This window comes from Cherax quadricarinatus, chromosome 58 (assembly GCF_038502225.1).
Source record: "Cherax quadricarinatus isolate ZL_2023a chromosome 58, ASM3850222v1, whole genome shotgun sequence".
Lineage (NCBI taxonomy): Eukaryota > Metazoa > Arthropoda > Malacostraca > Decapoda > Parastacidae > Cherax > Cherax quadricarinatus.
This window is the reverse complement of record NC_091349.1, coordinates 12,702,440-12,774,528: the sequence shown is the minus strand read 5'-3', so window position 1 is coordinate 12,774,528 and position 72,089 is coordinate 12,702,440. Positions and strand designations below refer to the sequence as shown.

The 72,089-nt window shown below is 40.6% G+C and overlaps 1 protein-coding gene across 1 annotated transcript; it reads right to left on the bottom strand.

The window, feature by feature from the left end:
* Window positions 1–16,350: 16,350 nt before the first annotated feature.
* LOC128698090 (tubulin beta chain) lies at window positions 16,351–69,833 on the bottom strand. The gene is made up of 9 exons (XM_053790194.2): window positions 69,674–69,833; window positions 42,943–43,060; window positions 40,080–40,205; window positions 35,613–35,842; window positions 35,331–35,498; window positions 28,086–28,225; window positions 26,278–26,463; window positions 18,309–18,429; window positions 16,351–17,265 (listed from the first exon to the last, which is right to left on the bottom strand). The coding sequence occupies exons 1-9, from the start codon at window positions 69,728–69,730 to the stop codon at window positions 17,050–17,052; spliced, it is 1,362 nt and encodes a 453-aa protein (XP_053646169.1). The 5' UTR covers window positions 69,731–69,833; the 3' UTR covers window positions 16,351–17,049.
* Between the last annotated feature and the right edge of the window lie 2,256 nt (window positions 69,834–72,089).

The window sequence follows — 72,089 nt, the reverse complement described above, 5'->3', positions numbered from 1 at the left end:
TGGAGGTTAATGAGATAGGATTATATACACATATACGGATTACGGGGTTATTTTTCAAACTGTTCATACTGTGTACCTTGTGTGTGGTGAGAGGAGGCATGTATCAACTTATTGTTTAATGTCACTTTGTTTTATGTAAAAATTTATATATGTTTGGTTTTGCCACATTTAAAGTGTATATTAATTTAGGTCACAACCCTGGTACTGTTTTTGTTAAGTGCTATGTTCTTGATGCAAGTTTTTCATGTATAGTTTACAGTTACATATACAGAGCTTATACATGCAAGTTTTGTAGCATTTTTTGTTACGTATATTCAGGTGGAAAAAAAAATTCTTACGATGTTAAGTCATAGTAAAGAATATCTGGCTTTACTTTTGATGTAGTTTGTACGAAAGTATGTATCAATACTCTCCTTATTTTGGTTATTGTTAGTGTTTTCATTAGATACTTTTTGTTACATAATGTATAATTTTTATAGTTGTATGTGCTATTAAATGGCCATGGAAAGTTCATTACATCTGTTGACGGATACGGCCTGTTTGTTATTTATGTGCTGTGATGTACTTTTTAAATAAAATATAAAAAAAAATTCCTGGGATCAAGAGCCTCTCCTGCATCGAAGAGAATGAGTGCCCATGAGGGAACGCATTCTTAATGCTGTTTGGCTCCTGCCTCCACCACCTCTTCGTCCAGGTTATTCCACTTCCTCACAACATTTAGTCTAAATAAATTACTAACATTCCTGTGACTCGCTTATTTTAAACTTCCAACTTTGCCCCCTTGTATCTGTTACTCGTCTCTTGAACGGTTACTGTTCGTCCTATCAAGTCGTTTGGTATTTTGTATGTCATTATCATGTCTCCCCAGGTGTCATGGATGAACCTTAGATACCTAGGCAATAAGCATGACATATTTGAAGCCGGAAAATTTCAAGCAAAGGAATAAATATATATTAATCACGATGTAAGAATTGCTCTGAAAGTGTTTTGGGCTTTCAACCTGAGGCGATGACACCTGACACCTCTTAGACTTAGGAATCTGCTGACTCAAGAGGTCATATATATGGGAAGGTGGAGTAAGGAGTCGAGAGAAGTCAGTAAATAGAAGTCATGTAAATAGTTCATTACTACTGTAACCTGTTTTGCTATGAAAACTTTGGGACCCAGTCCCTGAGCCTATTATGTGCCTCTGTTATATTTTGACTACCCTCTGTCTGTGTAACAGATAGAGAGGAGAGAAAAGTACTTGTGAAAGACAAAAGTAGAAGTTTAGGTAACTGGCGCTGGAGTCCGCAGGAAGTACCTTAAAGAGACTGTGTACCACTTTAAACTGTAATTTGTACCATTCGGTCAGTATTTTAGTATTATTTCTATCTCGCTAAAAATTCATACCTATAATTTTTCCGTGACATTATATTGTTCTCTCAGTGATAAAATATTAATTGATCAAATAACTTTATTGTTGTTGTAATATTCGCCGTATTTAAAACGACGGCCCGTATAAAATAACGTTATGACCATCAATTATGGAGATAAATAAATAAATAAATATATATATATATATATATATATTATATATATATATATATATATATATATATATATATATATATATATATATATATATATGCCGAATATGTAAAACTGGTCAATTAGCAAGAACTCATTTAAAATTAAGTCCTTTCTGAAATTTTCTCTTATACGCTTAAAGATATTTTTTTCATTAATGTTAATGTAAAAAAATTAATTTTGCACCAAAAGAATCTTAGAAAACTTACCTAACCTTATTATAACAAGAGCAATTTATTTTAGCCTAACCCAACTAAATATATTTTAAATACGTTTACAGTAATTTAGTACTAAACAAACACAATCAAATATATTTTTTCCGTTAGGTTCAGAATGATTTTGGCGAAATTATTGCATACACAAATTTTCACTTGTCCTATATGGCAAGATGAGCGTTGCTATTTAAGCCAAGATCGCAAGTTCTGCCTATTCGGCACGACATATATATATATATATATATATATATATATATATATATATATATATATATATATATATATATATATATATATATATATATATATATATATATATATATGTGTGTGTGTGAGTGTGTGAATTTAGTGTCAGAGCTTACGGAACTGACCTATCAAAATACATGTATATGTAATGTATGTAAAGAGGTGTTACCTGTGTAGAACTCTGTACATGTTATGTGTAGTCTTATTGGCTAGGTGAAATGTAATGAAATTCTTGAACCATAGGCCTCATTTAGATTATGCTGCACAGTTTTGGTCACCGTATTACAGAATGGATATAAATTCTCTGGAAAATGTACAAAGGAGGATGACAAAGTTGATCCCATGTATCAGAAACCTTCCCTATGAGGATAGACTAAGGGCCCTGAAACTGCACTCTCTAGAAAGACGTAGAATTAGGGGGGATATGATTGAGGTGTATAAATGGAAGACAGGAATAAATAAAGGGGATGTAAATAGTGTGCTGAAAATATCTAGCCTAGACAGGACTCGCAGCAATGGTTTTAAGTTGGAAAAATTCAGATTCAGGAAGGATATAGGAAAGTACTGGTTTGGTAATAGAGTTGTGGATGAGTGGAACAAACTCCCAAGTACCGTTATAGAGGCCAGAACGTTGTGTAGCTTTAAAAATAGGTTGGATAAATACATGAGTAGATGTGGGTGGGTGTGAGTTAGACCTGATAGCTTGTGCTACCAGGTCGGTTGCCGTGTTCCTCCCTTAAGTCAATGTGACCTGACCTGACTAGGTTGGGTGCATTGGCTTAAGCCGGTAGGAGACTTGGACCTGCCTCGCATGGGCCAGTAGGCCTTCTGCAGTGTTCCTTCGTTCTTATGTTCTTAATTGGCTTCTGTCAGTAGAGACGTATGGAGAGTGAGGGATCCACGAGGGTGTGAAACAGTAGTTGACCTTTGTCCTGCAAGGTAGGTAATAGCTAGCCTCTCTCAGCTTGATAGGAACCTGTTGTGGCATATGTAACACAAAATTGACTCGGTGTGTCTCTCTGAGTCAGTAGAGGAAGTGTTCATAATGAATATTTAAGATTGATTTATAAAAAAAAAAAAAACTAGTTTGCTGAAGTGTAGCAGTAGTTAAAGTTCAATAGGAATTTATTAAAAATATATCTATTCAGAGATATGACTTGCATTACAATAAAAAATACTAAGAATATGATAAGGTCAGGTTAGGTAAGGTATAATAGGAAACAGAACAAGGGTTTCATGAGAATATAATGTATAATGTAAAGGACCCCAATGGAAATAAGTCACTCTGACTTTTTTTGGGTTATCCTAGGTTCTCTACACATATGCTGCTATGTATGATAATTCTATGTAACTGTATTTGTGTATACCTGAATAAATTTACTTACTTAGACAGGAAAGGTGTTTCGTGACGCGGATCTTAGCCATATGATGACCCACAGCTGGAGCTTTAGATCATCTGACCAAAAGTTGCAGCCTGGTCACAGACCGGGCCGCGGGGGCGTTGACCCCCGAAACCTCCAGGTATATTCCATTTAAAATGAGTTATTTCAAGTATACCTTGTTTAGTGTCTTAATTTCTTTTTTAATGTAAGTAATTGTGACAGTAATGCATGCTAATGAGTTTTAAATAACTAAATTAGTGTTAGTAGTGTCAGCTTTATGTTTTACGGGGTAAGTGTCAGTTGAAAATACGAGGTGGGAATTTTTGAGGGAAGAACGACCAACATGAGAGCTACCTCCTCAAGTTACTGTAGTGTTTAGCAGTGACAAGCTTAGCTTACCCGAGAAAATATCAGTTATTTGGTAGGTCAAGTTGTGGTCACCGAATGTCACTATGGGGGGAGCCTAGTACTGTATCAGAATTATTCTGTAACCCAAACAGTGGAATGACATGAAGCACAGGTCATTCCTTCGTAGTCTCATTATATAGTGGCCCTACCAAGTGAACGAACTCTGGAAGAAATATAAGCGCTAGTGGGATACCTGGGAAGTAGAAAGTTATCTTGTAAATACAAAATAGACATACGCTTTGAGGCTACATATCTTGGTTTTATTGTATACGCTTCTTCTCTGCCGTTTTGTGAAACTGTTTATCACACACACACACACCAGTGAAGAGGCGGGGCCAGGAGCTTGGACTCGACCCCTGAAACCTCAACTAGGTGAGTACATATTATATATACATATATATATATATATATATATATATATATATATATATATATATATATATATATATATATATGTATATGTATATATATATATATATATATATATATATATATATATATATATATATATATATATATATATATATATATATATATGTATATATATATATAATATATATATATATATATATATATATATATATATATATATATATATATATATATATATATATGCAAAACAACCACTGTGAAAGAATATAGAAATTCCAAGCGCTTTCGTGACTACTCACATTATCAAGGAACAATGATTGTTCCTTGATAATGTGAGTAGTCACGAAAGCGCTTGGAATTTCTGTATTCTTTCACAGTGGTTGTTTTCCATATTCTGAAATCACCTGTTTACTGTGATCTTATTGTATATATATATATATATATATATATATATATATATATATATATATATATATATATATATATATATATATATATATATATAATTCTTTGTGTTTATTTTTGCGTCTTGCAATAATGTCCCTGAGATCACATCTAAACTAGAATCGAGGATTTGTACCTCAGGGAATCATCTATTATATAATTCGTTCCATAATATAGCTCCCCATGATTATAATAATAATCCATAATATAGAGTAATAATAATGCAGGTGTTTGTTATGGTATCCTAGTATGGTGAAGTACTCTCTAAATTTCATATTCTTGGTGTATTACCGAAGTTCGATTCTTTACACATGTAACTTTTTTTACATTTTGTGTGCCACTTTTAAATCATGATTATTTTTATTCACCTTCGAGTCATGTCTGTGGAAGTGCCTTCATTATTGTGTACAATATTATGTTTTTCCTCCAACAGTCAAGAACCTGATAGGATGCTTACTGCTTTGTTGGTTAATAGGGTTTCAAGCTTATCGACTGCACGAGGGTCATTAAGACTGCACGTAATCTTTTCACCACAAGACAAGAATACTGCAAAAGATAGGGATTAAACTCTCAGCATGTACTTGGTGAGAGAAAAACACCTCTCAGGTTATATATATTATAATCATAACTAAGCTCTAAACCCACAACGATCATGAGGTTATATAAATCCTGAATACTGATCTGTCTAAGGCTTTGCACTTTCATGAGAATCAGTGCCTATCATAATTAGTATGCAATATAGCTATATAATAGTATTCCCTACTTATACCATATGACTCCTACTGGCTTTCCTGCTCAAGAACAAATCCTTCTCTTTCTTTCCTTCTTTCTGCTGGAACTTTACTTTCTTTTACATCTCCTAATGTTTCTAAGAGGAAGTGGTGGCAGCATTTATTAATGGTTAAGGTAATTACTCGTTTTCTCTCTTCTCCCGGTGCTGTTAAAAAGTCAATGAGAGAGTCTGGGTTAAAAGAGGCTCCATCAGCAAGAAGGGAAGGTAAAGTAAGGGCAGTAGAGCTGTGACGACGTTTACCTGGAGAGGGTTTCGGGGGTCAACCCCCCCGCGACCCGGTCTGAGACCAGGCCTCATGGTGGATCATTGTCTGATCAACCAGGCTGTTACTGCTGGCTGCACGCAAGCTGACGTACGAACCACAGCCCGGTTGGTCAGGTACTGACTTTAGGTGCCTGTCCAGTGCCTTCTTGAAGACAGCCAGGGGTCTATTGGTAATCCCCCTTATGTATGCTGGGAGGCAATTGAACAGTCTTGGGCCCTGGACACTTATTGTGTTGTCTCTCAGTGTACTCGTGGCGCCCCTGCTTTTCATCGGGGGAATGCTGCATCTCCTGCCGAGTCTTTTGCTTTCATATGGAGTGATTTTCGTGTGCAGGTTTGGTACCAATCCTCTCTCGCCTGCGTTCAAGGGAATACAGATCAAGGACTTTCAACTGTTCCAGTAGTTTAGGTGCCTTATCGCACTTATGTGTGCCGTGCATTGGAGGTATATTCTGCATGCTTGTTGACAGAGTGGCCAGTCCAACAGAATGTGGCTAACAGAAATTGGAACCTGACAATTCTCAGAGTAGAACAGGGCGCCTTTCGATGAGATACCCGTGAGTAAGACGAGTGTGGCCGATGCGAAGATGGGAGAGAGTAGTCTCTCAACCCCGACACTGATGATACGAAGATGGCCAGAAAACTATACCTGGAGGTTACCTGGAGGTTATTCCGGGGATCAACGCCCCCGCGGCCCGGTCCATGACCAGGCCTCCCGATGGATCAGGGCCTGATCAACTAGGCTGTTACTGCTGGCCGCACGCAGTCCAACGTACGAGCCACAGCCCGGCTGATCCAGCACTGACTTTAGGTATCTGTCCAGCTCTCTCTTGAAGGCAGCCAGGGGTTTATTGGCAATTCCCCTAATGCTTGATGGGAGGCTGTTGAACAGTTTTGGGCCCCGGACACTTATGGTGTTTTCTCTTAGTGTACTTTTTATTGGGGGCATTTTGCATCGCCTGCCCAGTCTTTTACTTTCGTAGGGAGTGATTTCTGTGTGCAGATTTGGGACCATTCCTTCCAAGATTTTCCAAGTGTAGATTATGATATATCTCTCCCTCCTGCATTCCAACGAGTACAAGTCAAGTGCTTCCAAGCATTCCCAGTAGTTAAGGTGCTTGACAGAACTTATACGTGCAGTAAAGGATCTCTGTACACTCTCTAGATCTGCGATTTCACCTGCTTTGAATGGAGATGTTAATGTACAGCAGTATTCCAGCCTAGAGAGAACAAGTGATTTGAAAAGGATCATCATGGGCTTGGCATCTCTCGTTTTGAAAGTTCTCATTATCCATCCTATCATTTTCTTTGCACGTGCGATCGTGGCACTGTTGTGATCCTTGAAAGTGAGATCCTCAGACATTACTACTCCCAGGTCCCTTACATTATTTTTCCGCTCTATTGTATGACCGGAGTCATAGTATACTCTGTTCTAGTTATTATCTCCTCCAGTTTTCCATAACGGAGTAGTTGGAATTTGTCCTCATTGAACATCATATTGTTTACCGTTGCCCACTGGAAAACTTTGTTTATATCTTCTTGGAGGTTAACCGCGTCCTCAGTATATTTACTGTTTTTGTGGTGGTTTGGGTAGTGTCCCTAGGAGAGTCTGGGCTGGCAGTAAGGCTGGGGGCTGGGTCTGGGTCAGCACTGGGGCTGGGGGGTGGGGCTGGGTCTGGGTCAGCACTGGGGCTGGGGGGTGGGGCTGGGCCTGGGCCAGCACCAGCACTGTGGGTATTAGTGCTATGACTGGGGGAGCCTGGGCCAGCCCCAGCACTGTGGGTATTGGTGCTATGCCTGGGGGAGCCTGGGCCAGCACCAGCACTGTGGGTATTAGTGCTATGACTGGGGGATGGGTCTGGCTTAGCACCATGTGGGTGACTAGATAGTTTCGAGTCATCTGTTGTGGTATGGACATTCTGCATTTTTTGATACACTATCTCTTGCTCCCATGTTTTATATATTTTTGGTAGACTATCCAAGAGGTCATCCTTGTTTTCTTGATTATTTTTATCATTTATTACTCTCCTTAGTACCTTTCTGATACCTGCCCAAAGTTCTACATCTTTATTGCACAACCAGAAGCACCTTGCTAGTTCGAGGTCATTTTTTGAGGCTGTATTTAGTCTAGTACAAGAGATATGGTGTTTGGAAGAGCATAGGTTGCATGTGATTCTGGATTTCCTTCCAAGGATTTTTTTACATGTCCCACAGATATGCTGTGCTGACATCCTGTCTGTATCCTACTACACTGTATGCCACGGAAGAAAACTGATTTCCACTTTACCTTTCTCTTGCTGGTGCCAGTAATATGCAAGATGTATTTATACGAACCAAGTTTGCAGTATGTGGGTGGTGGTGTAGGGTGGGTGGTGGGTGTAGGGTGGGTGGTGGTGCAGGGTGGGTGGTGGTGCAGGGTGGGTGTAGGGTGGGTGGTGGTGCAGGGTGGGTGGTGGTGTAGGGTGGGTGGTGGGTGCAGGGTGGGTGGTGGTGTAGGGTGGGTGGTGGTGTAGGGTGGGTGGTGGGTGCAGGGTGGGTGTAGGGTGGGTGGTGGTGCAGGGTGGGTGGTGGTGTAGGGTGGGTGGTGGGTGCAGGGTGGGTGGTGGTGTAGGGTGGGTGGTGGGTGCAGGGTGGGTGGTGGTGTAGGGTGGGTGGTGGGTGCAGGGTGGGTGTGAGCTGGCAGACTTGCCCACACTGCCACACTTCACACCCCTCAAGGAAGGTTCCTTGATGTTGGTGAGGGGCTCTTGATTTAGGGAATTGGATCTGTGCTCCAGTTCCCCGAATTAAGCCTGAATGCCTTCCACATCCCCCCCCCCAGGCGCTGTATAATCCTCCGGGTTTAGCGCTTCCCCCTTGATTATAATAATAATGCCACACTTCACTATTATTTTTTTTTTTTTTTAATACTATTATTATTATTATTACTATTTAAATTCCTTTTATGTAGTGCTGTACACTGTTTATCTCAAGGATATACACTGTATTCTTTCAAATTACACTTTTCACTGCGTTATACTGGGATCATTGTTTTATTGTTGTTTACACAGGCCTACGCTAACTTCCCCCTACACTTCTAAGGAAAAGATTATTTCCTGTTTAGTAGAGGTAACGGTTGTATGCTCAATTTATGTATGCTGTGATTCCCTGCACCTCAATGCTACCATCACTCGTTTCATATCTTATGACTATAGTAGTTACTTATCCGTTATTAACACTTCACTGGACCTCTGGCAATAGTTCGCTAGTGCCAGTCGCTTGTAAGATATTCCCCTATCTACACTATATATTGTACGCTATACTTGGGGATAATTTAGATTACTCTTATCTACAATTTAGTTCACTATGCCACTGCACATATATATCCTTGTCACTCACTATATTACTTATAGATAGATAGATCGATATTCGTTTATTTCCACTTGTGTCGACACCCGGCAATAATTCACTAGTGCTGGTCAGGTCTATTTCCCACGGTAACCGTTTCTCCACCGGCACTCTCTATGTGACACTATAATCCATAGTTTATTATAGAGCAAATCAGACCATTGTTGTTGCCAACAGGTGCCAAGGTGGGTAGCAGTTACAGCAAAATAGTCTGTAACTGGAACGCCTCTATATGAAACTGGGAGGTCATGTACTGCTGACCGCACATCAGTGTCTGCCTGTTCATTGCCCTGTACATCAACATGACCAGGAACCCAACAAAAAAACAATATCTTTGTGCTTGCTAGAGATACAGTGTAACCAAAGTTGGATACGAAGAACCAGGGGATGAGGTGTATCAAATTTTCGTATAGCCTGCAAAGCACTAAGGGAGCATGAAACTAGCACAAATGGTGACACAGGCATAGATGCAATACTGATAAGTGCTACGAGAATGACATACAATTCAGCTGCCGGGAATAATAAATGCCCTCGCTCAACGCTGTCGTCCGGAAACACTGCTATGAATCCTACACCGTCAGAAGAGTTGGAACCATCGGTGTACACTGCGATGGCATGAGAATGAGATCGGAAGTGGTTAAGAAGAAGAGAGCGAGAAACCACCGTAGACTGTTGGGCTTTCGCGCAAGGGGGTGAGAACAGACACGAACCATCGGAACTTCCCAAGGGGGTAGGGAAAAGTGAGATGCTACATGAACATAGAAAGGTGGTAACTGAAAAGAAGACAAGAGCAAATGTAGGCAAAGAGAAAAGGGACAGAGTAAACAAGGGCATCAGTGACCATCCTATATTTGAAAGGATTGCAGAGGACATGAGATCGAATACAGTAGCGAAGGTAATGAGCATCACGGCGATCGGACAAGGAAAAATGGTAGATTGCCTCGGAGGCCTAAGGAGTGGACCTGGGCCAAGATATTATACCTCCAAGTTGTGCCATATGCCTTCTCAAGGTCAAAAAAGATGGCGATAACTGAGAAGTTATTGGCAAAGGCATTACGAACATACATATCTAAGCATAGTAAGAAGTCAGTGGTAGAATGGCCCTTACGAAAGCCATATTGACTAGTGGAGAGACTGTTGCGTGTCTCTGAATACCACATCAAACATCTATTTACCAGACGTTCCATCACCTTGCAATCTGCACTGGTAAGAGCAATGGGACGATAGTGGGAGGCATTATGTCCCGTAGTACCCGGTTTGCAAAAAGGGAGAACAATGGCAGATTTCCATAGCTGGGGAAGAACCCCTTGTGACCAAATAAGATTGAAGAGTTGTAAGAGGACTGCAAGGGGTGACTGATGTAAATGCTGTAGCATACGAATATGAATGCCGTCAGGCCCAGCTGCCAATGATCGGCAACCTGAGTGTTGCCTCTAGTTCCAGAAGTGTAAAAAGCATATCATAAGATTCTTCTCTGATAGAAGAAAAATTTAAGGGCTCTAACTGTCTGGCAGACTCTGAGGAACGAAATGAGGGGCATAGATGAAGCCCCTGAGATATATGGACAAGATGATTACCAATTTCGGTGGCAACATTTGAGGGTTTGCGATATCAACACCGGCAATCCGAGGAGCAGGAGCCGGGTCAGGAGAGTATTTATCACTCGGTTTCTGTACTTTTTTCCAGACTGCACTCATAGAGGAAGCAGAAGTGATGGAAGAAACATAATCCTGCCAGTAAGTGCGTTTAGCGTCACGGATGACACGGCGAGCGACCGCTCTCCTCTGCTTAAAATCAAGGAATCTCTCTGTGGTTATTTTATATCGGTACCTGCCCCACGCAGCGCATTTCAAACTTACTGCCCGAGCACAAGCAGGAGATCGCCAAAATACGCACTTCAGAGAATGCTTGCCTGATGTTTGGGGTATAGAAAGTGAAGCTGTGGTTAAAACTGAGGTCGAAAAGAGGTGTAAAAACTCATCAATGGAGGATGAAGAAGGAACCTCACTAAAAGTAGTTAGATACGAGTGAAAGTCCCAATTTTTACGGTCAAATTGCCAGCATGGGCTACAAGGTGGTGAATATGAAGAAGGATGATTGGAAAATGATCGCTGTCGTGCAAGTCCGGGAGGGCAGACCAGGTGAAGTCTAGTACAGTTGAGGAAGAACAGACCGAGAGATCAGTGCAAGAGAGAGAATGAGTACGAGGATCAAAATGGGTGGGAGTACCTGTATTTATAACATGGAGGGGGAGGGAAGCGAGAAACGCCTCCAACTGAATGCCATGGGAGTCACAGTGAGACCCTTCCCATAGGAAATAGTGGACATTAAAACCACAAAGTAACAGAAACCAGAAATACAACATCTAGGATAGATAATGCCTGAGGAGAGAGATTCAAACAACAGATTGTATACCACTTATTCAAGTGGATACAGGCTGCAGTGTAATGCAGCGAAGTATGAACAAAGAGCTGACGGTATGGAATACTGGTGCGTATAAGAAGTGCACTTTCATTAAAGGTTCCATTGGGAAATGGATCCGATGAATACAAATCATAGCCCGAGATGAGATGGACAACAGCAGAGCATAATTTGGGTTCTTGTAAACAAACACAAACAGGGGAAAACTGGGAAATATTCCACTGTAAATAAGCCATGATTTGTGAAGAGAAAGATACAAGAAATCTGAAGGTTGAGGTATCTACGGACTAGTAGGGTTAGAAAAGTCCACATGGGGAGGTAGCGGAAAACTTTTAAGCAGGGAAGGATTGGGACGCTGCAAAGAAAGGAGTTGTGCAGACGGAGAAGAGTGAAGAGGAGGAACAGGAGGTGGATCAGTGTCCATCAATGGTCTAGTCTCCTCGATATATTCTGAGATAGCTTCAAGGGTTTCAGAGGACAAGGACGTTGTATGTGGTACAATATTGGAGATGGAAGGAGGAGGGTGAGTAAAGATCGGAGTGACAATGGACTATACTAAAGTAGGGAAGGATGAAAGGGTAGAGGGAACTAGAGAAGCTTGGGAGGGAACAGGAGAGGAAGCAAACCAGGAGGAGGCAGAAGAGGAAGAAACTTGGGAGGGGACAGGGAAAGAAGGTACAGTACGAGGAGAAGGATGAATCCCCACACTCATAACAGAGCCAGTTAGAGGTGAAGAACCGGGGACAAAGACTGGGAAAGAAAAATGCGCAGGTTGCAGAAGGGAAGGTGTTAAAGATTTTAACAATGGGGATGTTGTGAACTTTGGAGGAGAGGGGTGATGGGGAGTAGGTGTTATACAAGGTCTTGTAGATACAGAAACTCATGAGTAAGAGGAAGAAGAGGTGAGACCAAAATGAGGTGCTGAGGTTGGGACCGCTGAGTCCAGGACAGCAAAATAATTAGAGACAGGGGTGACTGTGGAAGGGGTGACTGCAGAGGAGGCTGCAGGAGTTGGGACCCCAAAGGAGGGGGGAACATTAATAACTCAAGAATAAGAAATACGGGGAAGTCTCCCTTGGAGGCATAGGTGAGAGACTACCATAGCATATGGGAGGCCTTCTGCCTCTTTGAGACAACAGATTTCATGCTCATTTAAGTAAACTTGGCAACGGCGAGAGTAAGATGGATGAGCCTCATGATAATTATGCCAAGAGGGAGGTAGATGACAAGCTGTATTGGTATGGTTGTCAGCACCACAGACTGGGCATTCAGCGATGGACCTGCAATATTTTGCTGGATGACCAAAATGCCAGCAATTTCTACACTGTTGTGGTGTAGGGATCACTATTCAAACTTGTAAATGGTGTCCCGCAATATATAGAGGATGGAAGCTCACAGCAGTCAAAAGTCAAACGAGCTACATTGCAAGGGTATTGTCTCTGCCTGTGGGCAGGGAGGACATAAGTGTCTACTTTGAGGATTGGGAGGTCTTGAGTTCAAACTGTTCCAGAATGTCATTGCCACATATCTGAAAATCCTGTTGACAATGGTATGGGGCAGAATGACAGTACCACTACAAGAATTGAGGGAATGTTTTTCAATAGTTACAGGAATAGTATCGATAGTTGTACGGAGAGAAAGATCGTGAGCTTGGTTAGCATTCTGAACAGTGATAATGCATGTACCGCTCTCGAGAACATGAAAGGATACATCTCTACCAACATGGCATAGGAGCGCTTTGCCAAAGTACTATGGTCGGAAAGACAGGCAGTAGAGGAAGTCGGTCATAGAGTAAAAAACTAAAGTCCATTGTGTATTTTGAAATATAGCATGTAAAGGAAGTGCGTGACATGCTGGTCTTTTCTGAGTAGAAGGAGAAGGAAGTGAAGAAGTATCATCATTTATCAGGGTGTTTAGGTGCGGGACCAGAGTTAGACCTACATGGGACGGGCAGGAGATTCAAAAATTGCCGCACCGTAGAGGGAGAAGCAGGAAGCATAGTCAAAGGTCAACACATCAAAGGAGTCGGTCGGAACCCCAGTACCTGAAGGGGGTGACGAAACGGCACTAGCAAGAGGTACAGGGTTGGAACAGGGTGCGGTATTAGTAAGGGGCCCAGGGGGGAGCAGGTTCATGGATTTGGGACTCCGTGGTTATGTCACTTCTTTCTATTTTGCAGAAAAAAAGGGGGGGGCAGGGAATGAGGAGGAATAGCTCCTAGGAGGCAAAAAAGGGTGTAAATCCCCCTCCATCCTCAAGAAGATCCTAGCACTGCAAGTGGTGCAGGTGCAGCATGGAACCCAAGCCATACCTTACCCTTCATGCCACTAACCCAGCAATCTGGGATAGCAACCTCACATCCACTGAGTCACCTCAGCGGACAAAAGAGAGGGTGGCCGGACACCCACTACAACGCATACCTCCTTTGCCCACCACCCCCCAGAATCCGACAGACAGACTCCAGAGATACACTAGTCACCCGAAAAACACCCAAAATCACCCCCGGGAGACCGGAGAGGGATCGGGACACCTCTACGTGATCTAGATTCCACGGCAAGCTACAGCACCGCCAAGGACCTTAATGCAATGGGATGGACCTTGGTACCCTTCCCCCTACCTAGGAACTAGAGTGCCTGTGGGAAGAATTCCAAAGGCTGAAAATAGGAAGGGAATTGGGGAGGGATGGGGAGGAGGAAAGGGAAAAGGGGGGGATGGGGAGGATGGGATAGGGAAGGGGGGATTGGGGGGTAATTAGGTTTGGTCTAAGGGAGAGCAAAAGATCTAATTCCTCAGACCAAGAGCCTCTTCATCGCACCAAGGAGCCCCCCCCCCCTTGAAGAGGAAAACATTCCAAACTTCCACGTAGCGTAAGCTTTCCCATGGAGTCGGTTGTCAACAGGAACCAGAGTTAGTCAAATTGCATCAGAGATGCTGCCTTTAACCTCTAGGAACCAGACGAGATGAGCATTCAGTATCCTCAACCAGCAGATGTAGCCTCCATGGTCCTTGCATGGCTTGGGAATAGCCAGACCACTATCGTCTGTAAGAAGCACCCCACTTATCCAAATAAAATTAAATGTATCCAAGAATAATGTCAGGAAGGTGGGTAGGTTTTGGTACTGTCATAATGGATCATAGTTCCCATCCTTCCCAAGAGCCATGCAAAGTGATGCCAATTATCAGTTTCCACACAACAGTGCCCTCCACTACTAGCAGAGCATCTCCAGAAACTTCCAGGCCTGGTGCTTAGGACTAGTTCCCAACACTAGACAGAAGCCCTCTGCAAAAATGTTTGATTGGGGACAACTGCCTAGACATCTTTCTGATCATGTTACATCTGTCCATCAGGGGATTATTATAATCAAGGGGAAGTGTTTAACCAGGAGGATTATACAGTGCCTGGGGGGAATGTGGAAGGCATTCAGGCTTAATTTGGGGAACTGGAGCACAGATCCAATTACCTAAATCAAGAGCCCCTCACCAACATCAAGGAACCTTCCCCGAGGGGAGTTTACCTTTTAACAGGCCCAAGACATGCTGAGGTCTTCAGAATACACTACTATCAGTTTATCAAAAAAAGAATGGTTTTTTTTTTTTTAGCACTTCAACCCCTCAAGGTAGGTTCCTTGATGCTGGTGATTATTATTATAATCAAGGGGGAAGCGCTAAACCCGGAGGATTATACAGCGCCTGGGGGGGGGGATGTGGAAGGCATTCAGGCTTAATTCGGGGAACTGGAGCACAGATCCAATTCTCTAAATCAAGAGCCCCTCACCAACATCAAGGAACCTTCCTTGAGGGGTGATGCTGGTGAGAGGCTCTTGATCTAGGGAATTGGATCTGTTCTCCAGTTCCCTGAATTAAACTTACCTTCCTCATCCCCCTCAGGCACTGTATAATCCTATGGGTTTAGCACTTGCCCCTAGATTATAAGAATAATGAGCACTTCAAGATGTTCACACAAGCCATAAATGCAACATTGAAGAGGCAGTATGATTAGGTTCAAACTTGATAGCCAGACACTTCTCTGAGCAAGCATCTGACTTTCCTTTACAAGGTAGAGTATGCAGGGTGCTTTCCTGGCTACAAACCAGCACTCCCGATTTCTGTGGACATTTTAATTCCAATACTTGGAGCTCGGAGGATGATCCAGACCCCTTGGAGCATTTAACATACTGTCACAGCTAGACTGGCACTCAAGTGTTTGAATCCTTTGAATTCCACTTCTGGTTCTTTAGATTGGCACAGGAGCCTGATGGGGGTAGACACCAGCTATGACATGAACCATTATTGGGGGCAACTGATGTCTCCTGGCTGTGTCCAATAACCAAGTCTCAGTAGGTGGCAGTAGAAGCCCCCCTTCCAAAGGGTAGGGGTGGTTAACCCTTGAAAGTAGGATGCTCCTTCCTTTATTCCATGCTCCCACCAGTTTATGTTCACATTTAGGGAAAAGAACTTAACCCATAGGATTATACATCCATGGGAGAGCACTGAACCCATGGGGATGGGGGGGGGGGGGGGTCATAGTACCTGGGTAATTTAGGGAAGCACAAGTCATTTCTTAAACTGAGCCCTCACTCACTGGCATAAAGGAACCTCCCTAGAGTAGGGCCATACACCTGGAGAATGGGAGGCACTCTGGTTTGATTCAAGGAAAGTTGTGGTAAGTTAATTCCCTGGATCATTATTTTTTACCCTTTGATCAAGAGCCTCACCAAGGAATCCGAGCAATTACTCAATGCACCCCCAACCGCTCTTAAATCTTTCCGCACCAAATTGTTCAGGGTACTTTCAAATTAGAGTTAAAGCAGTGGGAATTTTTCGGGTAGGAGAGAGAAAAAAAAAAACATCTGGTAATAAGTTTTTATTCCAAATTTAACAAAATAATTCTGGCATAAAAATTCAGACAAAGAAGCACAGACATCCAACAGTATTCTGTTAGGCCACTCGTGTCACTGCTGGCCATTTACACTTAACAAAATTTACCTAAAACCTCAAAATACTATCCTTTGCAATGTCTAAAATAAAAACTTGTGGCTTTTGGACTGGATAAAGCACTTATTTCCAATGAAGTTTCAAGCATTTTGCTACTAAAATTTCTGATCATTTAACACGAGACATCCAATTGTTGGAAGTCTTGGTGCTTTGTTGGAACAAATCGAAGTCTGTAAATACACAAGTTGAAAAAAGTAATGAATTTAACTTGCAGAATTTAGCTAGAGGCATATTAGTGACTAGAGTATTTTCAATGCTAGCTAACAGCAAATTAATACTTTTATAAATAAAAGCAACACTGTAGCTGCAGTTCTGTACGATACTTCTGCAATAAAACATTTTAGCACATTTTTCTATTACCAAGTACTTGCCACCAAAAGAAAAAAAATCTGACAGTTTAAAAGAATTGCTTGAAGACTTGTTCACTTTAACAGCAAATTAAATTCCATTATGTACTTGGAGATTCTCTTAGTAAGATTTTAGTGATAACCTATTTTCAGTATTGCTTTGAAGTATTTTCTGGCCACTTTACAATGTTCTCTTCATACGTAAACTATTGGTCCTCTGGTACCTCCTCATCTATTGGTTCTTCTTCATCAACATACTCCTCATCATCAGCTGTAGCCTCCTGATACTGCTGATACTCTGACACTAGATCATTCATGTTTGACTCAGCCTCTGTGAACTCCATCTCATCCATACCTTCCCCAGTATACCAGTGGAGGAAAGCCTTTCGCCGGAACATAGCAGTGAATTGCTCTGAAATACGCTGGAGAAAAATACCATTATAAAACCTACGAAATGCTCTGGCAAATTAGCATCTTAGAACAAACCCCAAAACAGTAAATGTTACATCAACACCTGAATTCTACAAGTTAAAAAATAATAAAACTACTTTAACAATATTAATGAGTTGCATCTATTTCAAACATCACTAACAAAAGAAAAGTTATGAAAAATTAATTCAACTATGCATTAAGGTGTGTATTGTTAGTCTGGGGTTATAAAATTTGCTATCAAAGTTAACTTGACACTAGGCAGATTAAACAAAGATAAGCTGTGTAGTATCAGATATATCTGACCAGTCCTGGGTAGCACCAACCCAGCAGTCAGGTAGACTGGACCTAAACTGACAATTACAATACTAAAAACTACAGGAAACCGTTTCACCAGTACTTAACGTATAAAGCAGCACTAAAGATTTACTTGTCCTCTTACAGGAATCCTGTATGGAAAACAAACTTTTCTGTTTTGCTCTTTACAGTAGCTAAATTTAGTTACCAAGTAGAAAAACTGGAAAATGTGCAACATTGTTGCTTAAATTAAAGTAAAATCTTTACTACATGAAATCAGTAACAGTGGAACCTTGAAAAATACAGGCTTCCCATATCCACAGTGTACTGTGGCCCAAAAATAACTCTTAATTTTGCTTAATAATGGCCTCAAAGCACAAAAGTAGTGATGCTGGCAGTTCTTTAAAAGCCTAAGAGAAGTCATGAAATGCTTCCCATCATTGAAAAAGTGCTAATTCTAGAATTACTTTGCTACTATCCATGGTTAGGTCTATGAACACATCCCCAGTGGATATGGGAGACTACTGTATTAAATAGCTATGTGCCTTTTTTTTTTTTTTTTTTTTTTTTTTTTTACACAAACTTAGAACTGAACATTTATGTTAGCTATAGCTGTGAAAGTCATTTTATTAGTACAGTCATGTACAAGGCTAACATTCTATATGCTCTGATTTTTTATTTATTCAAAATTTTCAAAAAAGGGTTTACACAACACCCTACACACTAAAATATAAGTTACCTTGAAAATTTCTTGTATTGCTGTAGAATTGCCTATGAAGGTTGATGACATTTTAAGGCCCTTTGGTGGAATATCACACACAGCAACCTTCACATTGTTTGGAATCCATTCCACAAAGTAGCTGAAAAACAATGCACATTTTCAATCACAAGCATGTAGAGAAGTAGGGGTTGGAAGGGACTATCCCTGAACAGCACAGATTAAGACAATTTACTCTAATAATTTTTTAAAGTTGCTTATACTAGAAATAGAAAAATAAGTGATATCAAAGCTAGAACATTTCAGAATGCATACTTGCAAGTGTTTTTCCTCTAGGTATGGGTTATCTGTGAAAACTAGTGAAACATTTAATCCCTTTAATCTTCATGGGAATGCAACTAGAAGCCTGAGTAGATTATAACCCATTATTATAACAAACGTAGACAGGTACGTTTATGTAGCAACTTGCAATGAAGTGACCAGGCTTAGGCTTGGTTGGTTACAAGTACTTCTGGCAGTTTGGCAGATAGATAAATCAAATGCAAAATACATGAACAGTCCTATAGTCATTATCTTTAAACACACTGCTTAATTGTCTACTTATTGAGGAATAAACAGACAGTATAATAACCTATGTGATATGTCAATTAAACTTTCTAATGAAAATAAGATACCAGATATATTAAAATTCCTAAATTTGATTTTAATGCAAGTGAAATGTAGATAAATCCAGTGTACTCTGTAAATCCTCTGGAGGCCTAGTTCTAGGCCTTCTGTGTAGCCATATGCTCTTGCATTACCATTCACAGGATGGATAGAGGGTGTACAAACTAGTCACCGGTGGCAAAAATCTAAATCTCTTAGTTTAACCTTTCAGCTGTCCAAACGTAGATCTATGTTGACGTGCCTAGCGCTCCAGATGTAAATCTGTCTGATTTTACACGCTTTATGTAAAAAATGTAGATCTGCGATCGGAGTGCTACGCACGTCAACGTAGATCTACATTTGGACAGTTTAAGGGTTAAACTGAAACTTCACTGCAACACTGTCCTTAGATGCCTTGCTCTCAACTTGAGCCAGTCTGTAAAGTTAAACCTAAACTTATTCCACAACCCATTATTTATTTTTATTTATTATTTTTATTATCACACCGGCCGATTCCCACCAAGGCAGGGTGGCCCGAAAAAGAAAAACTTTCACCATCATTCACTCCATCACTGTCTTGCCAGAAGGGTGCTTTACACTACAGTTTTTAAACTGCAACATTAACACCCCTCCTTCAGAGTGCAGGCACTGTACTTCCCATCTCCAGGACTCAAGTCCGGCTTGCCGGTTTCCCTGAATCCCTTCATAAATGTTACTTTGCTCACACTCCAACAGCACGTCAAGTATTAAAAACCATTTGTCTCCATTCACTCCTATCAAACACGCTCACGCATGCCTGCTGGAAGTCCAAGCCCCTCGCACACAAAACCTCCTTTACCCCCTCCCTCCAACCCTTCCTAGGCCGACCCCTACCCCGCCTTCCTTCCACTACAGACTGATACACTCTTGAAGTCATTCTGTTTCGCTCCATTCTCTCTACATGTCCGAACCACCTCAACAACCCTTCCTCAGCCCTCTGGACAACAGTTTTGGTAATCCCGCACCTCCTCCTAACTTCCAAACTACGAATTCTCTGCATTATATTCACACCACACATTGCCCTCAGACATGACATCTCCACTGCCTCCAGCCTTCTCCTCGCTGCAACATTCATCACCCACGCTTCACACCCATATAAGAGCGTTGGTAAAACTATACTCTCATACATTCCCCTCTTTGCCTCCAAGGACAAAGTTCTTTGTCTCCACAGACTCCTAAGTGCACCACTCACTCTTTTTCCCTCATCAATTCTATGATTCACCTCATCTTTCATAGACCCATCCGCTGACACGTCCACTCCCAAATATCTGAATACGTTCACCTCCTCCATACTCTCTCCCTCCAATCTGATATTCAATCTTTCATCACCTAATCTTTTTGTTATCCTCATAACCTTACTCTTTCCTGTATTCACCTTTAATTTTCTTCTTTTGCACACCCTACCAAATTCATCCACCAATCTCTGCAACTTCTCTTCAGAATCTCCCAAGAGCACAGTGTCATCAGCAAAGAGCAGCTGTGACAACTCCCACTTTGTGTGTGATTCTTTATCTTTTAACTCCACACCTCTTGCCAAGACCCTCGCATTTACTTCTCTTACAACCCCATCTATAAATATATTAAACCCATTATTATTATTATTATAATCGAAAAGAAGCGCTAAGCCACAAGGACTATACAGCGCTGCAGGGCAGGAAGGAAGCGAGGGCATCAGGTGGCAAAAGGGAGATGGATGAGTAATAGGTTACGGATAACAGCAGGGCAGTGGATGGTGAAAGGGTAAAGGGCAGCAAGAGACTTAACTAGAAAGGGCTGAGGGGAGTGCAAAAAGTATCATCAGAGTTTGTGGAGTAAATCAGTCATTGTCAAGAAGTCAATGAGCTCAGGGTCTGTGCCATAGAACTATGATGAGCTTTGCCCACTCTGATGAGCTGCAAAGTGGTAAATTTTGGCTAGATACAAGAGAATGGGTCTATGCAGTGCATGCCACAAAGTATTCTGCCCCACCCAATGCATGATGGGAAAATCAACGTGACCTAGTGTATGGTTTAAAATAGCGACTGCGGTGCATTTTCGAGTTTTTTTTTTTTCAGTATCTTGGTATCATTTGACAAAATGGAAGCTATATAAAGAGAATTCTGATTGCTTTCAAGACTGAAAATAGCATTAAATTGAACTCTAAGAAGATGAAATTAATTTTTTTTTTTTTTTTTTTTTTTTGCCAACATTCCAGGACAAAAATCATGTTACTCATTCAATACTTGTCCAACTGATCTGTAATACATGTTCACAAGTGTGCCGACATTTATGCAATTACAATATCTACATTGTTTATTCTGGACCCAATTTTTAAATTTACAATTTCTGAATTTTGTAAAATTGTGCAAATTTCAAATCACTACTGGGTAGCTGAAATAGTTAAACAGCCATTTTTTGTGCTCAATTGCTAGAAGGCATATTAGCGAAACTGACGAGAGTTTGGTGAACTGGAACGAAGGAATTTGCCTAAAATAAGACAATGTGGGCAAAAGTCATAATTTTTTATTTTTATTAACACATCAGCCAATTCCCACCAAGGCAGGGTGGCCCGAAAAAGATAAACTTTCATCATTCAATCCATCATTGTCTTGCCAGAGGGGTGCTTTACACTACAGTTTATAAAACTGCAACATTAACACCCCTCCTTCAGAGTGCAGACACTGTACTTCCTATCTCCAGGACTCAAGTCCGGCTTGCAGTTTCCCTGAAATCCTTCATAAATATTACTTTGCTTACACTCCAACAGCACATCAAGTATTAAAAACTCCATTCACTCGTATCAAATATGCTCACGCATGCTTCCTGGAAGTCCAAGCCCCTCACACACAAAACCTCCTTTACCCTCTCCCTCCAACCTTTCCTAGGCAAACCCCTACCCCGCCTTCCCTCCACAACAGATTTACACACTCGAAGCCATTCTGTTTCGTTCCATTCTCTCTACGTGTCCGAACCACCTCAACCCTTCCTCAGGACAACAGTTCAGGCAATCCTGCCAGAGGTGTCGCTAGAGTTGGCGTCACCCAGGGCGGAATCTTTGGTGTCACCCCCATGAAATTCAAGGGCGGGGGGGATGGGGGGTAAACTCCAGTTATGTCACTACTGCATGACCAGCGACAAATGTTGAGCAATGAGAATGTTTAAGGGCCATAAACTGAACAGGAGAATACTTCTCAACTTTATTAATGATAAAATAAATAATCGTAGTAATATTGAGGAAAAACTCCAATACCACTGAGTACAGGCAATAGATCCTACATTTATCAATTCCAAAACTAAAAAAAAATAAAAAACTTGAAAAATAAAGAAAAACATTGCAATATCAGAGAAACTAGTTCCAATATGACCTTGAGTACAGGTAACATCACAGTAAATCTGATATTACATTTCCTTGCCTTCAATTATGCAAAATCTCACATCAATATCAAATCAAAATCAACGAAGGATTTTTCTCTTATGTTGGCGAGGCACTTTTGTGCATTAGTGTCACCTTTAGAGGCTCTATGGTGTCGCCCCCCTAAATGGCGTCACCCGGGGTGCCCCCCCCCCTACGACACCTCTGAATCCCGCACCACCTCCTAACTTCCAAACTACAAATTCTCTGCATTATATTCACACTACACAATGCCCTCAGACATGACATCTCCACTGCCTCCAGCCTTCTCCTCGCTGCAACAATCATCACCCACGCTTCACACCTATATAGGAGCGTTGGTAAACCTATACGCTCATACATTCCCCTCTGTTTCCAAGGAGGAACTTTTGTCTCCACCGACTCCTAAGTGCACCACTCACCCCTTTTTCCCTTATCAATTCTACGATTCACCTCATCTTTCATAGACCCATCTGCTGACATGTCCACTCCCAAATATGTGTGCGAGGGAAAAGTTCAACAGATAGGAGTAGCGAGCGAGTATATGGTAATGATAGTTTGATTCCCGGCTGCTTGTTAAGGTAGGGTCAGTCTAGCTCCCGCTATCCCCCCCCCCTTTTCCCCCCACCCCGAAAGGTGACGTGTGGGGCTCCGGCCAAACAGTAATCACTCGACTCACAGCTCCCAGCACAACTATAAGTAAAGCCTCTGCTCCTATTCTAGTGGATATTGGTTGAGAGCTTCACTTTTGACCAATAATAAACTTAGTCCTTTCAGTTTTAATCTCCACATGAGACTTAGATAATCACCACCTTTAAGTATCTTGCACTTATCATGGAGTTATTTCTTAAGCAGTGGGTAACCTGTCTCTTTCCAGCTTGGAATGACAGCTCGGGTCACCTGCCAACCAACGAAAAGTGTTGAAGGAGTGACTGAAAAGGTCCTGAGACATCACTTTTTGATCTGCCTACCTGATTAATTGTACAGGACACTACCCCTCATCTTTGTAGTGGTAAAGAACCTGCATCCCTGTCATCTGGACTGACTATTCAAGGCTATAAACTCTTGAGAACTAGTCGTTGGGTTGTCACTACACCTGTGGACCCCCCCCCCCCATCATTAATGGCTACAATTTCAAGAAGACTGTCAACATCAACTAGACACCCCAGTTTACTTGTACACATTAGCGTTTAATTCAAATGGCAATTTTTCATATCATTTTTCATTTTTCTTTCAAGTAGGAAACTCCTTCATGTTTCAATGTTTTATCTTTATTATTTAGTAATGCAAAGTGTTTATCTTTCTGAATTATTTCTTTTTCTATTCATTAATTTTTCTGAGGAGCCAGCCTTGGTAATACTGTCTGAAGTTGTTACAGGACTGAGTAAGCCTTCACAATCTGAATACATTCACCACCTCCATACTCCCTCCCTCCAATCTTTCATCTAATCTTTGTTATCCTCAACCTTACTCTTTCCTATATTCACTTTTAATTTTCTATTTACTTTTTATTTTTTTTTTAACAAGTCGGCCGTCTCCCACCGAGGCAGGCTGACCCAAAAAGAAAAAATCCCAAAAAGAAAATACATACTTTCATCATTCAACGCTTTCACCTCACTCACACAATCACTTTTTGCAGAGGTGCCCAGAATACAACAGTTTAGAAGTATATATGTATAAAGATACACAACAAATCCCTCCAATATCCCAAACCCCTCCTTTAAAGTGCAGGCATTGTACTACTTCCCATTTCCAGGACTCAAGTCCGGCTATATAAAATAACCGGTTTCCCTGAATCCCTTCACTAAATATTACCCTGCTCGCACTCCAACAGCTCATCAGGTCCCAAATACCATTCGTCTCCATTCACTCCTACCCAACATGCTCAGGCATGCTTGCTGGAAGACCAAGCCCCTCGCCCACAAAACCTTTACCCCCCTCCCTCCAACCCTTTCGAGGACAACTCCTACCCCGCCTTCCTTCCCCTACAGATTTACACGTTCTCCATGTCATTCTACTTTGATCCATTCTCTCTAAATGGCCAAACCACCTCAACCCCTCTTCTGCCCTCTGACTAATACTTTTATTAGCCACACCTTCTCCTAATTTCCACACTCCGAATTTTCTGCATAATATTTACACCACGCATTGCCCTACCAAATTCATCCACCAACCTCTGCAACTTCTCTTCAGACTCTCCCAAAAGCACAGTGTCATCAGCAAAAAGCATTTGTGACAACTCCCACTGTGTTTGATCTTTTAACTCCACACCTCTTGCCAAGACCCTCGCATTCACTTCTCTTACAACCCCATCTATAAATATTGTATATTGAACAACCACGGTGACATCACACATCCTTGTCCAAGGCCTGCTTTCACTGAGAAATAATCTCCCTCTCCTACATACTCAGTCACTGGAGTGTGAATATAGAGACCATTAACTTTGTGAAAGAATTTCATCAAATTTGGTACTTTTGGCGTTATTACCTTCGGAAAAACTCATGGACCCAGTGGATAAGTTAGAGATTGGAGGTCTGGACCTGTCCAATGGTTAATATATTCAGTGATGACCCCTTTTTTATTTGTTTTTAATTTAATTTAACCATACATATACTCATCTTTTTGCCACTTACACTTGACCCTTTTCATGAAATCAATAACTAGTCACTAGGAAAAAAAAACTTCAATCTGCCACCCTTTAAAATCAAACCAAGATTTACAGACCACTGATAAACATTACTGTACTTTGATATAAAAAAAATACAAACATTCAGAAACCTCTGGTAAAAGTATCCTATAAAAGCAATATAGCAATTAGAGCTTTAAAAAATTTCCTTTATCATACCTAGTTCAAATAACCCACATCTGTAAATAAGAAATTGCCACACTTGTGCAGACCAAGACCCATAAAAGCATCTGGAATCTGAACACCCATTGAATTGCAGCATCTGCAGAAATAAGCCAAGGACCCATATGGAAACAAGTCACTGACTTTTCTGGATTATCCTAGGTAATCTACACATGCTGCTATGCATGATAATCTATAACTATGTGCACCTGTGACTCAAACTTACCATTTACTACAAATTTTTTAAAAAATCAATATATAGAACAAAAACAAATTTTCAAGAACTAACTGCTGAACATTTTCAAAATTCATGGCTACATCACCTTTCTGCACAATAGCACTCTTTCACAGTACCAAAAAATGGCCAGGAAGTCCAGATCTCTATCCTATTTAGAATGCCTGGAATTTAACGTAAAAGAAGGAACCCTGCCACATTTCATCCAGGTTGTGCCTGCAGCAGATCAGGTACATTTAGGGTCAACCAGTTATCCATTGATTACTTCAGGAATCCCAGTGAAAGAAAGTACAAATAACTTCAAAAGGTAAAGGCCAAGGGGAGAACAATATTAAAGGAAAGTACCAAGATTACAGTTTTAGATTTATATTTTTGCTTCTTAATGATTTTCACAAAGGTGAGGTCTTTGATTATTTTTGTGGACAATGGATAACCAGTGAAATTCTTATTCCAATCTTTAGACTGACTACCCTGATGAAAAACCATAATGGCACAATTACATGCCACACAATCATGAGGATATATACAGTACTGTTGAATGTTAAACCCCTCTACTCAGGAACAAAATTAATTATGAATTTAAGATGGCCATTACTCGCCCTTTGAAATACTAAAAATGCAATATTTATTATTCCCTCGGTAAAAAACACCAGTACTTTACTTAAATTCACCTGTCATTTACCCCTCTCGTTTACTAACTAGCACTGTACAAATATTCAACCACAATGTACATGTACCTTCATTATTAAAATGGATCTTATTAGCAATGCCATCTAAAATTATATTACCTAAAGCAGTTAATGTTTGAACATCTCATACCTTAAGAATTGCCATGCTAAAATCTGACATTTACCTGGAATTTTTATTCTGAACTGATAACATCTGTTCATCTACTTCCTTCATGGACATCTTTCCCCTGAAGATTGCAGCAACAGTGAGGTAGCGACCATGCCTGGGGTCACACGCTGTCATCATGTTCTTGCTGTCAAACATCTGCTGGGTCAACTCAGGAACAGTCAGAGCCCTGTAGCTCTGAGACCTGTTTACAAAAAAAAAAAAAAAAAACCATGTCGGCCGTCTCCCACCGAGGCAGGGTGACCCAAAATATAAAGAAAATCCCCAAAAAGAAAATACTTTCATCATCATTCAACACTTTCACCACACTCACACATTATCACTTTTTGCAGAGGTGCTCAGAATACAACAGTTTAGAAGGATACACACAAAGATACACAACATATCCCTCCAAACTGCCAATATCCCCAAACTCCTCCTTTAAAGTGCAGGCATTGTACTTCCCATTTCCAGGACTCAAGTCTGACTATATGAAAATAACTGGTTTCCCTGAATCCCTTCACTAAATATTACCCTGCTCACACTCCAACAGATCGTCAGGTCCCAAGTACCATTCGTCTCCATTCACTCCTATCTAACACGCTCACGCACGCTTGCTGGAAGTCCAAGCCCCTCTCCCACAAAACCTCCTTTACCCCCTTTCGAGGACAACCCCTACCCCGCCTTCCTTTCCCTATAGATTTATATGCTTTCCATGTCATTCTACTTTGATCCATTCTCTCTAAATGACCAAACCACCTTAACAACCCCTCTTCTGCCCTCTTGACTAATACTTTTATTAACTACACCTTTTCCTAATTTCCACACTCCGAATTTTCTGCATAATATTTACACCACACATTGCCCTTAAACAGGACATCTCCACTGCCTCCAACCGTCTCCTCGCTGCTGCATTTACCACCCAAGCTTCACTTGCATTATTTCAGTTTTTAATTACATATATTAAAATACTAAATCAAGAGGGTTAGCAATTAATCAAAAGATTACTATCAGTCTAATGTGTATGACTAATCACTTTAAAGAAGCCTAAAACTCCCCCTCCCCTCAAAAAAAATTCAGGCCCACCCCACCTACACAACATGTTATGTTCCAGGCTACTGCTGAAAGGTGAAAAATTGCTGTGAAGTGAAATGTTGCTTCCCCCCCCCCCCCTTTCAAATGCATATAAAGCCTGATATGATAATGTAAACATGTTCAGTAAGAACATAAAGCAGGAACACTGCAGCAGGCCTGTTGGAGAGTTAGGCCTAAACAAGAATGCATATAGAGTATATACATTACTTAAAATATTTTCATCCTTAACTTATAGCGAGTCGTGAATATATTTAGGAAGTCTGAATAAATGAAGAATGGGTATATTTGAAAACTGCTCCATAGTGGGACCCTCCTGTATAGTATTCAAAGTGCCCTAAACCTGTACTACTGTTATTAAAGGCCTTTCAATCCTTTTCCATATTATAAACATTTTAACAATAACCAAAGAAATTTTAATAGAAGTACCTGTTGAACAGAACTTGGTTAATAAAAACAAGGGTACAGTTCACAATGCAATATTTAAAATATTGCATCAGTTCCTTTAGAACTTTTCTTCAAAATTTTAATATTTAAACTTCAATTGAACAGACCATATTGTACTTTTCCATTTATTGATGGATTGCAACAGACCAAAGATTAAAATTAATTTAGGGCTTGATGTTTAATGATGCCAATGAGCACCAAAATTCCTGCATTACCTAGGAACTAACATTGCATTAAAACTTGCAGCAGTATCTAAGCCATTACATGCTAAAAGCTAAAGAACTCTACCCTCTGGATGTAAGAGGAGCAAATCCTGGCATGAAGAAATGAAGGCGGGGAAAAGGCACCATGTTGACTGCTAGCTTCCTGAGATCAGCATTCAGTTGGCCAGGAAATCTCAGACACGTGGTCACACCAGACATTGTAACCTATGCCAGATGGGAAATTTTAGAACAATGAAAGCAAAGTTAATATTCAACATACGAATTATAGTACTTTCAGCAGCTTGGTCATGTCACTAGCAAGCAAAGTCTAGTAACAAATAGGTTATGCTGAACAGTTGTTACCAATAGTATTGTATACCATTCCATAATGTAATTTTTTGACACCATGGTATCCTAGCACAGGGAATATCTTCAACTAGTGCTAATACCTGTATCATGACCTGCTTCCTGTGTTCCTGAAACTTTCAAGCAACCATTAGTGAAGGAGAAAATGTTTAAAGGAATCTGATAACCAACTGCCTATGTTGACTGGCAGGGTGACAGTGCACCTGTTAATATTGTTTAGTCTAAAATAAAAATACTGATGAAACTAGTAAACATTGGCATAATTTAAAATAAAAGTAAAACTGTAGTAAAGAATGAATTCCCCCCCCCCCCCCCCAACAAGTCGGCCGTGGGGGAAAGGGGGAGGATGTGGAAGGTATTCATGCTTAATTCAGGGAACTGGAGCACAGATCCAATTCCCTAGATCAAGAGCCCCTCACCAGCATCAAGGAGCTGCCCCATGCAGATACTGTTACATGAAATTTAGGCATAAAATTGCTCAAGAAAGTTTAGTAAGCAACATTCAGCTCATCTAACTATAGATTCACTACAAATCTTATGATTACAAGCATTGATCCTGATACCAACCTCTTATTTAATGACTTAAATGATTCAAACAGTTACTGTAATTACTACACTGCAGAACAATCAAAGGCACTTCTCAGTGCCAACAACAACATAACTATCTTTAACTACAATATCAGATCTTTAAGCAAGCATTACGATGACCTCATAGCATTACTAAATTCCTTACATGCCAATATGTCCATCATTACACTAACTGAAACCTGGCTAAAGCCTGATAGTACAGATGTCTATGCCATTCCTGGTTACACAGCCATACACAACTGTAGGCCAGACCAACAAGGGGGTGGCACAGCCATATACTACTCAGACCAACTAGAATGTATCACTAATACTTGCACAAGGGATGAACATGGGGAATATATAATAGCCAAATTCAAATCCAAATACCTACAAAAACCTCTCACATTGATAAACATTTACAGAGTTCCACAGTCAAACATTAGCCAATTTAGTCAAAACCTAGGAAGTATGATAACTGATGCACGCATGAACAAAGATCACTTACTACTCTCAGGTGACTTCAATATAAATCTCCTGCAAGACCAGGACCCACACGTTACTGAATTCACAAACACAATGAGTAACTGTATGTTGCTACCAACAGTAACAAAACCTACAAGAGTTACAGAGACTAGTGTTTCCCTACTTGACCACATCTGGACCAACACCATATCCCCTTTAAAATCAGGCATAATTACAGATAATACCACAGACCACTACCCTACTTTTCTCATAACTCTTGGTAAATTACCCCAAGACACTACTAAAGTCACCTTCAGACTTCACAATGAGGCAGCCATTAATAACTTCACAACAGCATTAGCAAACATTGACTGGCACACTGAGCTAGAAATCTATACAGATATTGACGAATGTATTAATAATTTTCTAAAAAAGACCCAATACCTCTATAACAAGCACTGCCCTAAAAAAACTAAACAGATGACAGCTAAGAGACTGAACAGTCCCTGGTTAACACCCAGCATTCTCAAATCCATAAATACAAAACACCAATATGAAAAACAGTACAGAATGGGTCACATAACCAGAGACCAAACAAAACGTTACTCGTCAATCCTAACCAGCCTGATAAGAAGGGCAAAAAAATTGTATTATGAGAACAGATTATCCAACTTACGAGGTGATATAAAAAAGACCTGGAAAACCCTATCAGAAATTCTAGGAACAAAAAAGATATCACGAAATAGCGAAATAAAATTAGCAAAATCAGATGAACCCCAACTCCCACCAACAGAAACAGCAAACAGACTCAATGACTTCTTCTCCACTATAGGACAAAACCTTGCCAATAAAATCCCAAGCTCAGATACCCCACCAAATGACTACCTCACTGGCAACTACCCGAACACACTGTTCCTAGCTCCGACTAACCCATACGAAGTCTCCCTTATTATCAACACGCTAAAAAACAAGGCAGGAGATTTAAATACCTTACCACCCTTTATATACAAAAAAGTGTCAAGTGCTATCACCAATCATTGCAACACTCTTTAACAAATCCATTGAATCCTCCACCTTCCCCACAGTACTCAAAATAGCAAGGGTCACCCCGATCCACAAAGGAGGAGACCAAACAGAGTTGAATAACTATAGGCCAATATCCAACTTACACCCTCTCTCAAAAATCTTCGAAAAATTAATTCATAAACGAATCTACTCCTACCTTATCTCCCAAAACATACTCAACCCCTGCCAATTTGGATTCAGGCCAAATAAAAATACTAATGATGCTATTATACACATGCTAGAACATATATACACTGCAATAGAGAAAAAAGAAGTCCCACTGGGGATCTTCATTGACTTACGTAAAGCTTTTGATACAGTTAACCATGACTTGCTCCACGTAAAATTGTCACACTATGGTATAAGAGGGCACTCCCTCAACTACCTCAAGTCATACCTCAGCAACAGAAGCCAATATGTGTATGCAAATGGGGCAAACTCTTCTGCACAACCAATTACAGTTGGTGTCCCACAGGGAAGTGTCCTTGGCCCTCTTCTCTTTCTCCTATACATAAATGACCTACCAAATGCTTCGCAATTACTCAAACCCACACTATTTGCAGATGACACTACATACGTCTTCTCCCACCCGAGCCCAGTCACGCTAGCCAATACTGTAAATACAGAATTACAGAAAATATCTACCTGGATGAGGACTAACAAACTTACACTAAACATTGACAAAACCTACTTCATTCAGTTTGGTAACAGAGCTACAGATGTCCCTCTTAACATAATGATAAACGGATCACCTATCACAAAGCTAACAGAGGGAAAATTCTTAGGAATCCACCTTGATAATAGACTCAAATTTCATACACATACAACAAATTTCTAAGAAAATTTCCAAGACTGTAGGCATACTATCGAAGATACGGTACTATGCTCCACAGTCAGCCCTCCTGGCCCTATATCTCACTCTTATTTACCCCTATCTCACCTATGGAATTTGTGCATGGGGCTCAACAACAAGTAACCATCTCAGACCACTAATTACCCAACAAAAGGCTGCAGTTAGAATGATAACAAATTCTCACTATAGGCAGCACACTCCACCAATATTCAATACACTAAACCTATTCACCATACAAAACATTCATACTTATTACTGCACCTATTACATACATAGAACACTTAACTCTGATATTAACCCTCCCCTCAAACATCTCCTTGCCAACCTCAACAGAACACATGACCATAACACAAGGCACAGATCACTCTTTGATGTTCCTCGTGTCCATCTCACACTATGCAAAAACTCAATGCACATAAAAGGCCCTAAAATCTGGAACTCATTACCTGTAAATATAAAAGAAACACTACCTGTTTATAAATTCAAGTCTCTTCTCAAAGATCACTTACTCACCCAAAACCAAATAAATACTGAATAACTGAACCTTATAAATTGTATATCTTAAATGTTTCTCACAATTATATCACATAAATGTTAAACCTAAAACCCAATCTAACTTTATTATTTTTTAAATACACTACCTAACAGAATACTCCATTCTACTGAATGTACAACAATGCATACAACCATATGACCTGTCTTTGTAATACTCACTTGTGCTTTATAGTAATCTGTTTACATTAAAGTTTTATCACCGATGTCATCATTGCTTAGTTCATCTTAAGTTAATTTTAAGCCAGCCCGTAATGCTATGCATAGTATAAGTGGCTTTGGCATACTGCTCTTTTCTGTATTTTTTGTACCTCTGTATGTGTGCACAAATTTTTAAATAAATAAATAAATAAATAAATCATTGCTATGCTTCATTAAAGTGACTGAGCATCTCAAAGTTCCTAATTCTGTACCAAGAACATTTTGCCACTTTCCATCCAAAGTGTTAGTCTCAGAAATTAAGCCATTTCATACCTAGTCATGCATTTCTATGTACACAAATAATGTAAAATAATTTAATAAATTTATAACAGTTTTCTGTACAATTCAATATGCGAACATGAACCTCTTCTAGCCTCTAAATATCAGTGGCACCATCAAAGATTACATCTGCAAACTTCCTTTTCTGGCACAATGCTACTAGTCAACAAAGTGAACTTCAATTGCAACAGCTAATATCCTGATGTAAATGCTTTAGGATGTTAGCTGTGTGGAGTTACAATGGGCATCACCCATGGCTCTGCTAGCCTGTCATTTACAGAACGTCAACATTTTAGTTCTGCTGTCAATCTACCAGTCAAGAGACACCAATATAACATTCACATTACATGCAATTTACAGTCATAATTTGTCAGTATTATCCATAAGGGTTTGCAAATTAATAAAAAAGGGGAATATCCCACCACTTCAATAGTGCCACCATACTAAGAACAAAGTGATTTTATTAATTTAGCATTTTCTAAATTTTAACCCCTTGACTGTCGCAACCCCAAATCCTGAGGCATCTCCTGGTGTCACAAAATTTCTGGGGGGTGGGGGGATTTTCTCATGAAACGACAAGAGAATCTTTTCTAGATTGTAACGGCACCAAAAGAATGAAATTTGATGGAAAACTGACGGAATTACGCTCTCGCGAAGTTAGCGACCTCGGCGATATTTACGAATTGTGATTTCGCCCACTTTGAGCCCTATTTTCGGCTAATTTCATTGTTCCCGTTGACCAAACTCTTTGCTATTTCTTTAGAACTCCATTTGTTCTATCGATCGAGTACAGGAAACTGCCCATTTACCGGTTTCAACTACCCAATAACGTGGTCAGAAATTTGCAATCTGGCCAATTTCACAAAAATTAAAACATATGAATTTCAAAATAGGGTCCAGAATGAACAATGCAGACATTCCTGGCTCTAAAACATTTTCTTTGTTCATCAGTCATGTCTCCAGGCCCCTCTGATATTACTGTTTCTTTCCATTTTGAATTTTTATTCAAACAAAAAATAGAAGATTTACTGTTATGCAGTCTACTGTAATATTGTAATAATTGTATAAATAATGTCAACCCATTCATGACTGCATATTAGAATGGCTACTTGGACATTTATTGGAAAATGACATCATTTGATTACTTTTGAACACCGGCAAAAATCAAACATTTCCCCTACTTTGAGCTCCATTTCAAGATTCTTTTCATAGTAAAACCAATCAAAATCACCTCTATTTCAAAAATATGTTTTCCATTCTATCAAATGAGACCAAGAAAATGAGAATACAACCATAAAAACTATACGAAAATATACCACGAAGTCGGCAATTAAAAAAAAACAAAAAATTTTTTTCTCATTATGCACTGCATGCTGCAGGATTTTGTTATACGTGGTGCACACTGACCAAACAGACCCATTCTCTCACATGTGGGCCTACCAGCTTTCTCCTGCTTGATTTGAAGCCGCTAGAATTATAGAGTATATATACGTCTGAAACACTGGCTCGTAAGACGTATATATACGGCCGAAACAAAGGGTTAATGCACGTACTAATCTGGAGGGGGGGGGGCATAGCTTGTAGGAAGTGGCTCCCACCTCAGAGCCCCCCCCCCTTCCCAACTGCTAGGCATAAACCAATCAAACTCCAGTACTGGATTAACCCTTAAACTGTCCATGTGTAGATCTACGTTTGCGTGCGTAGCACTCCGACCTTGATTTTCCCCATTTGAAAGCATGTAGAGAAATAAAAATGCACGTGGACGTAGATCTACGTTTGGACAGTTTAAGGGTTAAGGTAACTCATTTGTGTGGGAGAAAGGGGTTGAAGGTAATGGAGATTTAATACTTAAAAATGTGGGGTGTGATTATGCAAAGAATTAGGAGCATAGTCACTGGAGGATTGTAGTTACAAAATGTAAAATTTGAAGGGTGGTGAGGATGGGCTATTACTAAGGTCCTGTTACAGTAGATTAAACTGAATAAAATGGCTGAGGGATGGTTGGGGAATGGGGGGGAAAGGGGGTCCATCCCAGTCAGAGGGAGGCGAGAGGTTGCAAGTGAAGAGGTTTTAGCATCCGGTAGGCTTTGAGAATATACTCGCCAGAGTAGAAGAGTTAAATATTTAGGGTTGTGTGTGCTGGTGAATGTGAGCAAGATAAAATTTATGAAGGAGTCAAAGAAAAAAAAAAACTAGTTATGAATGGAATATTTTTCCACTTGGGGTCACCCTACCCTAGTGGAATACGGCCAATGTAGATAAACTGAATAAATGTAGGCACCAAGTAAATCTGCACAAACTGACCAAAATCTAAATTAGTAAAAGTGATAGGGTAATAAAGGCCTTCAGGCTTTGAGCAAGACTATGGACACCAATGGCCAACAGCAGCCACGTTCATTCTTGTTTCGTATATTTCAGGATTGCCAAATTCTAAAGGCTTATACAAATACAGACTTTTGCTCAAGGGATTTAAAGAGGCTTATGGCAAATGTTATAAATTATGTAATTTCTATTTTTTTCATATAAATCTCAAACTAGTAATTTACATAGAAATGACACCTTCAGAGATAAAAGGGCACGACTTACCATCCCCTTAACTTGACTGCCACAGTTCAGTAAACTAACCTACAGCAAGTCCTCACTTAACATTGTTGATAGGTTCTCTGAAACTGCAACCAAGTGAAAAGACTTACAATGAAACCAATTTACCATAGGTTAATTGATATAAACATCAGGGGGTGCAGAGCACCTTCAACACCCTTTCCAATAGGGTTAAATCAAGGAATAAATGTTTGCAAAGGGAAAACTAAGGAGCACCTCCTACCACTATACAGTTCAAAAATGAAAATGCAAACTCCACAGACAGTGGCCCTGGCCAGGAATAAATTTTTCCCACAATTATAATGAAACTTCATTAAGCAAGAACTTTCTGAACTTACAATATATCAAAGGTTTTGTTACAACTAGGAGTTTTAGATTACTTACAGAGACAAGGTGGTTGAGGTCGCCGTAGGAGGGAGAAGTGAGCTTGAGCGTTCTAAAGCAGATTTCATAAAGAGCTTCATTATCTATGCAGAAAGTTTCATCAGTGTTCTCTACCAACTGGTGCACCGAGAGGGTTGCATTGTAGGGTTCCACAACTGTATCTGACACCTTGTCAAAAATGAAATACACTAATTAACCAGGAAAAACCAGTATGCAGGATACATTTCTAATTTCTAATACATCATTTTACAAGCCATTGAATGACCACATAGTAACACTTACTTTTGGACTAGGAATAACAGAAAACGTGTTCATAATCCTGTCGGGAAATTCTTCACGTATTTTTGAGATTAGAAGTGTGCCCATCCCTGAACCTGTACCACCACCCAAGGAGTGTGTTAACTGGAAGCCCTGGAGACAGTCGCAATTTTCTGCCTCCTTTCGCATAACATCCATAACAGAATCCACCAATTCAGCTCCTTCCGTGTAGTGACCTTTAGCCCAATTGTTCCCTAAAATAAGAATAAAAAGCTATAATATACCGTTACTATTGTCATACCTACAGCACTAAATTTACAAACCTTTACTATCAGTTTAAGGCTTTAAATTTAGTAATTTCATTAAACATTGTACAGTACAGAGTAGAGTATTTTTCAGACTTCACCATACAAACATACAAGAAAAAACTTTTATTAAAACACTGAAAATAATTACCAGTAGCAGTAGTGTTGGAAGTTGACCCTTAACCCTTTGACTGTTGCAACCCCAAATCCTGAAGTGTGTGCATGTCGCAAAATATTTGAGAAAAAAAAAATATATTTTTTCTTGCCAAAATGTAAAGATTAATTTGCTGATTGCTTTAAGCTCCCAAAATAAATTTTTACATTCAGTACTTACCAAGATATAGAGGTATAAAGTTGGCTGAAAACGAGCCGTGTATGGCAACAGCAGCAAATGCCAGTCACCCTGTATTTTTATAATTACTCCAATTCAAAGGTCTATTGTCTTTCAATATTTTTTTTTTTTTTTTTTCCAAGTATCTTATGTGGCATGCAAGACCAATGTAAGGTGCAATGTACATATATACACTTTGTATAAACAATAACTGTACAAACATTTTTATCATTGTTTACAAAACTTGTTTACACAAAGCAATAAAAATTTTTTTTTATTACGATTATACAAATGTACAGTCACTGGACACTTGACTAAAACTGTTGCAGCTTGTGGAATTTTGAAACATGGTATATGCACAGTGGTATTTTACACAAAATGAGTGTTTTTGCGAGTGTTTTGTGGTATGTGCATGGAGATAAAACCTGAGCAATTTTCTGGAAAGTAGTAGGAGGCAGTTGTATGGGGTAGTGATCACCTGGCCTCAGACAAGAGGGATGTGCTGATAATTTTGTGGGCACTGGTCTATTGCAGGTGTTGTTGCTTGGTACTTTAATATTATTTGTCTGACAAACAAAATTCACCATATTTTGGTTTGTTGTTGGTCTTCAACTTATACATGTATATATTATAAGCATTCAGCATGGAAATGTCAAGATGGAAAAAAGAGTTATGTACCACTTATATCTCTTGCAAACAATCAGCAAACCCAATCTGCAGGTCACATTTGTCCAATAAGTGCATATTGAGGTTGTAGTCCATCACAGCTGCAGGTTTTAGAATGGGTTCATTGGTCTATCCTGCCTGCCACTGCCATTTCATTTCGGCGAACTGATGTCAACAATGTGACATCACATTTGTCATGCCACCGAAATGTTATGATGTCATTGGCAGCTGACTCCTGCACCTCACTTCGATAACAAGCATTCTGCAGGGATAAAAATGCATACAGCACTTTTGTTTCAGGTACATAAACACATTCCTGATCTTGTATAACCTGTCGTTTCTGTCAGGCCTCATTTTGCCCGAGAAGTGTAGCATACATAACAGCAGAAATAGATTCACTGGTATTATATCACAAACCTGGGGTTGAAATCAGGCAGCCCGTTGACCAGTATGTGGCGACTGCTTATACACATGTGGCATAAGCATTATTGTGGCAAAGAACAGGTACATCTCTGCCATAGTTGTGTTCTTCCACTGGTGTAGCCGTAATCTTGGTGAAAGAATCGAGTTTGCCATGGTGTACTCATAGTATGTGTTGCTTTACCTGACAATTTCCATCAGGGGTTCATCAAAGAATAAAGCATTCCAGTTCAGTGGCATTGTTCAAGTGTACACGATGGCCGTATTCCACTGTTTCATCAAAGTGATGGGGATTGGGAACAAAATTGGCACCTTGATGCCACTCCCAGATATGGTCTGCTAGTGGGTACTGGATGTTGATAGGGGATTGTGGAGGTTGAGAGTGGGCTTTGTTGTGGCTGGGGCAAGTTAGCAGTGTGGGTACCAGCGTTGCCCACTCCTAATGCCACACGAGGCATGCCACTGCCAACACCACTACTAACACCACCACCATCTGCTGCCCCATGCACAAAAGTCATCCCCACTGTCACTATCTTCACTATCAGTTCCTGTTGTAGGGCCACGGGATACACTGATATTCACTTTTTTCCCTTGAAATGCCTGTGGCACACTACCAGAGCACATGCTGTGTCGCACATGCTGCGTCACACATACTGCCGCTTCACTGGAGAATATTTCCCGTCACTGTTGCAACTCGAAGTGCTTTCAATAGCTAGGAAATCGCCATCACTATCATTTTCACTGCTCACACCAAAGTCCTGTACATGGGAAAATATTTTCCTCTTTCGCCTAGGTACAGAGGAACATGACAGACAGCACAGCACTAGACATGGAAAGTTGTGGGTCCTCTGGGTTTTCACCACTAATTACGTTATCTTAGGCAATGCTTAGTCACACCCTCCTGAAAACCACGTAATTCACTTTCACTGGCACTTCCATCGGTGTTAGAACTATCACTTGGGAACAATACATGGCATTTCCAAAATGCAGATTTTTTTTTTTCATACTGTGCACACCTATCACAGACCCATTTTCTCACATGTAGGCCTACCAGCTTTCTCCCGCTTTATTTGAAGCCGCTAGAATTTATGCGCTTTAATACGTCAAAAACACTGGCTCATAAGATGTACATATACAACCAAAACAGTCAAAGGGTTCAACTGTCCAAATGTAGATAAACGTTCACTTGCGTACCGCTCTGAATATTTTTTTTTTTTTTTTTTTTATTTTTTTTTTTGTTTAAAATGAAGAGGGCATTTTCCCGGCATCCCAGACTTGTCATACTGTGCTCGCTGAGTGCAGTATGACTCATTTTCTCATGTCAAGGCAACTCTGGCTTATGACAAGGTTGAAACCATGTAAAAAAAAAAAAAAATTAAATCTACGATTGGAGCATTACGCACATGAACGTAGCTCTACATTTGGACTGTTTAAGGGTTAATGTTTTACCCCAGACACACCCAGATTTTTATACAATTCACTCCTGAACAATAACCCATATCAAATTAAAGAGTTGCAAGACCTCTTACTTGAAACTAGCAAGCTGCTTTAATTTGCAAAGTACTACGTATACTAATACATGTATTTGCTGTTTGGAGACATCTGAACTATCATATCTGCATGCCTCTGCAAAGACAGTGGTGTGTGAATGATGGTGAATGTTTCTTTTTATGGGTCACCCTGCCTCAGTGGGAGATTGCCAGCATGTTGGAAAAAAAAAAAAATACTAAATCTATGTGCTTATTCAGCACTACACAATAAGGAGGGCTAACATGACAGAGGTAAAAAAATTAGGAACAATACACAACCTCATATCTAAACAATTGTATACACATCTCCAAAGTTGGAAAAGAATGTGGTAATGGCCAAGAAAGCAAAATTTGAATTGCAGCACATTGAGTAAAATGCTGAATCCATGTGAATGAAGTGATGTGTAAGCAAACAATGCTGGTTTGAGCACCTTTCGTCTCTAAGTCTCGTTTGTTCACTACTCATGCTGTGTGCACCTTTTGTGGGGGGAAGGGGGTAAGGCTCCTAGAAAATTAAGTTGTCAGAGCAATCCCTCAAAGGCTAAGAGGGAGCATAAAGTGCTATCTAGACAAGAAAAAAAATCTTTGGATCTTTCGAATAGGGGCATGTTGCTTGCAGTAATGGGCCATAAGGTTGGCAAGAAATCAAGCATTTGCACAAAGCAAAAAGACGAAATTCACGAAAGTGCTAGTGCTGCCCCTACAACAGCAAAAATTATCTAACTAGTGTGTGATAAAGTGCTGGCAAATACTAAGAAAGCATTAAGTGTGGCGCTTGAGGACACATTGCAGAAGCACATCCATGCTGATGGCAAAATCTTATGGAAAAAGCATAGCTTCTATGAGTACTACTGGCTAGCTACACAAAATGCTACAGCCTCAAAAGTTAGATTATGGGAGAATCTGCATCGGCTGATAAAGAGGCAGCACCAGCATTTCCAGAAGAGCTCATCATATGACGGTTATAAAGAGAAGATCCAGGGTTTTGCCAAGTCTTCATTATTCCCTGAACAATATAGTATAACTATTTACATAGCATTTACATTGCACTGGGTATTAAAAGTAATTTTAGAGAGGCTTTGAAGTATACCAGAGCATGTGCATAAATTATATGAAAATACACCATTTTATACAAGGGACCTGACCATCCATGGATTTTGATCTCAGTGAGGCAACTGTATACAATTAATACAAGTTGAAGGTCCTGACAGTTTTTATCACAAACTAAATTAACACCTACCAGCTCCACTCTGGCCAAATACAAAATTATCAGGCCTGAAGATTCTACCTATAGGCCCAGACCTCACTGCCTCCATTGTTCCAGGTTCAAGGTCCACAAGCACTGCTCGAGGAACATAGCGGCCACCTGTATAAATCAACATTTCTAATTAATCTGAAATGATGAAAAAGAACCCAAGATAACTACACAAATAAGAGTAACGGGTAAACAAAATCAGAGGCAGTTTCAAGGGAAATTTTATTGCATATTCTAAGAAAAGCCTATTGTTGTGCAAAACATTTCAGGTAAACTCTGAATCTTAGAATTTCTTAATTACTAGTTCTAGCATGTATAATCAGGTTATGTGCACATTTTAAAAGATATGGAATTATTGAGCAAGTATCAGTAGTAAGGTTAGTCTGAGGAAGGATTATCAAGTGATCAAAACTAAGAGTAACTTTTTATGACTTCTAGGGGTATGGTAGAATTATCAAGAGTAATGGGGGGCATAAGAAAAGAGGACTGCAGAAGATAAAGAATTTACAAAGGGTAGGGCATATGTAGACCAAGTGTTTATATTAAGTATAAAAACAACAAATACCAAGCAAACTGCTGCATTCATTTATAAAAAACTATGCTAACGTGGATAGAAAGGTCATATCACATTGTAAATTCATGCACGTGGTAGGTTATTAAAAGTTTTTAGAGGGGAGGCTTAGGTTACATTATGTAGGAGATGGAGACACTGTCCAATAAAATTATGCCTGAGAAAAGAAATTTTGACCCATGTTTAATTATAGATGGGGCTGCAAAAGTGAATGCAAAAGTGTTAGGAAGATGCCTGGGTTGACAGATGGAATAATATGAAGCAAGACTGTCACAGGTAGTCTTTGCTGATTAGAATGCTTTTGGGGGGTTGAAAGTTCCAAAGGCTGGTGGAGAAGTTTGGGTGGGTGTGTAGAAGGAAATCTGAGGTGATCATAAAGCAAAATAATAGGGTAACTGTGGCATGCAAAGAGTACATAACCTTTATTCGGTGCATGTACACACCCTCATTGAAAGGCTGTCTCCCCCAACAAGCGAACCAGGTGCTAAGGGTTAATGGAGCCCCGTCGTTCAATCAGTACCCAGGTTCCAGCCAATGAGAAGATGGTTTTGGCAATCGCAGAGGTGATGTGGGTACCACTCACCTGTCTGCCCTCGTCATTCCCATTCTAGAGCTGGTTGAAGCACGGTCTGCTCTCTAGTGGCTTCTATTCTGCCTTGCTTACCATGGAGTGCACTAATATCTACTGTTGTACATAGTGTACATACTTCTGTTCTAAACTGGTGAAGGATAAGACAAGTCAAGTTTTTCTGCTGTGTTTATTTTGCTCCCTTTACACTCAGGATAACAGGCCTTTGGGACTCCTGGGTTGTAATACGTAGTAACAAAAACTACTAAAGTGTCATCAGATAATGGAGAGCATAGATGAAGTAAGATTCATACAAGGAAAGTTGTGTATAAGGGATGCTTGAACAAGACAGCAATTGTGAAGGTTAGACAGTTTAATCAGAAGACCAGTCAATAGGATGACTGATCTCTAACATTACAGACAAGAGCATTATCAGTGTCTGATGGCAACACCAGTAATGCTCTTTTGTCATATTAGAGATCGCAATCATCCTATGAACTGGTCCTCTGCTTAAACTGTCTACCCTACTCCTAGCCTTCACAGTTCCGATCTTGTTGAAGTATCCCTTATACATAATTTTCCTTGTAAAGATCTTAGTCCTGGCTTTGTCACTGTACATGCCTTCCTTTCTTACTGGGGCTATGAGAGGACTGCAAAAAGGGCCAGGGAAAAATAATAGTGTTAAGGAATCTGTGGGGAGAGCAGTAATCAATGGAAGCAAAATGGGGGGAACAGTACCAATCTAGCTGTGCCAACACTTGAACAAATGCAAGTAATAACTTAACCCTTAAACGGTCCAAACAGATCGACGTTCAAATTCGTAGTGCTACAAAAGTAATTACTTTTTTTACATATTTTCAAACAAAAATGTAGACAAGTTTTCTTTACACGTTTTCACATGTAAAACAAAAAAAAAAGATCTACATTTTTTACATACTTTCAGATGTTGAAAAAATGTATATATACGTTTGGACCATTTAAGGGTTAAACATTGCAGTAGTGAAGGGAAAGCAGAGGTCATGTGCAGTGTGATTCAACAGAATTAATGTAGAAGTTAGACAACAGGATTGCAAGACTTCAAATTCAGAGGGCAAAAGTGTAGACTGAACACTACAATGGAAGTGACATAGTTGGCACTTAACCACCACCTAGTATTTTTGCCCTAAAAGTACCTTTCAAGTAACTACCCATTAGTCAGTACTTACATACTGTGTATTTCTGAAACTATTGACTAATAAATATTTATTATATTGTTAAATCATTTAGAAAGTATAGAGGAGAATGAGGTTACCAAGTAGATGGATGAACGAAGTAGGGATTGTTACAAAGAGTTTAGGAAGGGTTAAAGTGGTGGGGCTTGAGCATCCAGTAGGCATACAGGAGCATGTTATATCAAGTAGACAGATAAGTTTTTTTTTTTTTTTTTTTTGGATTTTTTTTTAGGAAAACCACTAACCACTAATCCCACAAAAATCACTAATCCAGCACCCTACACATCCCGATGCAGGATTAATTATGGTCAACATGTACTAAAGAAAAAAAACAACCATGATTAAATCGACTGCAAATTTTCTGGAGAACATAAGCACATGACAGTACTAGCTAAAATGGTAAATGTCTGTGCAGAAATTATTTGTAGAAAAAAAATCTACCAGACTTCAACTTACCTTAAAACATACTTATAGAAACATTCAAACACAGCAGCATACCTGATGCTTCATTGTAGTAGACATCAATTCTCTCTAACTGCATAGTCTTCATATCACCCTCACCGATGAACTGGCCTACTGGGTCTATGCCATGTTCGTCACTTATCACCTCCCAGAACTAGAAAAGAAATATTTAAATGCTATAATTTGTTATACACTACACCAGTTAAATTTACATTCCTCTAAGAGCACCTCTTCCATTATTATTAGTCTATGTAATTTTTCTTGAAGTTTCCAGGCAAGTAAACTCAAATTTAAATAATTCAACAATTTTCAAAAGCTACAAAAATCTAAAGCCTATTCTGGATCCCTCCCAGGGTTTATGTTGCCAGTGAAGGAACTTTGTAAACTCGCCAATTTAACTGCAGCAACTATGATTGCTAGAAACCTTATGAACTGTTTGTAGATTCGCACTGGAAAGGTATTAACTTTTAATAATAATGTCAGAATTAAATTACTCGTGCTTTACCTGCAGGGGAAATGAAAAAATCAGAAGGGCATAACAAGAATTAAAATTTAGAGGAAGAGACTGCTGTACCAACACTAGGTCACTGTCACCAGACTGGAGTAATGCTCTTTCGTCTGTGGCCCTAACAGGGCCAGCCAGTGTTACCTACTGAACCCTCCCACCCAATTACCAAAACTCCAGTGTTCATTCCCCTTCAATACCCAACATATAATATACATCCCTTCCTCCCCACCCCAAATAAAAAGGTTTTTACTTCCAATACTCAAATGCACCCCCCACCCTCTACCACACCTGTCCATTCACACATTTCCCCCCAAAATGTACCCCCACACCACTTCTTTCACCACATACTCCCCCCCCCAAATACCCCAACCCCCCATATGCACATACCTCTTCCCCAGTACACAATACACACATTACAAACACTCAGTATATACTTTTCCTTATTTCTCCTGTCTATGGTATAGGCTACCCTGAGATATCAATTACCAAGCGACAGTAATTTAGTTATGCCGAAGGAAACTTCTGAAGCTTCCCCTGATGAACCCTTGCTAGAATGTTTTATAATATCCCCGTTGCTCAACTGAAGTCTCCCAGCTTCTGACGGATTTTCACACCTACGAGCCCGATCCTGTGTTATGGAATGACGGGGGGGAACTTTTGAAAGTCTTTGTTCCCACTGTGTAATTATCATTCAGAATAGTAGCAACACAATGACTTGTTGAAAAAAAAAAAGCAACCTCAGTACCAATAAGAGTACATGTACACACGCCAACAAAGTACGTAAGTGTGGGGGCAATTGGGCAAGCAGGGCACACTAACTTTACCAATACCCAAACACCCCCGGTTTTCCCAGTATCCCTCCCCCATGGATTTTTTTTTTTTTTTTTTTTTTTTTTTTAGTTAGACTACGTAATCGACACATGTGCTGCTACGTATTATAATGTATGCAAAACAACCACTGAAAAAATAAGAGAAATTCCAAGCACTTTCATGACTACTCATTATCAAGGAACTATCAGTTCCTTGATAATGTGAGTAGTCACGAAAGCGCTTGGAATTTCTCTTTTTTCACAGTGGTTGTTTTGCATTTTCTGAAATCACCTGTTTACTGTGATCTTATTGCATTATAATGTATGTATACATGTACCTGAATAAACTAACTTTTCCAATAATCAACACTTATTACTTCTATTATACCCCGCCCCCCTTTCCCTATACGCAAGCACACCGTATTTCACCCTCCCCCTCCACACACATCTACTCTCCACATTCCCCCATCTCACCTGCACACCTTCCCGCTTCTCCCAATTCCTCTACCCCCCCCCCCCCACACTTTCTCCAGATTCTTAGCCAGCTTCAAAATGATGATTGCTATCGTGTCTACACATTTGCCATTTCACGCTGAATACCATCGTCGACAGCAGTGATAGTATCAAGTTATCTGATACAGCTTCCTTATTTGAAGTGACGAATAAACGGCTGAAGTTCTCTAATTATGTGCGCTATTAAGGGAAAAACTTTAGGAACCATCTTTAAAATTAAAAACTTTAAACCTTAGTCATTAATTTCCGAAATACAGTATGTAAATTCTGACTAATGGGTAGTTGCCAGAAAGGTGCTTTTAGGGCAAAAGTACTAGGCAATGGTTAAGTGCCAACTAAGTCACTTCCGTTGTAGAGTGCACCGTGCGAGCCAACACTCAAACTGGAGGAAAAAAATATGGCAAGAGCATTTTAAAATATGGTGCATATTCTTGGATCATACTTAACTAAAACTGAGCAGTAATGGCCGAACAGTCTAGACGTGCGCCAGTGTCATCTAAGTAGCTATATATATATACACTCACAAAAATAACTTGCGAACCACACGGGGGGGGGGGGGATGCAAAAAAAAATTTAAAAAGTACCATCATGGGAGCTTTTACAAGACTAATTCAGAATAGCAAACAAAAATGGACTTGACACTTGTGAAGCCGATAAGGTAGTGAGAGCATACAAGGTCGTCATGAGTGACGATTCTTGGCAGAGCTGTTCCTTCGGGTGCCGCCACCGTCTTCTACCCATTCACTAAGAACCAAATCAAGTTTCTTCCGAGGCGAAGGTATATTAAATAACCTATTTAAAACAGATTGCCTTTTATACACTATTTAAAAAGCTGCATTTTATTACCAAGGCAGCGTGCACCAGAAAATACATTACTTTGTATAATGATTATCAGTCTTTCCATTGTGCACCATCATGATTTGTGCCTAAATATTGTACAAAAACCTTCAGCAATCTTGTATAGTCAAGTGTCCAGTTCTAAAATAACACTAACCACTCTCACTGCTCTAACAAAGAAAGTTTCACCTCGGTCACTGAATTTAGCCTAACTGGAAATAGCGTTGATACGTAAAGGCTACGTTTTGAGGGTTAAAACTAATATCCCCCCCCCCTCACAACCAGGATATAGACAAGCTACCTGTATCCCCCGGCATCGGCCGCTTCCCTTCCCGTCGCGCCATCACTATCAAACTCTTCCTACCCCATGTGTCTTCCAGAATTTTTTACAATAGACATTAGTAACCTTCAAGGGAAAACTTGTTTATGTAAAGCTCTAAACATTTGTGGGTCATACAGGTGAAGTTGTGAAGGGCCTATCCTCAAGTCTACGAAGTGTGCATACAGCCAGGACCTCCTTCCCAGTGGAGAAGAAAAATTATAGCCATGGGAGCCTCATTAAACAGGCTCGTATAGTAGCATTTTGAAAAGATTCATATGGACTAGAACATTACGTTCTAGTTCATAAATAAATCTAAGACTTAGGAAATAACCCTTGCAAGAAGCTGATCAAGAGCACAAGTCAAAAAAAAAAAAAAACTGCGAGGGGAGGGAAACGGGTAAAGATAGTAGCCCGAAAGTGATAAGCCAATTAAAAACAAAACTTCCTGAACTGCATGAAGTACTGTAACCTTCGTAGAGCTGCAGCTCCCCCCCCCCCCACAGAAAATCTTGGGAGAATGGATTATTGTATAACATCCGAAGCAACCAAGTGAAATTGGATGGGACCATTTAAAAGAACCCCTGGTAAGGAAAAGGCTATGTGCACACAATCTTCCATCAATTTACCACACCCACTGAAGACAAGCCACATCTTTTGTCTAAACCTGTTAACTTCAAAGAATTTGCTAATTGGAGCAAGTGTCCATTACATTTTACAGAGATTAAATTTTAATTTGAAAATTTAACAAGTTAAATATGCAATACCTTAAAAGTTAAATTTCTACTTCAATGAAGTTAACTCGTGATCAGACAAGAACTACTCCGCAAGTGCGAGAAGTGTGAAGCTTAAGAACATAAGAATGGAGGAACATTGCAGAAGGCCTACTGGCCCATACTAGTCACTAAGCTCATAGCAATGGGATTACCGAAAGCCTAAAGTTTAGATTGTGGAACTCGTGCCGAATAGGTAAAACTGGTCAATTAGCAAGAACTCTTAAAATTAAGTTTTCTAAAATTCTTATACTTTTAAAGATTTTATGTTAATGTAAAAGTTAATAATTTGGTATCAAAACAACCTTAGAAAACTTACCTAACCTTATTATAACAAGTTCAACAATTTAGCCTAGTACAACTAAATATACTTATTAAGTTATTGTAAACTTGTCTAACACAATGAAATGTATCTTTTCCGTTAGGCTCTGAATGATTTTTGCGAAACTGCGCGCACACAAATTTTCACTTGCCTTATTCGGCAAGAAGTGTTGCTATTTAAGCCAAAATAGCAAGTTTTACCTATTCGGCACGACAAACGTGTACAACTAGCCGAACGTCAAACCTATTCCCTCACCCATTAACCAACCTCAATTTTTGTGTGTCCCGTCCAACCATTACCAATACAATGTAATTTTAAATTGCTACCTTCACAGTATTTCAGCTACAGCAAGGAGAGGCGCAACAGGTCTGCAAATTATGACTTAGCAACGAACAATATCACCCTCCAGATAGGTAAGTGACAGTGGCTGAACATGTACAGGAACATCTAGAATAACGGAATTGCAAAAATCCTACTAGAAAGTACCAGGTACACCAAGCTATAACCGTGATTGGTTCAGGCTTCATATTACACGCCCAGCTTTAGATAAATCATTGTTTGCTGCAAAGTCAAGAGGCCATTGCACCACCATTTTTCCTACTATTAAACTAACCCAAGTATTTGCGTTAACGAGTGAACTCCATTTATGTACTTCCTAATAAACTAATTTATTAATCAACAATGAATAATATTTATCCATATATTATTCAGTAAGACACTATGCACTAAATCCATCATCGCTGGAATACAAAGGAACAAAGTTACCCATCAGTGAAACCCAAAACTTTAAAAACTCATTTTAATAAATCAAATTTATAAGGCGCTTGAACTTGAATCTTGCCTTAGTCTTGTATTATCACGCCGTGTTTGTACTAAACCTTTAAAAACACACTACAATCCATATTTTTAAATTCATGCTTAAATAACTTTGCAAAACTATTATAACTTTATGGACAAGTGAATGGGGGAAGAATTTAAGGTTGGGGAGAGAAGGGTACTAAAACCTCCAGTTCTTAGTAACTAAAGCCCTTAAGGCGTCATGACAGGTTTTAATTTCGACGCGCTAGCAGGACGAGGAAGTTAATTAAAACTAACCCCTCCCCCTCAAAAAAAAAAAAAAAAAACCACAATGTTGAAACAAGTGGAACACCCGAAAAGCTAAGGAAATTATATTAAGGGTTAAGTGATGAACACGGGTGATACAGCACCTGAGGAATAAGGTAAACTATCAAATATCAGAAACTGTAAGAGGGGAAGGGGGACGAGGTTTATACAGCACACAGGAAACTTGTTCAGAGGCAGGCCAAGATCACTATTCAGGAGGAGAAAACACTCCACATAGCTACATCCCCCCCCCCCATGGGAAGTTATGAGGCTGGTGAGGGGGGGCTCTTAAGAACAATTCTTCAGATTCCTTTAACAAAGCCTGGATGCCCTCCATTCCCCAAGATGCTATTACTCCTACAGGTTTAGCGCTCCGTGATTAACACTTTCACTTTTATTTGGCATACTCTTGGCTTTTCCACAATTGTGCAAATTATGAAAATAAAAGCATACTGACTAAATGAGCAGATGACTGCAAGAATTTGTGGGCAAGGAAATAAAAGAGGTACAGCGAGGGAAAAAAAAGTACATAAAAACTAGAAAGGCAGTACCGGAATTGTGCAAACGTTCACTGTTCCCTGCCACAAATAACCCCCCCCCCCACAACGCATCACTGCCACTAACGTCCTCAACACAAGCAATCTTCTTAACTTAAACTTAGCTTAAATGTTTGAAGCTCAAGTTGCCGAAGGGTTAAATTGTGCTAACTGATAGGCAATTATAAAGGTACCGACTAGATTACAAACACTCAGTTTTAATTTCCCTGTGCATAAAGTATTTGTAGCACTATTGATAATTATACAGTATAACCTAAAGCTAATTCCATGCCAAACTAGGGGTTTAAGTTAGAATATAACAAAGTAACAACGCGCACGTGTTTACAATCATGCTAGTTTCAATAAAATTTAAGAAACAAGGCCCACATCACAAAATGGACAACATAGGGAGAAAAAAAAAGGTACATGTATCATCCATTAACAGGTTTATCATGATTAAACATTTTTTTACCGTTAATTATAGATAAGAAGGTAAACACCTAACCACTGTTTTTTTTTTTTTTTTTTTTTTTTTTTTAACACGAGTAATAGCTAGATATCCAAGTGAAATGAACAGACAAGTAGCATTTAGGCAAATCTTTGGGAAGCATTACAGATTCGCACGTTTATACGTAAATTGTTTTAGGCCCAAATTGTAATTTTCTCCAACCGCAAACTTACCACAGTACATCTGGGTTCCCATTGCTGCTGCCGCTCAAGTTTTTCAGGGCGAACATAGCTTTGAATAATTTCTTCAGGCTCCTGATGGTTCTCAAGTGTGCTTATTAGCTCTCAGCCTGCGTAATAAGCTTCACCGATCTATATTAATCCTTTTATGAAATCAGCATCCAGTACATCTTCACCTACCTACCTATTATTCTTCTTCTTCTTCTTCTTCTTCTTCTTCTTCTTGATTCACTGGTATTCTCCCGGACCGGGTCTTTTCCAGATGGTGAGCCGACATAAGAATATCAAAAACAACTAATTCCGATCACAATCTAATCGAAGTCCAGACGTACATGCATAGAGGTCCTGAACAGCAGAATGCATGTACCTGTGAAGGTGTCTTCACAAAATACAATTTCAACAACAAGAACATCAACTGGGACCAGGTAAACCATGTCCTAAACGAAACATGTTGGGAAGATGTCTTAAATGACATGGATCCAAACCAGTGCCTTGAAAGGATCAACTTCCTGGTAGCCGAAGCATGTTCTAGGCATATTCCCCTAAGAAAGAAGAGCAGGAGTAAACTGGAGAGAAAAAGACGCTTCCTCTACAGAAGACGACGAAGAGTCACTGAGCTCCTCAGGAGTGCTAGAATATCTGATACACGAAAGGAGGCGCTGACCAGGGAAGTGGAAACTATCGAACTTAAGCTAAATGACTCTTACAGGAACCAGGAGAGGCAGGAGGAGCTTAAAGCTATTAGTGAAATTGAAAGAAATTCAAAATATTTCTTTTCATATGCCAAAAACAAGGCAAATACCACATCTAGTATCGGGCCCTTACTCAAGACAGGATGGGACTTACACAGATGACAACAAGGAAATGAGTGAAATATTGAAATCCCAGTACGACTCTGTTTAGTGAACCACTAATAGGTCTGAGGATCGACGACCCAAATGATTTCTTCATGAATGAGCCTCAAAACTCCATAAATGTATGCCAGATTTCCGACATTACCCTAACTCCAATAGATTTCGAAAAAGCCATTGACAACATGCCTATGCACTCAGCCCCGGGCCCAGACTCGTGGAACTCTGTTTTCATTAAGAACTGCAAGAAACCCCTCTCGCGTGCCCTAAGTACACTATGGAGGAGTAGTTTGGACATGGGTGAAATTCCACAGTCACTTAAAACAACGGATATAGCCCCACTCCATAAAGGTGGCAGCAAAGCATTAGCTAAGAACTATAGACCAATAGCTCTGAAGTCCCACATCATAAAAATCTTTGAAAGAGTGCTAAGAAGCAGGATTGCAAATCATCTGGATTCCCAAAATCTGCACAATCCAGGGCAACATGGGTTCAGGGCAGGTCGCTCCTGCCTCTCACAACTACTGGATCACTATGACATGGCCTTGGATGCACTGGAAGAAAATCAGAATGCAGATGTAATATACACAGACTTTGCAAAAGCATTTGACAAATGCGATCATGGCGTAATAGCCCGTAAAATACGTGCTAAAGGAATAACTGGGAAAGTGGGGAGATGGATCTTCAACTTCTTAACAAATCGAACACAAATAGTAGTGGTCAACAGAGTTAAATCGGAGGCTGCCATAGTGAAGAGCTCTGTTCCACAAGGCACAGTACTCGCCCCCATCTTATTCCTTATCCTCATATCAGACAGAGATACACACCACAGCACCGTATCATCCTTTGCGGATGATACTAGGATCTGCATGAGGCTGTCATCTGCTGAGGACGCGGTTAACCTCCAAGAAGATATAAACAAAGTTTTCCAGTGGGCAACGGTAAACAATATGATGTTCAATGAGGACAAATTCCAACTACTCCGTTATGGAAAACTGGAGGAGATAATAACTAGAAATGAGTATACTACTGACTCCGGCCATACAATAGAGCGGAAAAATAATGTAAGGGACCTGGGAGTAGTAATGTCTGAGGATCTCACTTTCAAGGATCACAACAGTGCCACGATCGCACGTGCAAAGAAAATGATAGGATGGATAATGAGAATTTTCAAAACGAGAGATGCCAAGCCCATGATGATCCTTTTCAAATCACTTTCTCTCTAGGCTGGAATACTGCTGTACATTAACATCTCCATTCAAAGCAGGTGAAATCGCAGATCTAGAGAGTGTACAGAGATCCTTTACTGCACGTATAATTATGTTCTGTCAAGCACCTTAACTACTGGGAACGCTTGGAAGCACTTGACTTGTACTTGTTGGAACGCAGGAGGGAGAGATATATCATAATCTACACTTGGAAAATCTTGGAAGGAATGGTCCCAAATCTGCACAAAGAAATCACTCCCTACGAAAGTAAAAGACTGGGCAGGCGATGCAAAATGCCCCCAATAAAAAGTAGGGGCGCCATTGGTACACTAAGAGAAAACACCATAAGTGTCCGGGGCCCAAAACTGTTCAACAGCCTCCCATCAAGCATTAGGGGAATTGCCAATAAACCCCTGGCTGCCTTCAAGAGAGCTGGACAGATACCTAAAGTCAGTGCCGGATCAGCCGGGCTGTGGCTCGTACGTTGGACTGCGTGCGGCCAGCAGTAACAGCCTAGTTGATCAGGCCCTGATCCATCGGGAGGCCTGGTCACGGACCGGGCCGCGGGGGCGTTGATCCCCGGAATAACCTCCAGGCCTTGGGAGCTAGACCTGTGTGCCATGGAAACATTCCTAACTTCCCTGTGTGAACGCGCACGCGCGCGCCTCAGGCTGAATCATATGACAGCTCGCTGAGGTCAGCAAAACTTGGAGCCGACATTAGATGTTGACCTTTAGTGGCTTGTGGTTTAACCGTTCCCCCTCCCCCACCACTATTACCCCATTACTCACTACACCCACTACAGACGCCTCGCGTAACGCTGATTTAATATACCTCAATGAGAAACCAGACATCCACAATCTACGTACTTTTCTTCTTAGTAAGTTTATTCAGGTATACACAAATACAGTTACATAGAATTATCATACATAGTAGCATATGGGTCTTGCAAGAGGTATGGCTTGGGGAAAAAACCCTGGATGTTTTCCCTATGCTATATACTATTCCCTAAAATTCTGAATTACTTACCTTCTTTCCCCGAGTAAAAATGCGATGCTACAACCTGAAACTGATATACGTATTAAAGTAAAACAGACATGTCTACAGAATTTTAGGTTTTCCAACCTAGGTGGATGGATGGATGGCTGTAGTTAACTGTGGGTCCATAGAATTGGTAGTACATTAGTAACCATTCATTGTAAGCTGGTAAATTGGGAAGATTTTTCACTAGCCATTTTTAATACCTAACTGCCGCATAAAAACCAACGAGAATCAGGGGCTAATTTTAATATAGAGATCTTAAAAAATATTTGCATTTTTAAAAAGTACCACTACAATTAAGTTTAAGTTTTAATTCTTACCCAGATCTCCCCTCCCCTCCTTCAACACTACCTAGTTACCACGAGCCCCTCCACTTCACTCTTCCCCATCAGCAGTCTTCATTATTTAACTGCAATCCTTTCTCTACAGCATTTACTAAACAGATTCCATCCCCTTCAACTAATCCACAAGCGGTGCCCGACCAACTGCCAGAAACTAGAGAATGACAGCATCGACAGCCAAATCCGACCCACCCGAAATTATATAGCTACATCAGAAGAAAAAAAAAGAACAGACCAGGTAATCAGGATGAAGGTGGGGAGCTCAAGGAATGACCAGAAGTCTAAAGAGCTCAGCCTGAAATTTAAGGAGGTATTCTCAGGATACAGAAAGGCTTTCAGCAAAACGAGGCGGTGGACTGCACCAGCAAGCGTTGAAAAATACGCACAACCGTGGAGGAAACGAAACTTGTGCGAGCTAGATACATCTAAGGCGGTGGGACCAGATACTCTCTCCATGGGTCTTTAGAGGGAGCAGAGGCACTGCTGCTAGCAACACTTCCAATTTATAGAAACAGGGCAACTGCCAGAGGTGGAAGACAGCAAATTTTGTGCCAGTTTTTAAGAATGGAGAAAGGCAGCATTAAACTACAGAACAGTGTCGTAAACACGTACAGTATGTAAAGCTATGGAAAAGAGTATCGGAAGAGTGGTGGTGCACCTAGAAAGGAGTGGGTTATATGAAAACCAGCACAGCTTCAGGGATGGAAAATCCTGTCATAAACCTACTGGAATTTCACGATAAGGTAACAAAACACGAGAGGGATGATTAGCCTGCATTTTCTTTGACAATATTGCACAAGATGCTGGAACAAAAGCTAGAGGGGCAAGCAGAAATAAGCACTACAATGTATCAACGAATACTTGACAGGAAGGAAACGAGCGATGGTCCATGACTAGGTGTCTGAATGGGTGCACGTGACGAGTGGGGTTCCACAAGGATCAGTCCTAGGGCCGGTGCTGTTTCTTATAAACGTGAAGGACATGACAGAAGGGATGGAGATGGTATACCTGTTAGACTAAGTGAAACTAATGAATACAAACTGAAGAGGATCAGGTATGGCTACAAAGGGGTCTGGACATCCTACCTGGAGGTTATTCCAGGGATCAACGCCCCGCGGCCCGGTCCATGATCAGGCCTCCCGATGGATCAGGGCCTGATCAACTAGGCTGTTACTGCTGGCCGCACGCAGTCCAACGTACGAGCCACAGCCCGGCTGATCCGGCAGACTTTAGGTATCTGTCCAGCTCTCTTGAAGGCAGCCAGGGGTTTATTCGCAATTCCCCTAATGCTTGATGGGAGGCTGTTGAACAATCTTGGGCCCCAGACACTTAGGGTGTTTCCCCCTTAGTGGACCAATGGCGCCCCTACTTTTAATTGGGGGCCATTTTGCATCGCCTGTCCAGTCTTTTACTTTCGTAGGGAGTTATTTCTGTGTGCAGATTTGGGACCATTCCTTCCAGGATTTTCCAAGTGTAGATTATGATATATCTCTCCCTCCTGCGTTCCAACGAGTACAAGTCGTGCTTCCAAGCGTTCCCAGTAGTTAATGTGCTTGACAGAAGTTATACGTGCAGTAAAGGATCTCTGTACACTCTAGATCTGCGATTTCACCTGCTTTGAATGGAGATGTTAATGTACAGCAGTATTCCAGCCTAGAGAGAACAAGTGATTTGAAAAGGATCATCATTGGCTTGGCATCTCTCGTTTTGAACGTTCTCATTATCCATCCTATCATTTCCTTTGTACGTGCGATCGTGGCACTGTTGTGATCCTTGAAAGCGAGATCCTCAGACATTACTACTACCAGGTCCCTTACATTATTTTTCCGCTCTATTGTATGGCCAGTCTATAGTATACTCTTTTCTAGTTATTATCTCCAGTTTTCCATAACTGAGTAGTTGGAATTTGTCCTCATTGAACGTCATATTGTTTACCGTTGCCCACTGGAAAACTTTGTTTATATCTTCTTGGAAGTTAACCGCGTCCTCAGCAGATGACAGCCTCATGCAGATCCTAGTATCATCCGCAAAGGATACGGTGCTGTGATGTGTATCTCTGTATGTCTGATATGAGGATGAGGAATAAGATGGGGGCGAGTATTGTGCCTTGTGGAACAGAGCTCTTCACTATGACAGGCCTGGTCTGACAAATGGTTCATTTGTTTAACTCAAAGTGCAAAGTTATGCAGCTTGGGGAAGCACAAAAGTCAGATGGAGTACAGGTTCGAGGCCGCAAACCTCACTCGAGGAGTAGGACCTTGGGAGAGTATCATATCAAGCATATCTCCTGAGGAGCACATGAATCCTACAACTTTCTGAAGGAAATGAGCGTCTGGTAAATCTAAGAATGGAGTTTCGACATTAAAATCATTCACTACACTACAGTGTACGCCAGGCCCCAATGGAAATAAGTCACTGACTGCTTTGGGTTATCCTAGGTTCTTTACACGTTTCTACGTATGATAATTAACTATTTGTGTATACCTGAATAAACTTACTGGTGTAAGCAGCGCTAGTATAGAACCCACACTCGATCAAGAGAGGCAAGTGCAGAGTTTGCAAAAAGACTAGTCCCAGAGCTAAGAGGCTAAGATAACTAATCTTAATGACACTGGAGGAGGGGATAAAACTAGTACTTGCAAAATACGGAATTAACAAGGTGAACAGGAACACTGTTTCAGATGGGAAAGAGGAACAAGAGGGAACAATTGATAGTTGAAAACGCAGGAGTAATAGGGATGTTATAAGTTCCTTCAGCCTCACGTGTCAAAGTGGAACAATCTGTTCGAGGAGAGATCCATACATAGATTAAGAGGTACAACAAGGCTAAACCGGGAAAGTAGACCTAGTAACGACCAGCGAAGAGACGGGGCCCAGGAGTGGCGACTGTTCCTGCTAGTACATATAGCCGAGCATTTCCCTTGTAGCAATGACGATCCACAGCATTCCCTTCCACTTACAATGTTCCCCTTCAACAGCAACTAAAACACCGCCATTCTCTAATAGCGATCTTATTCAACCAGAAACTGATGGTAAGAAGCATTGTCAACCATGCCACCCTACAAATCCAGCAATCAGCTCAATACTCGGCATTTTATCACCAGTAGTAAAAGAAAGCAATCAGGAAACCCGCAGAAAATACTCTAAAAGTGATAAAAATAATTACATGGGACTAAATCTTCGCAGTAATGTGGGTGGAAGGGGAGGGAACTATTAGAATGTTTTGTTTAGCGCCTTGACACCCACGAGAGGGATCGGATGAACATGACATGAACGCCTGTAATACGATCAACATTGCACCACCATGTACTGAACGTGGTATTCTGGGAGGGGGAGAGGAAAAACTGCTAAATAACAATGCTAAAGTTAGTCAATACAGTAAACAATCTTAAATTAGCAAGAATGAATAGTTGCATTGCTACGTCTAGTTACTATTGTTTGTAAAGGCTATAGGTTAGTACTAATTTAGTAACATGTTAATGATAATAACAGTGTAGACTTTCATTGCATAGGCTAGGAGGACTACTGTGCTCCTGTATATGTTCTTATAACTGCAGTAATATCCCTTCTGCGCACACAAACCCTTCAAGACTCTCCACGTGTGAGCGAACAACCCCATGTGGCATACACATTATTTGAGTTGCCAGTTGCTAGGTTGAGCCAGCAATTTAGCGCCATTTATCGTCGTTTGTGATGACAAGTCTCAGGCATGGCATTATTGGGCTAGTCTCACAATCTTTATTATAGGGTTCTTTTTGCATGATATTTATGTTGAGCCTAAGCCTGTTGGAGTCCTACAGTGCCAGAGAAATGAAGTTAATCAGGTTTGACACAAGGAAAGAATAACGCCAATGTCTGAGTAAGAGCAGTTGACATACTTTTATATACCTCTGACGAGTTTCGATCATTTTTCTACTCCCTAGGCCAGACTCGTCTGGTGCTTGTTTGGCCAACCAGGCTGTTGCTGACATACAGCAAAACTTTCTCCTGGATGAGCTTTAGAAAGCCAAACTGAAAGCAAAGTTTTCCTTTAGTCTTCATAATGTATACCTGTGATACAATTGTCTATCAACCCTATCAGCTAGACCTGAAGCCAGGCCATCGTTTACTGCAAGGTAAACCGCTTGGTTTATCTGGCAATAAATATGCCTAACTACAAATACATAGGCCTGACACTGTGCCAGGTAAACCAAGCAGTTTATCTGGTAATGAGTTAGGCGTATGTATACGTAGAGTATTTATCGTGCATCAACTTTTGTTACATGTTTAATTGGTACTACATGGAAACTCCCTTTGGCATTAATACCGTGAATGGAAATTTTATAAAACAGACACGATGGAAATATAGAAAAGCAGTATAATGCGATTCTGCATCGATGTTTAGCCCACAGTGAGCTTGATCATGTAATAGTCTACTTGGAGAGTCGAGTACGTATATATAGAGCCGTGGCAAGTTATTAGATTGAGCAGCTTAAGAGCATAATTGCTTCAATAAACTTCGCCTGAACCTCACTAAGCTCCCTATAGGTTCATAACTTCAGGCAGATCTGTTCGGATTTATAATTATTAGCAGTCCTACATGTGCAAGATATAGCCCAACAGGTTTTATCTTTACCATCTTTGCTACAAATTTTTACTAGAAATACTGGTACGTAACAAGCCGTAAAAAGATTTAACTCGTCGCGTACACCAAGTATTTTTTCCCGAGCACTGGCAATTTATTAATGGAGGCTGGTGGCATGCCTGAACGCAGAATATCATGCTTGAGGAAATGCACCTTCGCACCGTTACACCCAAAAATTTATCAGCGGATCCTTTAACATTTAACACTAGACAAGCTTACCTCACCCACAAGCTTACTATCGGCTAGCTTATTTTTTTTATGAAGCGCTAAACCAACAATTTAATGAAACTTTGAAGTTTTAGCCTTCAACTTTGGTTTGGGAATAGTTTGTAATAAAAAGTTTGTAAGTTGTAATAATGGTAGAATTACCGACAAATATGTTAGACAAAAGGACATGTGCAACTAATTAACATTTTGCGGCAACGTTCCGCTCCAGGAGCTATTGTTTGCATATATCTGACAAGTGTCCTGGAGAGAAACTGCAGCAATAATGTCAGTTGCATATGCGTCCTTTTACCTAATTTTCAACAGGAACAATCACATGGCCCATCCATGCCAAAGAGTCGATCTGTTCAAAAACAGGTTCTTCCATTAGATAAATTAATTTTGAAGTAAAAACTGAAATATATCCATCATATTTTAACTACCTAACAATTTTGATCTGGGTATTTTTTTTAAATCCCCCCAATCATTATTAAATTTAAGTTGAGTCTTCCAGAAGCCAGTGAAGATTAACATTATGTTCAATGGTAATAAGGTCTAGCTGCTCAGATTTAACTCTGTAGAAAGTACAAGTACACTACAATTTATACAGGAAAAGCAAACTTTGGCATGCATTACAGAAAAACCCTGGTTATGTAGAGTATTTCGGGCAGTTTTAAAAACTAAGCAAGTTGGTTTACCAGAATTCTAAATTTTGCAGTCTTTGATATTAACTTGTGGTTTATGATTACAAATTTGGATTTAAGAATTTTAAATGTTTGTAATAGTAATGATACATGTTCAGATACAAATACTAGTCTTTCAGTATTACTATACAGGAAATACAAATCTGAAGGGCCATAGAATGCATAGCACCTCCGTCAAAACAGACTATACTGTACTTAAAATTTAGTCCCGTACACAGTATTAATAGGAAATTAATAAAATAGCACAAAATATAATGGTATATTTTAGCAGGGGTAAGTAGTACTAGTGTAAATTACAATACAAAATATATATAATAATTATGTTCTGTTAATTAACTTTGCAGCTGTCTGAAAGAAGGAACAGAGTCCTATCTTAGAAGATAAGAGCGTTTGAAAAATGAAGAAAAAAAAAGCAAGGGTATGATAAAATGAAAAGGTTTCGCGATTTTTTTATATATTTTAAGATCGCAATAAGATTTTAAAAACCTTTTGCCAGAGTGAAAACCTTTGAAATCTTCAGGCAAAGTTTACGAGCATTTTTTTTTATTCAGGCAGAGTGGAACACGGGGTTTCCAAAAGATACTGGTCTTATGTTTATAAACAAGCACAAGTTCTGCTACACCTATGGAAAGGAACTCAAAAGGGACACTCGCAAAAGGATCAACAAAAAGGAAAGGAACACGAAGGATTTAGTAGTTATATAAACTGACCTTTTGTTCGAAACAAGAAAAGGGAAAATGCCATGACAGCCAGTAATATGATAGGTGAATATTTCAAACTTTCAAAACTGGAAATAGTACCAAATTCAAAATCTTTAGCTTTCCCATTCAAGAGTATGTCAGTATTGACGGCTCTGTTTAGGACAGGAGAGAGCTGGAACAGATAGATATTCTACGGCCCGTATACAGCCAATAAAGCATTTAAAATACCGATAACGCCTCAGACCTAGATTTACTTATTCGCTCCAGGTAGGGGGACTTAGTCCCAAATCTGCATACTGCAATTAAGAAAAAAAAAAAAAAGACTGAAGAAAATGCAGAATAAACCCAGTGAAATTCGTGGGCAACTAAGTTTACCTGCAAGGTATTCCTGGGATCAACGCCCCCGCGGTCCGGTCCACGACCAGGCCTCCAGGGGGATCATGGCCTGATCAATCATTCTGTTACTGCTGGCTGCACGTAGTCCAACGTACGAACCAGAACCCGGCTGATCCGGCAGACTTTAAATATATGTCCAGCTCCCTCTTGAACGTAGCCAGGGGCCTATTGCTAATTTCCCTCATGCATGGCGGGAGGCTGTTGAACAGCTGGGCCCTGGACACTTCTGGAGTTTTCTCGTAGTGTACCAATGACTCCCCTACTTTTCACTGGGTGTATTTTGCACCGCCTGTCCAGTCTCACTTTCATAGGGAGTGATTTCTGTAGGCAGATTCGGGACCATTCCTAGGATTTTCCAAGTGTAGATTATCTCTCGCCTGCGTTCCAACGAATACAAGTCGTGTGCTTTCAAGCGTTCCCAGCAGTCGAGGTGTTTGATAGAACTTGTGTGCGCGCAGTAAAACACTAAATTAACATCCGTGGCCCCTGCATATTTTAACACGTTACTAGAAGATATCAGAAGCACTGCCGGAACAAGTGTACAAGTCTAAGAAGACACTTGCCTCCAAGTGACAAACCAGCCAGTTCCTTGAATCTGAAATTTCCACTCTTCGTGATTCCTTCTCTTGTCTTGGCTACCCTTCCTATTTCATAAACTGGCTTCTCACGTGCTGAACGGATTTTCTTCTCTCCCAAACTACCTACTACTGCGAGATCTCTTGTTCTTTGCCTTACCTGGAGGTTACTCCGGGGATCAACGCCCCCGCGGCCCGGTCCATGACCAGGCCTCCCGATGGATCAGGGCCTGATCAACTAGGCTGTTACTGCTGGCCGCACGCAGTCCGACGTACGAGCCACAGCCCGGCTGATCCGGCACTGACTTTAGGTATCTGTCCAGCTCTCTTGAAGGCAGCCAGGGGTTTATTGACAATTCCCCTAATGCTTGATGGGAGGCTGTTGAACAGTTTTGGGCCCCGGACACTTATGGTGTTTTCTCTTAATGTACCAATGGCGCCCCTACTTTTTATTGGCGGCATTTTGCATTGCCTTCCCTATATTTCCAGTCTTAAATCTCAACTCGCTTCCTTAAGACATCAAACTTACTTTTTCGCCCTTCGCAGTAATTAGCTCGTACCTTTCCTGCTATTGAAGTCATTTATGTATTTCATGCTCATGTCCTCTCCAACACTTTGGAGAGACTGGCTACTTACTCTCCGTATGAGAGAGATAGAAAGATAGATAGGGAGATGGAGAGAGAGAGATAGAAAGAACTAGCTTGCCGACACCAGTAATTCTTTTCTCAGTCACGTTACAGATAAGTCATCACACTGACTGGTCCTCTACTAGAAGAGAGTACCTTACTTCTAGCTCTCTCAGTATCTTGTTGAAGTATTCCTTATTCACAAGTTTCCTTAGTCCTGTTTTTTTGCGTCTGTTGATGCCTTCCTTTCCCATTACGTACATGTTAAATGCTCCAAACTGAAGAGCCCTCGCGACTTTACCAGAGCCTTTCTTCTTTCCCTACCTCTTCCTTTCCTACTTTTTCCTTTTTGTTTTCCTTTCTTCTGCCTAAGTGTGTTCTGTCCTGTCCCCCTCCTCTGTTTTCGGTCCTACCCCTTGTGGGCTCTTTGCAACCTGGATCATGTGGGCCAGAGGACCGCCAGCAGCAAAAGCGTGGTTGACCAGGCAAACACGACGAGTCTAGATCAGGACATAAGGAAAAATATCGAAACTTAAAGGTAAGAGTTGTTGCTCTTAAACCATGTCCTTAGTAAAGTTACAGCTTACACTGCGCGAACCCACTCGAAACGCGGTGGTGGTTTGCGGTATTTAAGTGGCTGACTTGTGTGGTAGAGTACGGGATGATGAGCTGCCTTCATAGCCTGGTGAGCGAGTTTTCCCTCTACCACCAAGACATCAGGAACAAACTAAGTAGGGGTTGCGGGTGTTTGTAAGAAATTTTTTTAAGATAAGAATTTCCTGGAAGACTGATTCAGCATTGCATTCATTGAAGAAACTTGGGGAAAGTATTACAATTGGGAAAGTCCAATACTATATACAGCTTTTCTGTAGTGTACACTATCTGAAATCAACACAGTTCTAAGTGTCAAACATATTTACATATCCCAAGAAAAAAAAGTTTGCTTAATTAAGGCATCCGTGTTGTAATTCGAGGAGTCTCATGTACACTTTTAGTCATATATGGGGTATTTAATCTGCATCGAATAAGCACTGACTAGCATCAGTCAGGCAAGTTCCTGCCATTTTGTACTGGGAGAGATAAGAGGGAGGGGAGAGTAGACAGCTGTGTGGGATCACTGTAGTGAGGTGTCGGGTAACAGCCTCACCGGACGGGCACCACATCAGACGAGAGCTTTTTCCTCCAATTTTGCTCATACTAAATGCGATACTACCCTATTAATTGTTCCTAGGGAGGAAAACCAAATGCTAGGCATCAGTCGTGCTCCAATGATTGAACGAGAGCCTGAGCTACAACACCTAGGCAGAGGTGATTAATATATTAAGCTACTTGTAGATTCAATAATTATGGAACTTAGAAGTTTTGTTCCAGCAGTACTGGCCTTTCACTACAGTAGCATGGCATTTTAATGAAAATCCCATTTAAAGTGTGTTGGAAAAAGCAAGCCTTTTATATTGTGCAACCCACTGTTACACGTATAAAGATTAAACTCAAAAAACAAAACTGTTCTTGCTTGGTGACTAATACCCTCCACCCCCAAATGAGGGTGATAATATATTTACTACAACCCTAAACGTGACTGGCTGGCGAGAGCCAACAGTGACGGTATGGCTACGTCACCATTGTCTAGGGCAGTGATCTTGCCAACAGGTTAGTATATTTATACACTGTACACCCTACATTTCATTACACCCATGACAACGTCGTCTCTAGCTTTAAAATGAGCACCCACATTGTAAGCAGTTGTTTAAGCGGTCATAAAAATTGAGCAGGTTGTTGCAATGTTACTGCAACAAAGTTAATACTATTTTGGTTGACTCGATAATTATTACGTAACACGAGGGAAAGGTCTGGTAGAGGGAAGATACAAGGCACAGCCTAAAAGGACGCCACATTTACGCCATGGGCATTCGCTCTTGAAAAGAACGTGCAGAATCATTCAACTATTTAATCTAGTTCCGTCCATTGTAGTCTCATCTGGAATACAGTGCTGGCGTTTGTCCTCTACACTGACAGTATCAGACCCCTCTTCCAGGGTCCTGGTACGACAACAGAATATTAATGGAGATTTCTTTGAAAGCCGATGAGGATATGACTACTTAGAACTGGTAGCTTTAAACTTTGCACTGCAAACGAGTCTAGTCTTATAATGCACAACCACTATGGCTTGGTTGGTAGCAGAGCGCTCGGTTCTCATACCAAGTGAGCGTGGTTCTAACTCAAGCACAAGTTAAAACGTTGGGAATATTACGTTCCCTTACACCTGCTGCCCCCTATTCACCTAGCAGTAAGATAGTGCCTGGGTGTTAATAAGACTGTTGTGGGTCGCATCTCAGGTGGTGGTAGTATACCATATAGATAGGGATGGGATTGGAAGGGAAAGTGAAAAAAGATATTCAGAACGAGGACAATCTAATGTTTGCTATGTAGTTTTTGAGTTGGCGCAGTCCTGTGGCACCGTTGGTGTAACCTTACCACTGCCAACGAACATCCGGTTCTTTCACCCTCGGTGCCCATGCATCACGGTTCGTAGGCGCTGCCACCTTACTTCCTACTCTCCTCTTCGAACTAGAGTACTGCTAAAATTACCATGACTTTCCTCACAAACTTGCGTTCCTTCCTGTTAACCTTAAATTACTACTATGGTGTCTACTGCTGCTGCTACAGATTTCAAAATATCTTTATTCTTAACATTCATCAAGTACAAGTTTGACAAGATAAAAAAAAATTTATTGAGTCACTGAGTGGAGAAAACAACCTACAAGTCGTTACGGTCCATGGTTTAAACTACACTTCACAAATAACCTACACTTTGGAAACTAAAATTTCACTCAGTCCTACATCATTTTATATGTATAAAAAAAACTGAGTTATTTACGTCCATGATGTTACATGGTTGCACTAGCACCCAATGCCACCAGCAAACTTACAACGCTCAAATCTTCTGAACATTTGAGACTACACGACCTTGGCTCTCGCCTCTAACATGACTTACATTTTAGAATTTTTAATCACTGACACAAACTTTGTTTCCTTTCCCAATTCATGGGCTAGGTTTGAGTAACCTATATTATGAACTAGAATCTAGTCATCGATAAGCATACTGCGCTCACATTTAGAATGAGCAACACGTTTACATGCTTACAACCCAACCTAGATGGATCTCCAGCAATAATATGACATCGTCTGTTATCCTTTACTCACCGCCAGCAATCCAAGAGCTGCGTAAAAGACTTCTGTATTCGTACATTTTCTAATATTACAGTAACTAGTAACTTTACGCTTTACTTTAAAATTTATTTCGATAATGTGATCGCATAGCCTTCGGAGAAAACTATCTGCAACTATCATCAAGGCACTTCTATATCCTGATAACTGTCAGCAAAATATACTTTTCTTGCCCAAGAATTAAGGGACATTTCACGTTCCATGAAAAATATTATTATTAATAAATTCCCCGTATGCTGTGATGTTCAAAAGTAAGCACTGTGCACAACTGCCCATCATTGGGAATATTTTTTTCCAGTAATTGCCCCGCAAACAGAGGCTTTTAGCTTCTGGGATAAGAATCCAAACCTATCAATACTTGCAGAATTAACCAAGGGATTGTCATTAATACCTTATTTAACCCCACCCCCTTCATTTCTCAATATAAACCTTCACCTCCATTATAACCATTAGCTCTCCTCTACTTAGTCCCCTCCCAAATCGCACAAATACATCAATTTATGTGCAGTATGATAAATATCGTATCAAGAGTAATTTCTCTTACACTTTCACATTTAAACTATCAAAAATCACTTAATAGTACAATTAAAAATAATACTCATGTTTTTCAGGTAATGTCAAGGCTATTGTGGTCTAATGAGTAAACTTTTCAATAAAAGGAATTTTAATCGAAATGAACAGGAAAGACCTGTTAAATTTCATCCAATAAATAAAGACTTATTATACTAGTCTGTCTTTTAAACACCTATGATGAATAGATCTTATAAATTTTCTTTCCAATTTAGGAGGCCTGGGCAGTCATGCTGTGGGGTCGATGACCTCTGGAACCAAACTCTTAAAGTCAAACCGTGTTTTTAAAAATGGTAAAAGTCTTATGGGTAAGGTATCAAAATTAGAATGTTACCTTTCCACTTTTGTGCTTGTCTAATACCCTTCACACCTACAATGAGCTCTTCCACTTTTTGGCTTAGCTCTCTCCCTACTTCCTTTCTCTTACATCCTTTAAATTATCTACTGCCTATTAACCATTTTTTTTCTGATTTGACTAATAGGCCATCCTGATGGATCGTGATAGATAGGGGACAATACCAAAATATTTACATATGCTATCAAAATTTGCCCATATCCACATATACTCTTACCGATATCAAAATTAACATTCCACCGATACCTCGAAATACACTCCAGATTAATATACTTAATCCACACCTACTGTTAAACTTCTGACGTTGCCACAGCTGCTGAACCCACTGCTGAATGTACATTAATGGTATATAGTTCTGTCTTCCAATTATGTCCTAGAATTTGTACTGATAAAAGCACTGGATGGAGAAAAGTCCACAAAGATACCCAGATGTTGCACACTTGTCTAATTTTCACCACTGGAATGCTTCAGATATATTCATCGCCCTACTGAAACCTTCGGTAGCTGTGACAAGATTTTATTCTATGGAGGGAAAAAAAATGTACATAAATGGTATAGGTAGCTCTTGTTACCACTAGTCTTAATAGGGTACTCTTACTGTTGGTGTATAAAACTTAAGTCTCTAACTTTACGTACCCACTCCTCGACAGTGATATTTAAACGGGTATCGTGCCGAAGATTTAGATTACTTATTTAAGATTTGCAGGGACTTAAGTAATCTTAAGGGAAAATATGTAATTACAATTGCAGATATTAAACTAAACTGATGCAGTCCGAAGTCTACCTACCTGAAGTGTATTCCGGGGATCAACGTACCTGCGGCCCAGTCCACGACCAGGCCTCCCGGTGGACCAGGGAACCAGGCTAAACCAGTAGGATTATACAGCGCCTGTGATGGGGAAGGGAATATGGAAGGCATCCAGGCTCGAGTCTGGGAACTGGAACACAGATCCATTCCCTAGATCAAGAGCCCCTCAAAAGCGTCAAGGAACCTTCCTCGAGGGGCCAGGCTGGTACTGCTGGCCACACGCAGTCTTAACATACGAACCACAGCCCAGCTGATTCGGCACCGACAAAGTTTCTGTCCAGCTTCCTCTTTAAGGCAGCCAAGGGTCTATTGGTAATTCCCCTTATGCATGGGAGGATGTTGAACAATCTTGGGCCCCGGATACTTATTTTCTCTTATTGTACCACTGGGGCTCCTAGTTTTCATTGGGGATATTTTGCACAGCCTGCCCAATCTTTTGCTTTCGTAGGGACTGATTTCCGTGTGCCGATTAGGAACCATTCCTTCTAGGATTTTCCAAGTGTAGATATGATACATCTCTCGTTTGCTTACCAGCGAGTACTTCCAAGCGTTTCCAGTAGTCAGCATTTATTAATAGACAAAACTGGTTTATCCAAACTTTTATTTTTCTTACTCAGGATAAGGCACGTGTGGCTTATTCAACAATGGGCCCCTATATATTTTTATGCATTACCAATGCGAAGCCAATGATGATCCTTTTTAATCACTTACTCTCTCTAGGTTGGAATACTGCTGTACATTAATATACCCATTCAAGGCAGGTGAAATTGCAGAACTAGAGAATATACAGAGAACCTTTACCGCACGTACAAGTTCCATCAAACACCTTAACTACAGGGAGCGCCTGGAAGCACTTGACTTGTACTCACTGGAGCACAGGCGAGAGAGAGCTCAATCTACACCTGGAAGATTCTGGAGGGACTGGTCCCTAATATGCACACAGCAATCACTCCATACGAAAGCAAAAGACTTTGCAGGCGATGCAACATACCCCAGTGAAAAGTAGGGGAGTCACTGGTACACTAAGAAAACGCAGTAAGTGTCCGGGGCCCAAGACTGTTCAACAGCCTCCCACCAGCAATGAGGCATTACCAGTAGACCCCTGGTTGTCTTCAAGAGGGAGCTGGACAGATACCTAAAGACGGTGCCGGATCAGCCGGACTGTAGTTCGTACGTTGGACTGCGTGCGGCCAGCAGTGACAGCCTCGTTGATCAGGCCTTGATCCACCGGGAGGCCTGGTCGTGGACCGGGCCGCGGGGGGCGTTGATCCCCGGAATGCCTTTCAGGTAGACTCCAGGTACCCATACGAGGGAAGAGCAAGGTTTGATTAGAATAAGTGTTATACACAGTGGAATTTTACGTAAGTATTAACCACGAGGGAAAGAAAATTATGATATATAAACATTCAAAGGAGAATACACGTGTGCTTGCAATAAGTGACCGGGTTTTCTTTGTACCTGTCAAGTACAGGTACAAAGGAAGACCCAAACGCTATAAATACCAATTAGTAAAGCTCCAGATAATACGCTGCAGTGCTGTCTGTTTAACAGAAGGGAAATATACTATCTGCTGGCCGAATACAGTAGCAGCGAAGGAGGGACTTGTGGGGGCTTTAGTTCCCAAACATCCAAATATATTCAATGACCATTTTCACTTGTGCTAAAAAGTCGACAAATGCACGTCGCCGCCCCCCCCCCCTCCCCCCAAACAGATTGGAATTCTGGCTGTGCCACAAATAAAGATAATTTATCGATCAGTAATTCGTCAAAACGGCATCATTACCACCAACTACAACCTTCACATGTCTAACCTATTCTTTGCCACAATGTTACAGGCCATCCTGCCATCCTGAGAATTTTAATAACTGCAATAACTACAATGCCCAGTGTTAAGTTCAAATTATCGTCATGGCAAGTCTAACCCTATGTGTACCTCATTTTATTAACGAGAAACCTTCACCCCCTTCCCAATTCATTCATCCACCCTGCCCATAGTACTATCATCCATTTTCTCTTCCATCTTATGAAACCTCGTCGCCCTCTTATATACATGCATCTTCCTCTCCCACATTCATCAATCCCTCTCTCATCCACTGATCTCCCCTACCGCAGCTACAAAAAACTCTTCCTACTACATTCATCCTCTCCTACATCAATCATCCCCTCCCCTTACAATACAACAATCCATCATCCTCCCTCTCCCCACTCATCCACAATTTAGCATAAAAAAGACCAGTTTCCTCCCTAGTAGGGAGACATGGACAAGTCTTATATCTGATGCCCATGTTCACTTGACAAGATACTGGTGTGTATCCAATAACAGTATTAATACAGATGAAAGGGATACCGAATCCAGTTTTCAGCATGAAACTGCACAGGTTCTCCCTCCAGATTTAGATTGCAGCACTTTTTTGACCCTTACGAGTTCAGCATAATTTATTATCTAAATTTAGAAGCCTTTGGGTATAATGGGGAAGCAAGTTATGACTTGCCAAACCCAAATGCAAATTTTCTAGCGACACTACCAAGCGTATATACGATAAGCTTGTTAGACCCAGTACAACATTAAGATTTTTTATCCATTTTAATCAGTAGGAAGCATTTAAACTCTTGGGACCTCGGGAATGGGAGGAATGCAGGCTAGATCAAAGGAAGAGATAAATTGGTGCCTAATCCACAGCCCTTCACCGGCATCAAGGTACCTCCTCAGAAAGGAAAGGATTTAAAATAGAATTAACTTCAGAGCAACACTAATTCACTTTTATAAGGCATTCCACAAATTTAAAGAAAAACCAAACGACTAAGAAGTCCAGTGGCCGCGTCATCGAAATATGTGAATCACTAGGCGCTGAAAAAGTACTAGACATTTAGTAGACTGAACTCGTCCCTCCATCCCCGGCCAGAAGCCATACTAAACCAGCAGTCCACATCATTTACCTCAGTATTTTTTATACAAAACCTACATGCCCTCTGCGTGGTTTGACAAGCAGCAACATTCTCTACGATCCACCGAGCAGGAAGCCTTAAGAGAGCTGTCTGAACTATTAGTCACTGGCATGAAGGCGACTAGTAGGCTGGTAGACGGCAACCATCACACGCATTACCCTCCTGCTCCTGGCCTGGCCAACTATTTTTTTTTTTTTTTAATGGAGCCTGTTTTTTTTCTCTCGTATGGCTACGCAAGACAATTTTTTAATACTCTGTATACACATCTTACTTAAACATAACTAATATTTCCTTTAAATTTTTGAAGTCTTGTACACAATAGCAGGAGCTATAATTTTCCAAACTAGACTCAACTTTCAGTAACTATGACTAATCCACCCAATATATTCAGGAACCATCCTCACAAAAGCTGTACTTATGCAAATGACACTAGACGAATACTGTTCAGTTTATCAGCGTATAAACCACGTGGGTTAAGACTCAAAATCCACCTTTTCATTGTCAAGTACATTAAGTGTATATAATGTAAATTACCGCAGTCATTGCTAACGTAGCAGGTTATTATAAACTGAAGAGAGGTTAGTCATTTTAACTTACCGTAACAAACCTTGTCACTCCTACCGTAAGAGTCAAAAGGACCCCAATGACAATAAGTCAGACTTTTTTGGGTTATCCCAGGTTCTCTACACATGCTGCTATTTATGATCTATAACTATTTGTGTGTACCTGAATAAACTTCTTAACCTGTCATATAGCCGTCGGAAGGCACTAAACCCACAGGTTACACAGCGCCTGGGGAAGGGGGTAATAAGGTTAGTAAAAGGAGGGAAGCTCCAGGTCACTGGATCAAAAGCTCTTCGCTATCACCAAAGTTCCTTCCTTCCTTGCAGAGATTTACCATAAAAATTGAAGAGGTGCCGGTATTATTAACATACAAAATTTAAATTTCTTACTGAATGTGCAACCATTTTAACTAGTGCATTATAACTTTTTATCCAGCATGATGTCTTGCACATGGTTAAGAGAGATGAAGAGCGTCGCACTATTCCTGTCATGGACCTCAAACTTGAGCCACGCTACAAAAGCCACCAACCACGCCATCCTGGCTATTTTTGGGGGAGGGGAAATTCAAAAATTTCCCCGTTACTCAGCAGGCGCAGAGAGGCGACAATATCGTTTACCTTAGAGCCGATCTGATTGCCGCACTGGCCGGCCTGCAGGTGGACGATCTCCCTCATGACGGCGGTGACGGAGGCAACAGCAAGAGGAGAAGGAAGAGCAACGTATACACCGTGCGAGGGTTGTGAGGTGACTGAGGGTTGCTAGTGAGGGTCGCTGCCACTGTGCTGTGTTTAGTCTCCACCACCACCACCCACTACCTCACCCTCGCATATCCTTCAATAAACACTACTGCAACCTTAATTAATTCTCTAGACACCATTTAATCAATATCAAATCGTCACTATTACTTTTTCTTGTTTGCTATAGGAACGAGACTAGTAGAAAACATCGAACTTCTTTTTATACAGAGGTGAAGCATCGCGGTAACATAACCCGGATAATAATATCAGAGATCTGAACACGTGAAATATAACAATATAATTCCCCTAAAAACGTTTCTAAAATTTAAAATTTTCTGGAGCAGACAATTTAAATAATCTAGAATGATGCGCCAGGGGTCTATCAGCCATCAAACATTTACAAGCTGCGGTAACAACGTCAACGAGATTGTGATCATAAAAATAAAGAATTATTATTGCATTACTGGTAGTTGGAACTCATGGAGAAAAACGCAGGTTCGATCCTAGTAAAGGGAAGATAACTCGGATTCCTTAGATTAAGAGCCCCTCACCAACATCAAGGTGAGGGAAATGAAAGTAAGGAAGTTTACACCATACCTATTAATGGGCCATACTGCCCACCTATATATATATACATATAAGTTACCTGTAGCTGTTTCCGGGGGCCACCGCCCCCGTGGCCCGGTGCTGGCCCAGACCTCCTGGTTGATGGTTTGATCCGCTAAGCTGTTGGTACCCGTGACCCAGCCATTAAGTATTATTTAGGTTATATACACATAAGGAATTACCAACAGACCCCTGGCTATTCTCAGAAGGAAATCTAATTACGTTCCTGAAGTCAGGAATTGCCAGCAGACTCCTGGCTGTCTTCGAGAGAACTTGATAAATTTCACAAGTCAGTTCCTGATCAGCCAAGTTCTGGTGCCTACGATGAAACTGCGTGTGGCTAGCACGAACAGCCTGATTGATCAGATCATCCACTGAGAGGCCTGGTCTAGGACCCGGCCGCGAGGACGGTGGCCCTCGTCGATTCGACTCCAGTCATATACATTTAAAATTATACAACGATCTTGATATTGTAAGTATGTTATAGGCGCATATTTACATTTATATTATTATTATTATTAGTGTCGAGTGCTTCTCCATTAACACACACACACACACACATGGTACGTGATGAGGTGTCAAAGTGGGCGCCTGTGACAAGCGGGGTTCCACAGGGGTCAGTCCTAGGACCTGTGCTGTTCTTGGTATATGTGAATGACATAACGGAAGGGATAGACTCGGAAGTGTCCTTGTTTGCGGACGATGTGAAGTTAATGAGAAGAATCAAATCGGATGAGGATCAGGCAGGACTACAAAGAGACCTGGACAGGCTACAAGCCTGGTCCAGCAACTGGCTCCTTGAGTTTAACCCCACCAAATGCAAAGTCATGAAGATTGGGGAAGGGCAAAGAAGACCGCAGACACAATATAGTTTAGATGGCCAAAGTCTGCAAACCTCACTCAAGGAAAAAGATCTGAGGGTGAGTATAACACCGAGCATATCTCCTGAGGCGCACATCAATCAGATAACTGCTGCAGCATACGGGCGCCTGGCAAACCTACGGATAGCGTTCCGATACCTCAGTAAGGAGTCGTTCAAGACTCTGTATACCATTTACGTCAGGCCCATACTGGAGTATGCAGCACCAGTTTGGAATCCACACCTAGTCAAGCACGTCAAGAAATTAGAGAAAGTGCAAAGGTTTGCAACAAGACTAGTCCCAGAGCTACGGGGATTGTCCTACGAAGAAAGGTTGAGGGAAATCGGCCTGACGACGCTGGAGGCCAGGAGGGTCAGGGAAGACATGATAACGACATATAAAATACTGCGCGGAATAGACGAGGTGGACAAAGACGGGATGTTCCAGAGATGGGACACAGACACAAGAGGTCACAATTGGAAGTTGAAGACTCAGATGAATCAGAGGGATGTTAGGAAGTATTTCTTCAGTCATAGAGTAGTCAAGGTGTGGAATAGCCTACAAAGTGAAGTAGTGGAGGCGGGAACCATACATAGTTTTAAGGCGAGGTATGATAAAGCTCAAGGAGCAGGGAGAGAGAGGACCTAGTAGCAATCAGTGAAGAGGCGGGGCCAGGAGCTATGAATCGACCCCTGTAACCACAAATAGGTGAGTACAAATAGGTGAGTACACACACACACACACCCACACACACCAGTGCTGTTTCTGGTATTTGTGAACGACATGACGGAAGGAATAGACTCTGAGGTGTCCCTGTTTGCAGATGATGT

What these genes read in the sequence shown, in the direction of transcription:
- LOC128698090 (XM_053790194.2), bottom strand. Translation starts at nt 69,730, where the DNA reads ATGAGGGAGATCGTCCACCTGCAGGCCGGCCAGTGCGGCAATCAGATC. An exon ending in CTACTACAATGAAGCATCAG is followed by an intron (nt 40,206 to 42,942) that starts GTATGCTGCTGT and finishes TGATTTATACAG; the next exon opens with GTGGCCGCTATGTTCCTCGA. An exon ending in GCTCCTCTTACATCCAGAGG is followed by an intron (nt 26,464 to 28,085) that starts GTAGAGTTCTTT and finishes TTTTGTAAACAG; the next exon opens with GTCTCAGAGCTACAGGGCTC.